The sequence below is a fragment of the Coregonus clupeaformis genome, chromosome 6 (genome assembly GCF_020615455.1).
Source record: "Coregonus clupeaformis isolate EN_2021a chromosome 6, ASM2061545v1, whole genome shotgun sequence".
NCBI classification, from domain to species: Eukaryota; Metazoa; Chordata; class Actinopteri; order Salmoniformes; family Salmonidae; genus Coregonus; species Coregonus clupeaformis.
In genome coordinates, this window is record NC_059197.1 from 21,108,124 (window position 1) to 21,178,292 (window position 70,169).

General features: G+C 45.8%; 1 protein-coding gene, 1 long non-coding RNA gene and 1 pseudogene across 3 annotated transcripts; 1 reads left to right on the forward strand and 2 right to left on the reverse strand.

Annotated features, from left to right (window-relative positions):
* Positions 1 to 19,861: 19,861 nt before the first annotated feature.
* Positions 19,862 to 50,209, forward strand: LOC121567724 (endothelin-converting enzyme-like 1). Of its 2 annotated transcripts, XM_041877953.2 has the most exons (19): positions 19,862 to 20,186; positions 27,626 to 28,837; positions 28,989 to 29,057; positions 29,283 to 29,393; positions 29,472 to 29,564; positions 34,864 to 34,988; positions 41,846 to 42,068; positions 43,716 to 43,814; positions 44,259 to 44,333; positions 44,423 to 44,526; positions 45,160 to 45,218; positions 45,843 to 45,894; positions 48,295 to 48,362; positions 48,548 to 48,577; positions 48,716 to 48,840; positions 48,945 to 49,010; positions 49,378 to 49,473; positions 49,593 to 49,669; positions 49,782 to 50,209. In XM_041877953.2, exons 2-19 carry the CDS (start codon positions 27,977 to 27,979, stop codon positions 49,879 to 49,881), a joined length of 2,433 nt encoding a protein of 810 aa, XP_041733887.1. In that variant the 5' UTR covers positions 19,862 to 20,186; positions 27,626 to 27,976; the 3' UTR covers positions 49,882 to 50,209. The 2 variants fall into 2 exon arrangements, with proteins under 2 accessions (XP_041733887.1, XP_041733888.1); XM_041877954.2 differs by lacking the exon at positions 48,548 to 48,577 and having other exon boundaries at positions 19,864 to 20,186.
* Positions 50,210 to 50,211: 2 nt separating this feature from the next.
* On the reverse strand, positions 50,212 to 56,366 carry LOC121568111 (annotated as a pseudogene).
* A 378-nt stretch (positions 56,367 to 56,744) lies between these two features.
* LOC123481113 lies at positions 56,745 to 57,305 on the reverse strand. The gene is made up of 3 exons (XR_006661156.1): positions 57,246 to 57,305; positions 56,989 to 57,081; positions 56,745 to 56,822 (listed from the first exon to the last, which is right to left on the reverse strand). It is a non-coding gene; the product is annotated as an uncharacterized LOC123481113 (long non-coding RNA).
* Positions 57,306 to 70,169: the final 12,864 nt, after the last annotated feature.

The window sequence follows — 70,169 nt, forward strand, 5'->3', positions numbered from 1 at the left end:
AATGATGAGTTCCCTTCACCAGCTCTTTGAACGCCTCCTTGGTTCTCCCCCTTCCCCCGGTCACCTCCCAGTGACGACAGGCCTTCTCGGTTGGCGGAGCCCCGACTACCACCTCCCAAGCCCTTTTCTGGGGATCCAAGCTCTTGTCAGGGTTTCCTCACCCAATGCTCCCTCACCTTCGAGCTCCAACCCTCAAGTTTTCCCACAGACCGTTCCAAGATTGCCTACCTCATTACCCTTCTTTCAGACAAGGCGCTCGCCTGGGCCTCTGCGGTGTGGCAGTCCCAGGAGGCCTGTTGTGACTCCCACGCTGCATTTGTAGAAGAATTCAAGCGGGTGTTCGATCATCCTGTCAGTGGGCGGGAGGCTTCCAAGCGCCTACTGTCTCTCCGTCAGGGCCCCAAGCACGGCAGATTTTGCCATTGAGTTCCGAACCATAGCAGCAAGGAGCGGATGGAATGATGAAGCGCTGAGGGTCTGCTTTCAGGGAGGGTTATCTGAGCCCCTTCAAGATGAGTTAGCCACCCGTGAACCAGCTGAAGATCTCGGAGTCCCTCATAGCCTTGGCCATCCGCCTGGACAATCGTCTAAGAGAGCGGAGAACGGCTCGCCGTCAGGTGTCTCAGTCCCAAGTTCCTCTGAGCAGCTCTGTTTCTCCTGTTTGGACTCCGTCATTCAGAGCTGCCCCGGCTCCTGAACTGCCCCAAGATTCCCCGGAGAGCATGCAGTTAGGCCGTTCCAGGCTTTCTTCCAACGAAAGGGAACGTCGCATGAGGGAGCGTCGGTGCCTCTACTGCGGGGTTGCCGGCCACTTCCGCTCCACTTGCCCCGAGCTTTCGCGGAAACGCCTGTCCCCGCCCAGCTACAGGAGGGTTGTGATGGGGAAAATTAGAGCTCCTCCTACTAACGCGGTCCTAGCTATTCCAGCCACTCTGTCCTGGGAGGGCCACCAGCATCGGGTCCAGGCTATGATCGATTCCGGTGCCGCAGGTGATTTTATGGATGTAACCTTGGCTAAGGAACTTAAGATCCCTACCCAACTACTTCCTCAACCCCAGGCAGTTACAGCCTTAGATGGCCGACCTCTGGAACCAGGAAAAGTTACTGAGGCGACTCAGTCCCTGCGACTTACCATCTCTCAACACCAGCAGGAGGAGACCTTCTATCTCATTGACTCTCCCGAGTATCCTATTATCCTGGGTCACCCTTGGCTATGCAGACATAATCCCCAGATCGACTGGCCTACTGGCACCATTCTTAGCTGGGGTCCCACTTGCCAACTCACCTGCATGCTTCAGAGTTCCTCAGCCCCTAGTACCCAGTTTCAAGAGTCTGTTGACGTCTCCCGAGTCCCCAGTGTTTACCATCGGTTCAAAACAGTGTTCAGCAAGGCCCGGGCTACTGCCTTACCGCCTCATCGCACTTATGACTGTGCCATTGATCTACTCCCTGGGTGCTGCCCTCCTAGAGGTCGGATCTTTTCCTTGTCCTCCCCCGAGCACGCAGCTATGGACACTTACATTAAGGAGTCCTTGGCAGCCGGCCTCATCTATGCCTCTACTTCCCCGGCTGGGGCGGGCTTCTTTTTTGTTGAAAAGAAAGACGGGGGTCTGAGGCCTTGTATTGATTACCGGGGACTCAACAAGATCACGGTTCGGAATCGATACCCTCTTCCTCTCATGGCCACTGCTTTTGAGCTGCTTCAAGGGGCTTCCATTTTTACTAAGCTGGATCTCCGCAATGCTTACCATCTCGTGCGGATCCGGCCAGGGAGACGAATGGAAGACGGCGTTCAACACGCCCACGGGACACTATGAATATCGGGTGATGCCGTTCGGGCTCACCAATGCCCCCCGCAGTATTCCAAGCCCTGATTAATGATGTTCTCCGGGATATGCTTAATCTGTTCGTCTTCGTGTACCTGGACGATATCCTCATCTTCTCGAGGTCACTGAAGGAGCATGAGGGGCATGTTAGCCGGGTTCTCCAGAGGCTCCTTGACAATCACCTCTACGTTAAGCCTGAGAAGTGTGAATTTCATGTTTCTCAGACTCAGTTTCTCGGGTTTATTGTCACTCCCGGGCACCTAGAGATGGATCCCAAGAAGGTCAAGGCGGTCCACGATTGGCCCACACCTGCCACGGTCAAGGAGGTTCAACGGTTCATTGGCTTTTCTAACTTCTATCGGAAGTTCATCAAGAATTTCAGCTCGGTGGTAGCCCCTTGACGACGCTTACCAAGGGAGGAGGGACCAAGATTCACTGGGGTCCGGAAGCAGCAGGGGCCTTCGAGGATCTCAAGCGCCGCTTCACTTCTGCTCCGATTCTGGTGACCCCTGACCCAGAGAGACCTTTCGTGGTGGAGGTGGACGCCTCAGAGGTGGGGGTGGGAGCCGTCCTGTCACAGAGGGGTGCGGATGGGAGATTACACCCTTGTGCCTTCATGTCTCGCCGCCTGTCTGAGGCCGAGCGCAACTACCACGTGGGGGATCTAGAGTTGCTTGCGGTTAAACTGGCCTTGGAAGAGTGGCGCCATTGGCTTGAGGGGGCTCAGCACCCTTTCCAGGTTCTCACAGACCACAAGAACCTGGAATATCTCCAACAGGCTAAGCGGATGAACCCTCGGCAAGCACGATGGTCCCTTTTCTTTAATCGATTCCAGTTCATCCTGACTTACCGACCTGGCACCAAGAACGTCAAGCCGGATGCTCTGTCTCGAGTCTATTCTCCCGAGGTACAAGAGAAGCCCTTGGCATCGATTATTCCGAGGTCTAGGATCGTCGCACCTCTTCAGTGGGAACTAGAAAGAGGGGTACGAGAAGCTCTTGCCCATGAGCCCGATCCAGGCGGTGGTCCTGCCGGTCGCCTGTACGTTCCTCTCTCGGTTCGGGCCCGCGTCTTGCAGTGGGGTCATGAGTCGCCCTTGACATGCCATCCTGGCAGTGCTCGCACACTGGAGTTCCTCCGACGGCGGTTTTGGTGGCCGTCCATCAAGAAGGACGTGCAGGTCTACGTTGAGGCCTGCCCCTGTGTGCAACCAGGGAAAGTCGACACGCCAGCGACCCCAGGGACTGCTCCATCCCTTACCTGTTCCTCGAAGGCCATGGTCACACCTTTCGCTGGACTTTGTTACGGGACTTCCTCTATCCCAGGGCAACACCGTCATCCTTGTGGTGGTAGACCGTTTCTCTAAGGCTGCCCGGTTTATTCCCCTGCCCAAGCTGCCCTCGGCTAAGGAGACTGCTGAGCTCCTCATGAACCATGTCTTCCGGATATTTGGCATTCCCCTGGACGTGGTCTCTGACCGAGGTCCCCAATCTCGTCCCGGTTTTGGGGGCCTTCTGCAGGCTTATTGGGGCCACAGCCAGCCTATCGTCAGGATTCCATCCAGAGTCTAATGGCCAAACGGAACGGATTAATCAGGATCTGGAGACCACCCTGCGGTGTATGGCGGCCAGTAATCCCACGTCTTGGGCCACCTATATCATTTGGGCTGAATATGCCCACAACACCCTCCAGTCCTCAGCCACCGGATTGTCCCCCTTCGAATGCCAGTTCGGTTACAACCCTCCTTTGTTTCCAGAGGAAGAGGCGCAAGTTGGTGTTCCCTCGGCCCAGCGCTTTGTCCAACGCTGTAGGCGGACCTGGAAGAAGGCCAGGTGTACCCTCCTTCGGACCTCCCAGAGATACCAAAGTCAGGCTAATCGCCACCGCCGGACGGCCCCTAGTTTCCGAGCTGGTCAGAGTGTTTGGTTGGCCACTAAGAACTTGCCCCTCCGGGTCGAATCCAAGAAGCTTTCCCAGAGATACATCGGCCCTTTCCGCATTTCTAGAAAGGTTAACCCTGTGTCGTATCGTTTAGTTCTGCCTCGCTCCCCTTAGAGTTAACCCCACTTTCCATGTTTCACTCCTTAAACCTGTCTTGTCTTCTCCTTTTGCCCCCCCACACAGACCCCCGCCACCTCCCAGGATCATAGACGGCCAGCCAGCCTACACAGTCCGCCGGATACTGGACTCCCCGGAGGGTCCAGAACTCTCTGCAGTATCTGGTGGACTGGGAGGGCTACGGGCCAGAGGAGCGCTCCTGGGTTCCAGCCAGGGACATCCTGGACCCAGGGTTGATCCGAGATTTTCGCACCCTGGGGCCAGGGTGTTCTGGAAGGAACGTCAGGAGTCGTTCCTAGAGGAGGGGGTCCTGTCAGCTTCCTGCTTCCCCTGTTTGTCTCCTGGCCTCTAGAGGTCAGCTGTGTTCCCCTTTTTGCCTTAGTTTTTCCTCATGTGTCCTAATTAGCTTATCTATGTCACCTGTGCCTTGTTTCCCCTTGAGTATTTTAGCTGTGTGTTTTCCCCTTGTTTCTCACTTGGTTATTGCGTCCTGACTGTGTGTCTCCTGCTTTGTCTCACCGTGTCTGTCCTAGTAAGTTGTTGAAGTTATCTTTAGTTTGTTTTTCTCCCCTCGTGGAGTTGTTTTGTTTTGCCTCCTGTTTTGGAATATTAAATCTACTTGCCTGGAGTATTGCCTTGGGTGTTTCATTTGGGTCCTACAACATTTCCTCTGTGGCTAAGGGGTAGTACCCCCAGCTCTACACATCTGAGACCGGAGTTCTAACCCGGCTTGTGACAGACATCAGTCAGGAAGTTAAAGCTTGGTCGCAAATGGGTCTTCCAAATGGACAATGACCCCAAGCATACTTCCAAAGTTGTGGCAAAATGGCTTAAGGACAACACAGTCAAGGTATTGGAGTGGCCATCACAAAGCCCTGACCTCAATCCTATAGAACATTTGTGGGAAGAACTGAAAAAGCGTGTGCGAGCAAGGAGGCCTACAAACCTGACTCAGTTACACCAGCTCTGTCAGGAGGAATGAGCCAAAATTCACCCAACTTATTGTGGGAAGCTTGTGGAAGGCTAACTGAAATGTTTGACCCAAGTTAAACAATTTAAAGGCAATGCTACCAAATACTAATTGAGTGTATGTAAACTTCTGACCCACTGGGAATGTGATGAAAGAAATAAAAGCTGAAATAAATCATTCTCTCTACTATTATTCTGACATTTCACATTCTTAAACATTTATTTTTATTTTATTTCACCTTTATTTAACCAGGTAAGCCAGTTGAGAACAAGTTCTCATTTACAACTGCGACCTGGCCAAGATAAAGCAAAGCAGTGCGATAAAAACAACAACACAGAGTTACATATGGGGTAAACAAAACATAAAGTCAAAAATACAACAGAAAATATATATACAGTGTGTGCGAATGTAGTAAGTTATGGAGGTAAGGCAATAAATAGGCCATAGCGCAAAATAGTTACAATTTCGTATAATACTGGAATGATAGATGTGCAAAAGATGATGTGCAAATAGAGATACTGGGGTGCAAATTAGCAAAATAAATAACAATATGGGGATGAGGTAGTTGGGTGGGCTAATTTCAGAAAGGCTGTGTACAGGTGCAGTGATCGGTAAGCTGCTCTGACAACTGACGCTTAAAGTTAATGAGGGAGATAAGAGTCTCCAGCTTCAGAAATTTTTGCAGTTCGTTCCAGTCATTGGCAGCAGAGAACTGGAAGGAATGGCGGCCAAAGGAGGTGTTGGCTTTGGGGATGACCAGTGAGATATACCTGCTGGAGCGCAGACTACGGGTGGGTGTTGCTATGGTGACCAGTGAGCTAAGATAAGACAGGGATTTGCCTAGCAGTGATTTATAGATGACCTGGAGCCAGTGCGTTTGGCGACGAATATGTAGTGAGGGCCAGCCAACAAGAGCGTACAGGTCACAATGGTGGGTAGTATATGGGGCTTTGGTGACAAAACGGATGGCACTGTGATAGACTACATCCAATTTGCTGAGTAGGGTGTTGGAGGCTATTTTGTAAATGACATCGCCGAAGTCAAGGATCGGTAGGATAGTCCGTTTTACGAGAGCATGTTTGGCAGCATGAGTGAAGGAGGCCGATTCTAGATCTATCTTTTGATTGGAGATGCTTAATGTGAGTCTGGAAGGAGAGTTTACAGTCTAACCAGACACCTAGGTATTTGTAGTTGTCCACATACTCTAGGTCAGACCCGTCGAGAGTAGTGATTCTAGTCGGGTGGGGGGGTGCAAGCAGCGTTTGGTTGAAGTTCGGCATTTAGTTTTACTAGTGTTTAAGAGCAGTTGGAGGCTACGGAAGGAGTGTTGTATGGCATTGAAGCTTGTTTGGAGGTTTGTTAACACAGTGTCCAATGAAGGGCCAGATGTATACAAAATGGTGTCGTCCGCATAGAGGTGGATCCGAGCGTCACCAGCAGCAAGAGCGACATCATTGATATACACAGAGAATAGAGTCGGCCCGAGAATTGAACCCTGTGGCACGCCCATAGAGACGGCCAGAGGTCCAGACAACAGGCCCTCCGATTTGACACATTGAACTCTATCTGAGAAGTAGTTGGTGAACCAGGCGAGGCAGTCATTAGAGAAACCAAGGCTATTTAGTCTACCAATAAGAATGCGGTGGTTGACAGAGTCGGAAGCCTTGGCCAGGTCGATGAAGACGGCTGCGCAGTACTGTCTTTTATCGATCGCGTTTATAATATCGTTTAGGACCTTGAGCGTGGCTGAGGTGCACCCATGACCAGCTCGGAAACCGGATTGCATAGCGGAGAAGGTACTGTGGGATTCGAAATGGTCGGTGATCTGTTTGTTAACTTGGCTTTCAAATACTTTTGAAAGTCAGGGCAGGATGGATATACAGTGGGGAAAAAAAGTATTTAGTCAGTCACCAATTGTGCAAGTTCTCCCACTTAAAAAGATGAGAGAGGCCTGTAATTTTCATCATAGGTACACGTCAACTATGACAGACAAAATGAGAAAAAAAATCCAGAAAATCACATTGTAGGATTTTTAATGAATTTATTTGCAAATTATGGTGGAAAATAAGTATTTGGTCAATAACAAAAGTTTCTCAATACTTTGTTATATACCCTTTGTTGGCAATGACACAGGTCAAACGTTTTCTGTAAGTCTTCACAAGGTTTTCACACACTGTTGCTACTATTTTGGCCCATTCCTCCATGCAGATCTCCTCTAGAGCAGTGATGTTTTGGGGCTGTCGCTGGGCAACACGGACTTTCAACTCCCTCCAAAGATTTTCTATGGGGTTGAGATCTGGAGACTGGCTAGGCCACTCCAGGACCTTGAAATGCTTCTTACAAAGCCACTCCTTTGTTGCCCGGGCAGTGTGTTTGGGATCATTGTCATGCTGAAAGACCCAGCCACGTTTCATCTTCAATGCCCTTGTTGATGGAAGGAGGTTTTCACTCAAAATCTCACGATACATGGCCCCATTCATTCTTTCCTTTACACGGATCAGTCATCCTGGTCCCTTTGCAGAAAAACAGCCCCAAAGCATGATGTTTCCACCCCCATGCTTCACAGTAGGTATGGTGTTCTTTGGATGCAACTCAGCATTCTTTGTCCTCCAAACACGACGAGTTGAGTTTTTACCAAAAAGTTCTATTTTGGTTTCATCTGACCATATGACATTCTCCCAATCCTCTTCTGGATCATCCAAATGCACTCTGGCAAACTTCAGACGGGCCTGGACATGTACTGGCTTAAGCAGGGGGACACGTCTGGCACTGCAGGATTTCAATCCCTGGCGGCGTAGTGTGTTACTGATGGTAGGCTTTGTTACTTTGGTCCCAGCTCTCTGCAGGTCATTCACTAGGCCCCCCCGTGTGGTTCTGGGATTTTTGCTCACCGTTCTTGTGATCATTTTGTCCCTACGGGGTGAGATCTTGTGTGGAGCCCCAGATCTAGGGAGATTATCAGTGGTCTTGTATGTCTTCCATTTCCTAATAATTGCTCCCACAGTTGATTTCTTCAAACCAAGCTGCTTACCTATTGCAGATTCAGTCTTCCCAGCCTGGTGCAGGTCTACAATTTTGTTTCTGGTGTCCTTTGACAGCTCTTTGGTCTTGGCCATAGTGGAGATTGGAGTGTGACTGTTTGAGGTTGTGGACAGGTGTCTTTTATACTGATAACAAGTTCAAACAGGTGCCATTAATACAGGTAACGAGTGGAGGACAGAGGAGCCTCTTAAAGAAGAAGTTACAGGTCTGTGAGAGTCAGAAATCTTGCTTGTTTGTAGGTGACCAAATACTTATTTTCCACCATAATTTGCAAATAAATTCATAAAAAATCCTACAATGTGATTTTCTGGATTTTTTTTTCTCATTTTGTCTGTCATAGTTGACGTGTACCTATGATGAAAATTACAGGCCTCTCTCATCTTTTTAAGTGGGAGAACTTGCACAATTGGTGGCTGACTAAATACTTTTTTCCCCCACTGTAGGTCTGTAACAGTTTGGATCTAGAGTGTCACCCCCTTTGAAGAGGGGGATGACCGCGGCAGCTTTCCAATCTCTGGGGATCTCAGACGTTAAAATAAAGTGGTGATCCTCACTGACCTAAGACAGGGAATGTTTACTAGGATTTAATATCAGGAATTGTGAAAAACTGAGTTTAAATGTATTTGGCTAAGGTGTATGTAAACTTCCGACTTCAACTGTATGTTGTTGTCTCACCCAGCTACAGTATCTTAAAATGAATGCACTAATGTAAGTAGCTCTGGATAAGAGCATTTGCAAAATGACTAAAATGTTGTTGTTTTTTAAACATAAGAGGTGCGTCTGTGAGACCTATCCAATCACAGTAAAGATACTGTACCTATTCACAAATTATTCAATCAGAAGGTTTGTAAATGTAAAATGTTTCCCTTCGCTCCTAAAAGGCTCAAAATTAAAAAAAAATCTCAAACGACCGACTAAATCACATTAACGATGAATAGGGACAGTCTGGATGACCGCTTCTTAACAGCCCAAGCTCCCAAGCTTAATTAAATAGATGTATGTCTTTGTAGGATGACATAAGTGACACAGTCAGCATTTTTGCTCATGTTCTTATCTAATATATAATAATAATATACGCTTTTATCCAATGCGACTTACGGTCATGCATGCATACATTTTACATATTGGTGGTCCCGGGAATCAAACCCACTACCCTGGCGTTACAAGCACCATGCTCAACCAACTGAGATACAAAGGGCATTGGAAGTGTAGTTCCATGTGTCCTTTTCATATTGTCTGTTCATTACCCTTGTAGAGAGATCATATTGTCTGTTCATTACCCTTTTAGAGATATCATATTGTCTGTTCATTACCCTTGTAGAGATATCACATTGTTTGTTCATTACCCTTGTAGAGAGATCATATTGTCTGTTCATTACCCTTGTAGAGAGATCATATTGTCTGTTCATTACCCTTTTAGAGAGATCATATTGTCTGTTCATTACCCTTTTAGAGAGATCATATTGTCTGTTCATTACCCTTTTAGAGAGATCATATTGTCTGTTCATTACCCTTTTAGAGAGATCATATTGTCTGTTCATTACCCTTTTAGAGATATCATATTGCCTGTTCATTACCCTTTTAGAGATATCATATTGCCTGTTCATTACCCTTGTAGCGATATCACATTGTTTGTTCATTACCCTTGTAAAGATTTCGATTCACTTCATAATGTGCTACTGCCACGAAAAACATGTAGCAAATATTGCAGAAAAACATGTATGTAACATTTCCATGGAAACATTACATACCTGTTTTTCTGCAATATTTGCTACATGTTTTTTGTGCCAGTAGCACATTCTGAAGTGAATCAATATCTTTGTTCCATGGTGTGGTGATTTGCCACTCTTTTGTGTTGGAGGTGTTTCTACACAGGAAGTATTATTTTAGAGGGTGTCAGAATTGTACCGTTTTCTGTTATGATGGTGATGGTTGTGTTCAAAGTTTCCAGCTTTCATTTCCCCCTTCTCTCTACTTTAAGAATACAGGTGGTAAGATGGATCAAGTAAATCTCAATCTGAATGTGACCCATGGCCTTGCTCTAAGGTGAAGCTTTACGGGCCTCCTTTAGTGTTCTGGTTGCTCAAGGCTTCTATAAACATCATAGAGAGAGGGAAGATTCTGGTGACAGACCCACTCCAGGTAGAGATTAAGTGATGAACTATGGATGTGCCCATTTATGAGTATACTTATAGTACAGTTTGTGTTTTCCCAGCAAAACTAATTTGGTTTTGTGAATGTTCCCAGAAACTTTCAAAGTTCTTGAAATGTTCCGTATTGACTGACCTTCATGTCTTAAAGTAATGATGACAGTCATTTCTCTTTGCTTATTTGAGCTGTTCTTGCTATAATATGGACTTGGTATTTTACCAAATAGGGCTATCTTCTGTATGCCCCCCTACCTTGTCACAACACAACTGATTGGCTCAAACGCATTAAGAAGGAAAGAAATTCCACATATTAACTTTTAAGAAGGCACACCTGTTAATTGAAATGCATTCAAGGTGAGTACTTCATTAAGATGGTTGAGAGAATGCCAAGAATGTGCAAAGCTGTCATCAAAGCAAAGGGTGGCTATTTGAAGAATCTAAAATATAATTTGATTTGTTTAACACTTATTGGGTTACTACATGATTCCATATGTGTTATTTCATAGTTTTGATGTCTTCACAATTATTCTACAATGTAAAAAATAGTAAAAATAAAGAAAAACCCTTGAATGAGTAGGTGTGTCCAAACTTTTGACAGGTAGTGTATGTTGAGGGGAAACATTATTGGAACAATCAAGTCATAATATCACACTGTAACTTTATGAGACCATTGTAGGAATATTCCCTGCTGTTTGTTAAGGGTGTTTTGAATAACATCTCCATCAGTGTTAGCAGAACGTTCTTGTAATGTTTTCTCAGAACCCATTCTACTGCTCCCACATTTTGTTGCGGAAATATTTTGTAATAGCAGTACTGCAACATTGTGTTATTACATTCCCTGGCAACCTAACAAGAACCTCAGGGGAATGTTATGTGGTAGTTGTCACAGATGTACACATTTTAGTGAATGTTAGAAGAACCTTCCAAGGATATTTAATGTCAAACATTTTCTTAGATAAAACAGTTTGTTAGATCAAACCCTAGATAGAACTGAATGGGAATGTAAGCTAATGTCCTGGGAATGTTCCCGGTTTGCTGGGAAGGCTCTTAAAAAAACCACCACTCACACACTGATCCAGAACAGCTGACTTAGGATCAGTTTCCCCTGGCCAAGTCATCATCATAACCATCAGGAGCTCAAATGCTAAAACTGGCCCTGGGCCAGTTGTTAGAGGAGCAAGGCTATGTTGCTGTTAACTTTTCACCTTGATGATGCAGTTGACCAAATCTATTCATCTGTTTTCCTCTGAGTTACTGGAGGACTGAAGTGTTAGAGTGGCGTTATCGAAGGTGGTAAAATACCACAGAGGAAAACATGATGCTGATGGAAAGATTTGTATTATTTTTTATAACTTCTTGGCCTGAAGACTCTGCATCTACGCATTTACGGAGGACATGCAGTACTTCTTCTGTATATGTTTCATTCAGTGTTCATCTGTGTTTCTCTGTTTTATACAACCTTACCAAAACCAATGCACATCACCACCACCACCACTACCACCACCACTACCACTACCACTACTACTATTACTTCTATGATCTACATTCTGATACTGGTTTCACATACAATGATAATATTGATTATTCTACAATCATATAATTTACAATCATACTAGCCGGGTCCCAGATCTGTCAACTAATTGTCACTCATGATGGCACAGACTGGTAGCCAGGCTACAATCATACAATAGTCTACATGGCACAAACAGACTGGTAACCTTATTGTTTATACAGGTTATTCCCATTGAGATAATATGTATTTTTCAAGAGTGACCCGTTCAAGAGTTGTTTAAAGCGGAAATCCGTAGTTGAAACAATAACAAAGCATATCCCCACCCGTTTCTGTAAAAAGCTGAGGGAAGGGGCTAGAGAAATGTAACCACTCCCAAATTCATAGACAGCGCTATGGATGTAAGGACTGACCATCCATGATAACAAAATTATAGTTTTAACCATGTTTTGAGGCTATATAGTGTGAATTTACATGTACTTTGTTTACAAACATTTGAGTAAAACAAGCTTATATTTTGGGTTCTGATTGGGTACAATACTTGAACTAAGCTCATGAGGCATTTATATGGTTATAAGAATCGATGGGTACATATCATTCATTTATAAGTCCAAAATGGATGTAGCAACTGCAGATTGCTCCTTTAATGTAAAACATTAGAAAAAAACATTTTGTTACCAAAACATTCTTAGAATGTTTTTGGGATGTTATCATCCTAATGTTAGATCTAGAACTTATTGTAATAGAAATGTTAGCTAATGACCTCGGAATGTTCCCGGTTTGCGGGATGAACACTTGTTGGTACACCTACAGTATACACGCTCATATTTAGACATACCATGTGCACTTGAATCCACACACTCATACACTCTCTCTTATCACTCCCTCTGTCACAAACAGGTCGGTATTGTGGTGAAATGGAAGAGGATAGACTATGTAACTATTGTGACCTCGAAGAAATAGAGAATGAAACTCATTTTATCCTCTATTGCCCTTTCTACCCTGATATACGCTTGCTCTTATTCAAGAAAGCACACCAGATATACCCTGGCATTATGTGGCTGAGCGATGAGGAGAAACTTAAATGGTTTTTTGTCCATTGTGTATTTCCATTTGCGGAATATTTAGATAAAGCCTGGAATAAAAGAAAAAGGGCTACCTATAATTAAATTGTAAAAATATTTAGCTTCTATGTGGTAAATGGCACGTGTGTATATACATTGTGTATAGGCTTGTCTCCCATTTGAATCTTCTCTTTATACCAGACGGGGTTCAAATGCCTTCTATTTCTTATTTTTTTGTATTTATTTATCTGCATATGTTATGTATGTATGTGTATATATAGAGTGTGTATGTATGTATGCATATTATTTTACTGCTCTAGGGATATAATTATTGTTTGGATAACCTTATTTACTATTACATTTGAAGTCGGAAGTTTACATACACCTTAGCCAAATACATTTTAACTCAGTTTTTCACAATTCCTGACATTTAATCCTAGTAAAAATTCCCTGTCTTAGGTCAGTTAGGATCACCACTTTATTTTAAGAATGTAAAATGTCAGAATAATAGTAGAGAGAATGATATATTTCAGCTTTTATTTCTTTCATCACATTCCCAGTGGGTCAGAAGTTTAAATACACTCAATTAGTATTTGGTAGCGTTGCCTTTAAATTGTTTAACTTGGGTAAAATGTTTCGGGTAGCCTTCCACAAGCTTCACACAATAAGTTGGGTGAATTTTGGCCCATTCCTCCTGACAGAGCTGGTGCAACTGAGTCAGGTTTGTAGGCCTCCTTGCTCGCACACGCTTTTTCAGTTCTGCCCACAAATGTTCTATAGGATTGAGGTCAGGGCTTTGTGAAGGCCACTCCAATACCTTGACTTTGTTGTCCTTAAGCCATTTTGCCACAACTTTGGAAGTATGCTTGGGGTCATTGTCCATTTGGAAGACCCATTTGCGACCAAGCTTTAACTTCCTGACTGATGTCTTGAGATGTTGCTTCAATATATCCACATAATCTTCCTTCCTCATGATGCCTTCTATTTTGTGAAGTGCACCAGTCACTCCTGCAGCAAAGCACCCCCACAGCATGATGCTGCCACCCCCGTGCTTCACGGTTGGGATGGTGTTCTTCGGCTTGCAAGCAACCCTTTTTTCCTCCAAACATAACGATGGTCAATCAGACCAGAGGACATTTCTCCAAAAAGTACAATCTTTGTCCCCATGTGCAGTTGCAAATCGTAGTCTGGCTTTTTTATGGCGGTTTTGGAGCAGTGGCTTCTTCCTTGCTGAGCGGCCTTTCAGGTTATTTCGATATAGGACTTGTTTTACTGTGGATATAGATAATTGTGTACCTGTTTCCTCCAGCATCTTCACAAGGTCCTTTGCTGTTGTTCTGTGATTGATTTGCACTTTTCGCACCAAAGTACGTTCATCTCTAGGAGACAGAATGCTTCTCCTTCCTGAGCGGTATGACGGCTACGTGGTCCCATGGTGTTTATACTTGTGTACTATTGTTTGTACAGATGAACGTGGTACCTTCAGGCGTTTGGAAATTGCTCCCAAGGATGAACCAGACTTGTGGAGGTCTACAATTTATTTTTCTGAAGTCTTGGCTGATTTCTTTTGAATTTCCCATGATGTCAAGCAAAGAGGCACTGAGTTTGAACGTAGGCCTTGAAATACATCCACAGGTACACCTCCAATTGACTTAAATTATGTCAATTAGCCTATCAGAAACTTCTAAAGCCATTATATAATTTTCTGGAATTTTCCAAGCTGTTTAAAGGTACAGTCAACTTAGTGTATGTAAACTTCTGAACCACTGGAATTGTGATACAGTGAATTATAAGTGAAATAGTCTGTCTGTAAAGAAATGACTTGTGTCATGCACAAAGTAGATGTCCTAACCGACTTGCCAAAACTATAGTTTGTTAACAAGAAATTTGTGGAGTGGTTGAAAAACGAGTTTTAATGACTCCAACCTAAGTGTATGTAAACTTCCGACTTCAACTGTATGTATAGATTTTTTTACTCTTTATGCGATGCGCAATGCAGAGAACACCGGAAGAAGAATTATCATTTAATTACCACAGTGAATTATTATAATGTTTGTTTATGTGTCAATTAATCCCATAAGGGATAGGTTGCCAATTGGCGATTTGACACGAAAATAAAATGTAATTCATTCAATCATTCATTTCATTCATTCACACGCCACGGTGTGGTGGTTCGGTTCTGTCTGAGAGAATTCCTATTCTGGCAGGAGCGTTTTTCTCCTGTCTTTTTTCATTAATGAGCCAGTGAAGCTTCGCTCGTCAGCCCTTTATCAGCGGGTGGCTGGAGTTTTACAGCAGAATTAAAACCGATTATGTTTTCATTTCACGCTCTTTTATTGGGCCCGATAATAGAATTTGGTGTAGTGGCTTAGGAAGAAGTGAGGGAGGGAGATAGAGGGTTGAGAACACAGAAAGGGCTTCTTTCTAACCCCCCCATCCTTTCTTCTACTCATTCACTCTCTCTGGCTCACTCACTCTCTCACTTACAAATACTCGTAAAGATTGTGAAGACATAAAAGCACATACATCCAGGCAGTGAGTACACGCTCACGCCTGATCAAAATAATATCCAATCATAGAGACTAACCTACAAGCACAGTCATAAATTCATACATGCACCTGCACATACACACTCGCACCCACCCACGCAAGCACACACACACACACACACACCACATGCACCGCATCACACGTACACACACACACAATTATGCTTGTGGCCCTCTGGTGCACTAAGGGCTGTCTTAATTGATTGATTGGACATGAGGACACAACAGAAGCAATTACTTCACCTGGTCATCTCGTTAGTTATTCAAGGAGACCCCCCCCCCGATCAGATAGCCCCCCCACACCTCTCTTTCCTTTCCTCTTTTTCACCCCTTCTTTTCCCTGTCCTCGCTCTCTCTTTTCTCTCTCTCTCTCTCTCTTTGCTCTCTCTCTCTTTCTCGCTCTCTCTCTCTCGCTCTCTCGCTCCCTGTGCCACTCATTTTTCTGGCCCATTCCTCTCTCTCTGTCTCTTTCCAATCAAACTCAAGGCTATGACTTTTGGCCTCTGTGCCTTTCTGTATATTTCCCCTTCTCCCTCACCCTCACTCTAGCTCTCGCCGTCAATCAATCATCCATACCCTTCTAACTCCAACCCCCCCCCCCACCCCCATATCCTGCTGCCATCTTCCACCATAACACTTTAATTACGCATAATACAAATTACGAGCCGGAACACCAAGTCGCAAGCAGGTTGGCTTTAATTGCCTTGGTTTTAATTCCAGTCAGAGGAGGGAGTTTCATAAGAGAGAGTGAGAGAGAGAGAGGAAGAAAGGGATGAGAGGGGAGGGAGAGAGTGAAAGTGTGACTTTCAGATGACCTCCTTATCAATCGACAGCCAATAGCGTGAGACTGCGTTTTCCATTCCTCCTGCTCACACAACGCCTCCTCCACTCTTCCACTCCACCCATCCCACACCTCTCTCCATCTCACAAATGTTCACCCATCTCTGTGTGTACACCGTGGATGCTGTTGATGCTCGGGAATACGACAACTGAAGATTGGGTGTGGAATTCCCAGTATTAGTGAATCAATCCGTTCCCTAAGCCTAGCTACAAAGATGTAGCTCTTGGCTGTTGTTGCTTCTTAACATAAGTCATTATAATATTTGCTTATTGGCATATGTCAGTCCCTGGTACAGAGTGTAATAAAACAGAGAGCTACGAAACCTTAGACCCCACCCACGAATCCTTAGACCCGACCCCCCACCACCGGCCCCCCAAGACCCTTGGCAGCGACCTGTCTGTCTATTAAAGAGGGAGAAATGAAGACATCCCCCAACCCCCCTCTCTCCCGCTTCCTTCTGTGCATTTCGCATTTATAATGAGTATGATTTATAGATCCTCCCACAGCCAGGGTCACTACTGTAAACACTCAGAGATATTAAAATGGGGGCCCTGCCAACGCCCACTTTCTAATCTAGACTGCTGGGAGAGGAGGATGAGATGCCAAAATAACAGCACTGAATAGTTACCATCATCCAAACAAGCCTGAACGGTAAATACAAACACTAACCACGCCCTGATGGTTGGCAATTTCTTGGTTATAGTATATCTGAACCTCTACTCCTAACCAAACCACATCCATTGTTGAGACCACTCCTGCTGTTTCATATGTATTCATGTCCTTTGCGGTAAATGGTAAATGTGGATCAGGGTTGGAGTAAGGGTAAGTGGTGGGGAGGTGCAGTGATACTGACAGTGACAGAACTGTAACTGACAGTGGCATCTGACCAAGTGCTCCATATGGGATGACATCACACTGTTAGGGCGTGTTTGAGAGAGTGGGGGAGGAGAGGGATGAGGGCGGTTGTCAGCGAGACATGAGCTCAGAATATCAATGAGAGAGGACAGCACTAACTCGCAGGCACTGAATCTCACCCGTTTCTCTCCCAGTCCCAGTCTTCCGCCCCTCTTTCTCTCCCTCCCTCCTCCTTCTCTCCCTCCCTATCTATAACTCTTCTCCTCGCTGGCTTTTATCAATAGGCCTGACACCTGTTATTTTCTCTTCCCTCTCTCCTGTTCTCCCTCTCTCCTGTTCTCCCTCTCACCGCCCCTCATATGGCTGTTGGATGGTGTATTCACAGTGGCTTCAGAAAGTATTCATACCCCTTGACTTATTTCAAAATGTTTTGTGTTACAGCCTGAATTGAAAATTGATTAAATTGTTATCCATCTCCCTGATTTATGTTGCTCTCTCATGAGCTCTATGCCATCTCTTACTCATGCCTCCACTCCTCTCTTCCCCTCCCTCCCTCTCACCATCCATACACTCTCTCTCCTTCTCTCTCTACCTCCCTGTTTGCCTCCTCTCATTATCTACACTTTCCCTCCCTCCCTCCCTCCCTCCCTCCCTCCCTGGCGGTCTAACTCCAGACCCAGGGGAGGGCTCTTTGAGGGTCTACAGACTTAATTACTGTAAAGGGGTTTTTGACACTTCGGACTGGGGAGGGAGGGAGGTTATTGGTTTTATATAAGAGCCTCTGTCTTCAAGCAAACAAAAGTATTTCATTGGTCCTTAGAGAAGCCATTCTTTCCAGAGCACCACAGCATTACTTTGTGAGCGTTTGTGTGTGTGTGTGTGTGTGTGTGTGTGTGTGTGTGTGTGTGTGTGTGTGTGTGTGTGTGTGTGTGTGTGTGTGTGTGTGTGTGTGTGTGTGTGTGTGTGTGTGTGTGTGTGTGTGTGTGTGTGTGTGTGTGTGTGTGTGTGTGTTTAGAGGCTTGAGAAACTCTTAGAGAAAGTGTTAATTAAGCATTTAATGAACGCTGAATCATTTGAGGGGGGCGTTCTTCAGAAGTCTGCGATTCTCTGTTGTGGCTCGGCAGGGAGTAAGAACCAAGCTGGGCCAGAGCTGGGCCTGGGGAACAGATTGCCACTGCAGCCTTAAAGAGGGAGGAGAGGAAACGAGGAGGAGAAAGGAGGAAAGCCTGCCTGAGTAACTTGCCAAGTTCTGTACATCACCATCACTTCCTTTCAATGTTTATCAATCACATCCATGTCTCAGATGTCTGGTTGGAGGAGGCAAAGGAGAGGCAGACTGGCACATAGACACAGGCATGGGCAAACTGTACTCTATCTCTCTCTCTCACACACACACGCACACAAACACACACACACGGGGGAGGTCTTTCCTACAGCCTCCAACTGAGAGGCAGGTCCTCTCTCTCTCACACACACACACACACACACACAATCACACACCGAGTGGCGCAGTGGTCTAAGGCACTGCATCGCAGTGCTAGCTGTGCCACTAGAGATCCTGGTTTGAATCCAGGCTCTGTCGTAGCCGGCCGCGACCGGGAGACCCATGGGGCGGCGCACAATTGGCCCAGCGTCGTCCAGGGTAGGGGAGGGAATGGCCGGCAGGGATGTAGCTCAGTTGGTTGTGGGTTCGCTTCCCACGGGGGGCCTGTATGAAAAATATAAATAAATAATGTATGCACACACTAACTGTATGTCGCTCTGGATAAGAGTGTCTGCTAAAATGTAAAAATGTCTTTCCTACAGCCTCCAACTGAGAGGCAGGTCCTGTTGGTTGGTGGGAAGTCAGGAATATAAATGGCCTGCTTCACTTCCCATTAGTCTGGCTGAGTCAGGTGGCAGCAGGGTGGAGGCAGGGTCAGGTGCTGCTGAGTGAACAGACACAGAAAACAATCTTTCTGTTTTCTCCTCACCCTTTTGGCCCTCTTTCTCATGTTAAGTCACCTGCCTTTAATCCCACTATCACCCCTTTCCCCAAACCATCCAGATTTCTTCCCTAATTTTGGGGGGTTTAGAGTGGATATTCACATCATTCTAAACTGGAAACAGACTTTAGCTTTGAAATGTCAAAAACTTCACTTTGGATGTAATGTGCCATTTTTGATTTTTTTTATTCTGTTCTATTTACAATTATGGCAATTAGGCCTATTGCAAGCGTCCCTGGCCCTGAACGAACCAGTAGCCTACTTAATTGATATTTTTAGAAGCTCAAAAATAGACTCAGAGTTACAGCTCATACACTCTTCGATTTTTGACCTGTAGTGGTTGTATGGGTGAGGTTAACATGGTGTGGGTTTCCTTCGTGGCACGTGCGGCAGGTGGGTAAATAACACCTTGAATAAATAAAAGTCCCATGGTACCCGCGCGCACCACTTACCTGAAAGCCCCTCATCAAACCCTCATCGATCATGGCTCATCTGTTCACAGTCGGTGTCCTAACCTATACCCCCTCCCTCCTTACGGTACAGGGGCTCGTTATAATTATAACTGTAGGCTAGGTGTCTCACTCAGAGTGTAATTTCGCCGAGTGCTCGGTCCCCATGGACGTTACACCAGAGCGAGGAGACCAGACAGGTCTACCGTGGACCAGCTCAGTGTCTGCTGCTTCTCACCGGTGTTTGCCTTTCAGTTCACATCAGAGCTAGGCTAGGCTACTACAGTAGCTTGGTAATACACAACGCTAATGAGTTCTACACACTGACCGGGTGTTTAAAGTGAAAACTGTCGATATATGGCTACATTCTGTGTGGCTCTCTGGGCTTGGATGAGATTTCTCAACAGTTTAATAACCTTTAGAACTAACTTTTGAAAACAATTTAGACTCTTTCGTTATGTTTAGGCTATAGCCTAGTGCTTCTGTAAATACTATTTGATGAGATGATTCAAATGGCAACAATGAACTACAGGCTACTCACTTATTCGCTACCGTGGTGGTGGTAGGCTACGTCGCCCATCTTAGTCTCTCTCTCCCTTTCCCAACTCCTATATCTCCCTGTCTGTCACACACGCGCTCTCTCTCACTCACACAGAGTCCTGTTGACCAAATGAGCGCTGATCGTTTCCGCGTCTTTGGATTTGCGCTTCACGCTGGGGCGTCAGCTGCAGCAGCGGAGCAGCAGTGAATGGCATGTTCCACAGCGTCTAGCCCTCTGACCAGCTGCTGTATGTACATGCATGTAGAGGACACGATCTGAATCACTATCGCAGACCAGACTTACATCCAAAGCGCATGGACAGACTCTGAACACTGACTTTGTGCTGGTAAGTGTGTCTGTACCTATTCTAAATTTCTATCGTGACATGTCTGTCTAATTCAAAGCAGTTAGATGTGTTTGCAACAGCACTGAAGTCAAGTTAATACTGTTTTATATCGCATTTATAGCCGCTGACAGACAGTAGAATGTTAATGTGTTATTTCAGGATCCTCTGTTTGATGAATGTGTTCTATAGCCCCTGTATGCAAAACGTGGAGCAGTGCTCTGGTTTCTCCAGTGGGACCAATGCAACCACCACATCCCAAATGAGTGATGGTGTGAACGTTTAGTATAAACCTTATGAAGATGGACATTATTGACTTTGACAACTAAAAACAAAATTATGTCAGAATAAGATTAGGAGGATATTCCATGAGTTTTCACGCGCCATTCCACAGTGTACAAAGTTAGAATTTAAATAAGACTTTTGTCGGTTCGGTTACAAATCGACTGTGACACTTAGTGAAACAGAGAGATATCCGACCATCTGCCTCTCTCTCTCTCTCTCTCTCTCTCTCTCTCTCTCTACACACACACACACACACACACACACACACACACACACACACACACACACACACACACACACACACACACACACTCGTAGCTCCGCCGCTTATCCTCATATCCATTTCAGTGGCTTGGATAATATCGAGTGGCCGTGGCGAGCGTATTGACTGTGTGTAGGGGCTCGATGGGGTCACCCTAGCCGGGTTAATTAAGTTAGCAGCCCGCGCCTGGTGGCTGCGTGACAGGAGAGAAAAGAAAGCACCCGGGATGCCCTGGCGGGTCTGAGGCGCACAATTGATTGCGCAACAGCGGTCCAGCTAGTGGTAAACGATCCCCCGGGAACGCGCGCATGTGTGCGTGCGTGTGTGTTTATGTCACACATGAGTGACTGTGTGTAAGAGACACGAAAAGTGTAACTTGTTGTGAGAATAGTAAGAGAGAGTAGTTATGTTTCAGGTTCCCATTGGTCCTTGTGCAACAGTGTTCTCTAAAACTATTTCACACTATAGAGTGTCTGTAGCCCTACACCATCACTACGGCACTCAACTGTGTGCGCAGCCTCTGGCAGGCGGCGATAAGAGTTGGTGGGAACCGGCCTGCTCAGAAACTCCAGTACCGCTGAATGTGATCCGTCAGGGTCCATGACCACTTTGATCAGTGGAAAATAAACCTATTTACAGTATGGCACTGACCCGGGTGGTTGCGCGTGCAGGGCAGGTGGCGGGAAAGCCAGAGACGCGTGCGCCCTCCCTTGCTACCCATTCTATACGATAACCTATTGTGCGCTGAAATGAATTGGATCATAATAGCATTGATCTGAACCTGACCCCTCGGGTGTCGTGCCCTTGGGTCCATTGATCATATCTAGGATTTATGGAGGGTGGTTAGGGACCCAGGCCAGGCTCTGGCCAAGATGGGCGTGGTGTGCTTTTGTGCATAACAGAGGTTTTCTTGTGTGCAATGTTTATGTATAAGAATATTTTATTTGTGTGTTTTTGTGTGTGTGCCTAGAGTTGTTTGAACAGAACTGTGTCCTAAGTGCTATCTATGTTCTCCTCTGTTTGAGAGGTGATATATGAGGTCCTCTGTAGCTCAGCTGGTAGAGCACGGCGCTTGTAACGCCAAGGTAGTGGGTTCGATCCCCGGGACCACCCATACACAAAAAAATGTATGCACGCATGACTGTAAGTCGCTTTGGATAAAAGCGTCCGCTAAATGGCATATTATTTATTATTATTAGAAGAGCTTGACAACTATGCATAATCCTGAGTGTATTTATGATGCATTTAGACTGTGTGTGAGAATCAGAGAGAGAGAGAGAGAATTTGCTTGTGTGAATATGCATATGAGAATGTGTGTGTATGGACTATGCAGGACAGAGAGCAGCATTAATATCACTCTCAGACATTAGACCTATCATGTCTGGTAAGCAGCCATTCATCAGCCTCTCCTCTCATAGTGATGCTACTCAGATCCAATCCATTAGCCACACAGTGTAGGCAACACAAGTTGATGTCTGCCCACTGCGTTAGGACTCAGTTAGTGTGTGCGTGTGTTATGATTCTGTAATTGTTATAAGGCCAGATTGGATGTAAGTGTGTGTGTCCCTCTCCATGCTCGAGGCTATCCTACCCATTTGTGCCGATGTGTGTATGTTGATAAGAGATACAGCATAAGGTGGGTGTCTGGTGTGTGTGTGTGCATGTGAGTGTGGATAAGTATGTGTGTAGTGTGTGTGTGTGCACGTGCGTGCGTGACAGAGGGGGAGAGTCATGACTCGTGATGGATGATGGAGAGGATAGATAATGACATCTTGTGAAGAAACACCATTCCCCCTTTTCCTCCCCCTTCATTTCACCAGTACACCCTCTCGCCCTCCGTCAACCCCCTCCCCCCCCCTCCCCCTCCCCCTCATAGAGTATCACAGTATGAGTCATAATACCCATAAAACCTAGCGGTCAAACAGGGAAATGGTTCCAATCGTTTTTTTCCACCATTCATTTTTCCCATTGGGATTTTAGAACCACTTCAAATAAGGTCTGTGTTTCATGTAGGCTTATCTTGGTGTGACGTTTTGATAACTGTCTTTGAAAGACAAGGTGACTTTTATAAATATATTTGCCTGTATTTACCCCCCCAAAATGAAATGCTAATTAGCTGCTACTGCACTATCATAAAGAACTACAAATGCCATAATGATCTGGACGAGATTGTCGAATCGAGGCAAAGGTAAGAATCTCTGGATTAACTATCTAATGTTAGCTAAACGTAGTAATGAATAAATTGCCGACATTTCTTTAAATGGACAATTCTGTGAATTGTCTTGTGCAAGTTTTAAATTAACACAATACCTGTTAGCAAAGGTGTCAGGTAGAGATGTGCAGGAGCTTGCAGGGATTTGTAGTTTTGCATGTCTACTTTGATGCTAATTAACATTTTAGAATCAGAGTAAATAGAGCCGAATGTTTCAATAAAAGCACCTTGTCCGAGAGAGATTTCAAATCAAATCAAATCACATTTTATTTGTCACATGCGCCGAATACAACAGGTGTAGACCTTACAGTGAAATTACAAGCCCTTAACCAACAATGCAGTTTTAAGAAAGAATACCGAAAAAAAAGAAAAAAAAGAGCAGCAGTAAAATAACAATAGCGAGGCTATATACAGGGGGTACCGGCACAGAGTCAATGTGCGGGGGCACAGGTTAGTCGAGGTAATTGAGGTAATATGTACATGTAGGTAGAGTTATTAAAGTGACTATGCATAGATAATAAACAGAGAGTAGCAGCAGCGTAAAAGAGGGAAGTGGGGTGGGGGGCAATGCAAATAGTCTGGGTAGTCATTTGATTAGATGTTCAGGAGTCTTATGGCTTGGGGGAAGAAGCTGTTTTGAAGCCTCTTGGACCTAGACTTGACGCTCCGGTACCGCTTGCCGTGCGGTAGCAAAGAGAACAGTCTATGACTAGAGTGGCTGGAGTCTTTGACCATTTTCAGGGCCTTCCTCAGACACCGCCTGGTATAGAGGTCCTGGATGGCAGGAAGCTTGGCCCGAGTGATGTACTGGGCCGAACGCACTACCCTCTGTAGTGCCTTGTGGTCGGAGGCAGAGCAGTTGCCATACCAGGCAGTGATGCAACCAGTCAGGATGCTCTCGATGGTGCAGCTGTAGAACCTTTTGAGGATCTGAGGATCCATGCCAAATCTTTTCAGTCTCCTTAGGGGGAATAGGTTTTGTCGTGCCCTCTTCACGACTGTCTTGGTGTGCTTGGACCATGTTAGTTTGTTGGTGATGTGGACACCAAGGAACTTGAAGCTCTCAACCTGCTCCACTACAGCCCCATCGATGAGAATGGGGGCGTGCTCGGTCCTCTTCTTTTTCCTGTAGTCCACAATCATCTCCTTTGTCTTGATCACGTTGAGGGAGAGGTTGTTGTCCTGGCACCACACGGCCAGGTCTCTGACCTCCTCCCTATAAGCTGTCTCGTCGTTGTCGGTGATCAGGCCTACCACTGTTGTGTCATCGGCAAACTTAATGATGGTGTTGGAGTCGTGCCTGGCCATGCAGTCATGAGTGAAAAGGGAGTACAGGAGGGGGCTGAGCACACACCCGTACAGGAAAAATTTATAGTGGAAAAATGATTGGAACCATTTCCCTGTTTGACTGCTAGGTTTTATGGGTATTATGAAACCTCCACTGTGGGGCTCTTTTCACAGTCAACCCTTTTTCCTTCCTCTTTTCCCCTTCCACAAAGGGAGCAACAAATATTTTCTACCTCACTCCGTCTTTCCATTGATTACACCTTCTCTCTTCCCTCGTTCCACCCTTCCCACTGGACAAAAACTGGTTGAATCAACGTTGTTTCCATATCATTTCAACCCCCAAAATCTATATTATGATGTTGAATCAATGTGGAAAACTCATTGGATTTGCAAAAAGTAATCAACGTAAGGGCATTTAGTATTTTTTTTCACTCAACTTTTAACCTAAATGCAATGACATTGTGCGATTTTTTTTTGATTTCACATTGAATTTACAATAGTTGACAACTCAATCAAATGTAAATCAAAACTAGACGTTGAACTGATGTCTGTGCCCAGTGTGTTCTCTCCTCACACACAGAGAAACAACTCTGCCTCTACTACTCTTTCTCCCCCTCTCCTCTCTTCCTTTCTCCCCCCCTCCCTAGTTGTTCCTGCCGAAACCAGCACTGGACCTAGATCCACTGCGGTGCACAGGGTTTATCTAGATTTTTTACAATCAAAACCAATATTTGGTGTACTGGACCATAGTGGACGTCAGGTCATCATAGAGTACATATTGAAAAGTTTCATTCCAAAACGCTATGTATCCATTTTCAGAAATGTTGGTAAATTAGCTTTTATTGTATAAATACATTATGAAAGAGATTGGTGTGTTTTTTTCACTATCTAATCATGGCGTGGGGTTGTTCAATGACCGACATGTATTTGTTTAAAATCTATCACTTTGTGGTTTCATTTCACAGACAAATAATCATGTTTTTTTGCAAAAAGCTATATATCCACCTCACTCTCAGATAAATAAGTAGTACTGCTAGGTTTTACACAGTCAAATGTAACAAATAACTACACTTTTAATAAATAAATGTACAAATTATACATTTGTAACATCAGTATTTTTTTAATAGTGAAAAAGAATAATACAATCAAGTAATATGAGATCTATATATAAAACATTTACATTTTACATTTTAGTCATTTAGTAGATGTTCTTATCCAGAGTGACTTACAGTAAATGTAGTCATCTTAAGATACTGTAGCTAGGTGAGACCACCACATATCACAATCAAATATACAGGATACTAACATTCTATTCCAGCTAAACAATGGATATATAGCTTTTTGCAACAAAAAAAACATTTTCATACACATCTAAAATCTATTAATTCAAAATCTGAGAACAACAATATTTTACACAATCATGAAGATATCCATAAGCAATCATTTCTGATGAAAAAACACAATTGTCAAAAATTGGTGGATTTATCGTTTTGGAAATAAACTCTTCAAACTGAATTGTAGAGAAATAAAGATAATCACAATTATAAAGTTACTGATGGCTGCCAAGTCTAAATGCAAGGGAACCACAACTCACTGGGTTGATTTGGTAGACTAGTAACAGCCAAACAAACACAGAGCCAGATGCTCACACAACCTGGCCTCAACACACAACCTGGCCTCAACACACACCCTGGGCCTCAACACACACCCTGGGCCTCAACACACACCCTGGGCCTCAACACACACCCTGGGCCTCAACACACACCCTGGGCCTCAACACACACCCTGGGCCTCAACACACAACCTGGCCTCAACACACACCCTGGGCCTCAACACACACCCTGGGCCTCAACACACACCCTGGGCCTCAACACACACCCTGGGTCACCCTGGGCCTCCCGAGTGGCGCAGTGGTCTAAGGCACTGCATCGCAGTGCTAGCTGTGCCACTAGAGATCCTGGTTCGAATCCAGGCTCTGCTGTAGCCGGCCGCAACCGGGAGACCAATGGGGCGGCGCACAATTGGCCCAGCGTCGTCCAGGGTAGGGGAGGGAATGGCAGGCAGGGAGGTAGCTCAGTTGATAGAGCATGACGTTTGCAACGTCAGGGTTGTGGGTTCGTTTCCCACGGGGGGCCAGTATGAAAAATAATAATGTATGCACTAACTGTAAGTCGCTCTGGATAAGAGCGTCAGCTAAATGACGTAAATGTAAATGTAAACACACACCATGGGCCTCAACACACACACTGGCACACTATACATTTGATGTATTGAGGATCTGGAGCAGTCTGCCTCTTTCCAAATCTTTGATCTGTCTGCTCACTTTCCTGAGGCAAAAAATGTGTGTATTGCTGTTTGTCGTACTCCGTTATAGTGAAAAGCCAGTCTCAGACTGATCAAACTTCTGAATCCTGGGATAGCGATCTCTGTTAATTGATACTCAATATATTCTCTGAGAGTTTAAAACTGAATCTCTAATGTCTTTAACATACTTTTCTTCTATTTCTAAGTGTTTTTTACGTGCATGTGAATTTATCACCTGCTCCGTGTGTGTGTATGTGCTACCAGCTCTCACAATCTCACGTCAGAATTAGACGTTCATTCATGTTTCTGAAACGTCACATTTCGAAGTTATTCCAAACGTCAAATTGTTTAAGGTTAGGTTTAGGCATTAACTCCGAAATGTAAGGTTTGGGATAGGCTTAAAACAAAAATATCAAAAACAACTTTTTAATACTGGATTTGAACTTCCAACCTTTGGAATCAGAAGCAGATGCTTAAGCCTATCTTCCAGCTCTACTCACACCACCCTAGGAAAACCAAAACCCATTTGAAGGTAACCACGCTCACTGTTGCCCTTAGTGGCCAGTTTCCACGTCATCTTCCGACGTCCTCAGACATGGATGGACGTTGAATACTGACTTGTATCACGGGTAACCTGGCTGGTATGTGTGTTTGTCCTCACAACCAGTCCTGCAGAATAACTCCCCCATACCATTGCCATCCCTCTTCCTTCCATCTCCCCCCTTTTCTGCATCTCTGTCTACCCCTCCCCTCCCCTCCCTCTGCACACTCCCCCATCCTTCCCTCTCTCCTCTCCATCTTCCTAACCCTCCCTCTCTCCTCCCCTACTCTCTATCGATCCATCCAAAGTCATGAGTCACAGAGCAACATCATCTCCCTGATGGATGGGTGTCAGAAATCAATCCAAAATAATTTTAGGAAAGAATGACAGAATGAAAGAAAGAAAAGAGAGCATCTCAACAGAGACAGTACCCTTTGTCATCTCTCAGTGTCGTAATCATGGATTGCATCTTCTGTCTCATCGCCCCTCCCTCCCTCCCTCCCTCCCTCCCTTTCCCTCTTCCTCTCCTCTTCCTCCTTTTCTATTGACAGACAGACTGAGGCTCCACTGGGGGGAAAGGAAGAAAGGAAGACAGGGCGAAAGGAAAGAGAGACCAAGACCCAAGAGATACACTGACAGACAAGAAGAGAGATAGCCTCAGTGGTCCCTAACTCTGTAAAGGTAAGGGTAGCAGAGGAGACATACAAGAGGCAGTGTGTTCAGGAGAGCACAGGCCATTTGAGCTGTGTTACCCCTTTAGCCCTCTAGTGGGCGCCCTCCTCTCCCATATCAGGCCTGGAGGGACGTGGACATCTGAAAGACTCCTCTCTCTCCCACCTTCCACCACTCCCTCTAATAATAATCTATTTTCAACAACGTAACACTAATCAACCCTCATTGCCATGGAGAAGACATACTCCCTCACGGCCCACTACGATGAGTTCCAGGAGGTCAAGTATGGTGGTCGCTATAGCAGTGGCACCCTTAGCAACGGAATGAGCCTGCACTTGGGTGGGAGCCTGGACCGTAATGTCGGGCGGGGCCGAGGCAAAGGGGGCGGGGCTAGTGATCGGAGTCGGGACCTGAGTGGCATCAACAGCGGACAGGGACTTCCTCGTTGGAGCCGCAGGGAGATCTGCCTGCTCTCTGCTCTGGTGTTCGCTGCGGGGATGTGTGTCATCCTGGGCAGCATGCTGACACTGAAATACATCTCCCTGGACTTCCAGCAGGAGGGGCACTGCAGACAGGACTGCCAGAAGAAACGCTCGTTAGTCCGCGCCGCACGCTTCGTCCAGGCCAACATCGACCCCACCATCCAGCCCTGCCAGGACTTCTACAGCTTCGCCTGCGGCGGCTGGCTACGGCGCCACGGCATCCCAGAGGACAAGCTGAGCTACGGCATCATCACCGCCATCGGAGAGCACAACGAGGAGAAACTACGACGCCTCCTGCTGGAGCCTGTGCACCGGCGCACCATGGACTCGGCTGAACGCAAGGTGAAAGAGTTCTACCGCTCCTGTGTGAACATCCAGGAGATTGACAAGCTGGGGTCGGGGCCCATGACGGAGGTGATTGACAGCTGTGGCGGGTGGGACCTGGTTGGAGCGCCCTCTGGTGGTGCGGGGTGGGAGAGCAGTACTGCACCAGCCAGGCCAGACTTTAATGAGCTGCTCTATAGGACCCAGGGGGTGTACAGCACTGCTGTCTTCTTCTCTCTCACTGTCAACGTGGACGATAAGAACTCCTCACGCAACGCTATCAGGGTAAGAGTGTGTGTCTGTGTGTCTGTCTGTGTGTGAACACCTACTGTTTATCATCTGACTGATATACCATCTGTTTACTTACATGTCGGTGTTGTTTACACGTGTTCATATGTGTTCTCTTGACTGTGATCGTATGTGTGTATATTTGTAGATTGATCAGGAGGGGCTCACACTGCCTGAGAGGACTCTGTACCTGGGGCAGGATGAGGACAGTGTGAAGGTAAAGGATTACCCCCTCCCTCTTTCTATCCACCACTTAATCTCTCCATCTGTTCACTTATCGACCCATTCCTTTCTTCTCCATCCATCCACCTGTTTGTTCCTGTCATCTCTGTTCCATTTCTGATCCTGTCTGCTCTGCCATATGTCACACTGCTGACCATTGACCATTAATAATGATGTAATGTTGTTGTCCAATGTCCATTAATAATGATGTCATGGACAGATCCTGGCAGCTTACAAGGCCCTGATGGAGCGTCTGCTAAGCATGCTGGGAGCTCACAATGCCACTCAGAAGTCCAAAGAGATCCTACAGCTGGAAACACGCCTGGCCAACGTAAGTGTATGTATGTGTGTGTGTGTGTGTGTGTATGTGTGTGTGTTCAGTTATAATGTTTCTTCCCCTCTTTTTCAGATCACTGTGTCTGAGTATGATGAACAGAGAAAAGACATCAGCACTATGTACAACCGCATCACCCTGAGACAACTACAGCGCATCGCTCCCAGTGTGAGTACCACACACACACATCTTTCTATCTGTATTGTGTGTGTGTATGAGCAGAAGTATGATGGATTAAGAGCTGAACTCCAGCAGAGCATTGTGAAGAGTGTGTGCGCGCGCGTGGGGGGGCCATTCTACGCCCCGTGGACCGTTCATACTCACGCCTCCGTGGCTCAGCAAAGCTGTCCGCCTTGCGGGGATAGGAGACCAACAGGGGGCTACGGAACGAGGGAGGTGGGAAGAAGAGATGGAGAGAGAGGGTAGAGAAAGGGAGAGGACGGGATAAATGGGGGGGGTCAATGGGGGACTACAGAAGGAGGATAGAGGGAGGAGGGGGGAAGAGGAGAGAGAGGGGACTGATGGGGGAGCATATGGAATGAATCTGGGGGAGAGAGGGACTGAGGGGAGGTAGGGAGCGTTGGAGAGCAGCAGGAAACTGATGGAGAATTCAGAGCTGCTCCATCACTTCTGATTGGAGAAGAAGGGAGGGGAGGGGAGTGAAGGGGGGAGTGGACATGAACGGAGAGAGCGATGGATGAAGTGCGCTTCACTAGCATCACTGATAAAACAAGAGAAAGAAACATGAGAGACAAATAATACATGCAAAAGAGATGACTAAAAAGGTGCAAATGGAGAATGAGAGTGACATACAGATGGACGTAGAGACAGACAGAAAAACCCAGGGGAGGAGTAATAGACAGTAGCTGTAACTGTCGGTTAGATAGATGGACAATTAACGTTAGATATACAGATGTAGGATCTTAATTTGATCACTCTTTTTGTTGCTGAGAACTTTCCTGCACTGCACGAAATGCAAATTTGTAGTGCATTTGAGTTTTAAAAAGGCTTCTAAAGTTTGTAATTTCCTCATTGAAATGTCTGACTTGATTTGCCCTAATGAAAAATTTATCAACCCCTAAAAAAAATTCCATTAATTATAATCTACATAATAATTCACATTTCCTGTTGCTGCAGGATTATTTTCCTGCTGTAGCAAACTGGCTCAAATTAAGAGCCTACATCAGTACACGCTCAGACAGACAGACATGGTCATACTGATTTATCCCTCTCCACCTTTTTTATATATATATTCCCCTTTATTACTTTCCAACCCCGCCACCCTTTCCCACTTGGAGTAAACTAGTGAACAACAACGCCTAGGCCTCTACTTCCAGCCCATACCCACTATCTATATTTTATGGACACAGTCAATTTTACAATAATTACATTTTGTTTGTTCTTTCTCCTGAACTTCTACTCTCAACCTCTCCGATCATTTTCATGATGTCCATCCGGTTTGCTTCTATATGCCATATCTTTCTAACTGTGCTCCTTCACAAAAGCTCCCAACCTACAACCCATACACTTACATTATTAGTTATCTTATTGTTTGTTGTTAGTTGTTATTAGTCCCATCCTTCAATTCCATTCAACACCTCCCATCTATATTTTAACACCATCCATATAGGATTTCTATTTGCCATATATATTTACACTGTACTGTGATGTCTTACAAAAGTTCTGAACCTTTCTATTCTCATTGTTTCTACAGATTGTGAATTGAAAATAAACATTTTTGCTAATAGTATTATTTTGTTATTGATCGATTGACTATGACTTTTCAGATCACCCAGTAGTGCTATCTGCAGGGTTAGCTCCAGGTAAATATTGCAATCCTTTAGCCATTCCTGGACCTGTGTCCAAAAACAAGCTACAAATGGACAGTACCAAAGCAAATAATCTAATGATTCTGTCTCTTCGCAGCAAAATCTGCAGAGCTGGGAAGATTGTATCCCCCATATACAGTGGGGAGAACAAGTATTTGATACACTGCCAATTTTGCAGGTTTTCCTACTTACAAAGCATATAGAGGTCTGTAATTTGTATCAAAGGTACACTTCAACTGTGAGAGACGGAATCTAAAACAAAAATCCAGAAAATCACATTGTATGATTTTTAAGTAATTAATTTGCATTTTATTGCATGACATAAGTATTTGATACATCAGAAAAGCAGAACTTAATATTTGGTACAGAAACCTTTGTTTGCAATTACAGAGATCATACGTTTCCTGTAGGTCTTGACCAGGTTTGCACACACTGCAGCAGGGATTTTGGCCCACTCCTCCATACAGACCTTCTCCAGATCTTTCAGGTTTCGGGGCTGTCGCTGGGCAATACGGACTTTCAGCTCCCTCCAAAGATGTTCTATTGGGTTCAGGTCTGGAGACTGGCTAGGCCACTCCAGGACCTTGAGATGCTTCTTACGGAGCCACTCCTTAGTTGCCCTGGCTGTGTGTTTCGGGTCGTTGTCATGCTGGAAGACCCAGCCAGGACCCATCTTCAATGCTCTTACTGAGGGAAGGAGGTTGTTGACCAAGATCTCACGATACATGGCCCCATCCATCCTCCCCTCAGTACGGTGCAGTCGTCATGTCCCCTTTGTAGAAAGCATCCCCAAAGAATGATGTTTCCACCTCCATGCTTCATGGTTGGGATGGTGTTCTTGGGGTTGTACTCATCCTTCTTCTTCCTCCAAACACGGCAAGTGGAGTTTAGACCAAAAAGCTATATTTTTGTCTCATCAGACCACATGACCTTCTCCCATTCCTCCTCTGGATCATCCAGATGGTCATTGGCAAACTTCAGACGGGCCTGGACATGCGCTGGCTTGAGCAGGGGGACCTTGCGTGCGTTGCAGGATTTTAATCCATGACGGCGTAGTGTGTTACTAATGGTTTTCTTTGAGACTGTGGTCCCAGCTCTCTTCAGGTCATTGACCAGGTCCTGCCGTGTAGTTCTGGGCTGATCCCTCACCTTCCTCATGATCATTGATGCCCCACGAGGTGAGATCTTGCATGGAGCCCCAGACCGAGGGTGATTGACCGTCATCTTGAACTTCTTCCATTTTCTAATAATTGCGCCAACAGTTGTTGCCTTCTCACCAAGCTGCTTGCCTATTGTCCTGTAGCCCATCCCAGCCTTGCGCAGGTCTACAATTCTATCCCTGATGTCCTTACACAGCTCTCTGGTATTGGCCATTGTGGAGAGGTTGGAGTCTGTTTGATTGAGTGTGTGGACAGGTGTCTTTTATACAGGTAACGAGTTCAAACAGGTGCAGTTAATACAAGTAATGAGTGGAGAATAGGAGGGCTTCTTAAAGAAAAACTAACAGGTCTGTGAGAGCCGGAATTCTTACTGGTTGGTAGGTGATCAAATACTTATGTCATGCAATAAAATGCAAATTAATTACTTAAAAATCATACAATGTGATTTTCTGGATTTTTGTTTTAGATTCCGTCTCTCACAGTTGAAGTGTACCTATGATACCTTTTTTTTTTGGGTAAACTACATGGCAATGTAAAAATTGTATTTTTTTATTGATCCAATACGTAATATAGTATACATTTGTCATAATTTGGTTGTAATCCAGAGAGGTTAGAAAATGTATCTAGAACCTCTATGAGGCTGTGGAGTGATTCTAGTTGTAGATTTAAAAGAAAACAAGAATCATCAGCGTACAATGACACCTTTGTTTTTAAGCCCTGGATTTCTAATCCCCTGATATTATTGTTGGATCTGATTTTAATAGCTAACATCTCGATGGCCACAATAAATAGATATGCCGATAGTGGACAACCTTGTTTCACTCCTACTATTTTACACCTAGGGTTACTATACATGATTTTGACCCATTTTATAAGAGATTCACCAAAATTGAAATGCTCCAGGCATTTATATATAAACTCCAGTCGTACTTTATCAAATGCCTTTTCGAAGTCTGCTATGAATAGCAGGCCTGGTTTCTCAGATTTTCCATAATGTTCTATTGTTTCCAATACTTGCCTTATATTATCTCCAATGTATCTTCCATGTAAAAAACCTGTCTGATTAGAATGAATAATATCCGACAATACCTTTTTAATTCTATGCACTATACATTTTGCTAGAATTTTTGCATCACAACACTGAAGTGTAAGGGGCCTCCAATTTCTTAAATGGACTGGATCTTTATATTTTCCACTTGTATCCTGTTTCAGTAATAATGAGATCAGACCTTCTTCTTGAGTGTCAGATAATCTACTATTTACATAAGAGTGGTTAAAACATGCTAATAACGGTCCTCTTAGTATATGAAAAAAGGTTTGGTATACTTCGACTGGTATGCCATCCAACCCTGGAGTTTTCCCGGACTTAAAGTCTTTAATTGCATCCAGAAGTTCCTCCTCTGTAATTTTACCTTCACATGAGTCTTTCTGTTTGGCTGTTAATTTTACATTATCAATAGAAAAAAAATCTCTACAATTAGCTTCAGTTAGAGGAGATGGAGGCGACTGAAACGAAAACATATGCTTAAAGTACCTTGTTTCCTCCTTCAAAATATCATTTGGTGAATCATGGGTTACTCCGTAACCAGTTTCATTAAATTATTTTTGGTAGCATTCCTATGTTGAAGATTAAAAAATAATTTGGTGCATTTTCCCCCATATTCCATCCAGTTTGCTTTATTTTTATAATATATTACACTTGATCTTTCTTGAATAAGTTTCTCCATTTCTTTTTGTTTTTCCTCTAATTTATTCTGAGCCTCCATGTTACAGTTTTTATTGCCATCTATCTGTTCTGTTAGACTTTCTATTTCCTTTGTTAGTATAAACTCTTTTGACCTAAATTGCTTTTGTTTTCGAGATGAGTACTGAATTGCATGGCCTCTAAAGGCACATTTAAAGGTGTCCCATACAATAAGGGGATTTGTGGTACCTATGTTATGTCGGAAAAAGTCAGTTATAAATTCCTTTGTCCTAGTTCAAATATAAATTATCATCCAATAGGCTTTGATTAAATTTCCAATATCCTCGCCCACGTGGAAATTCAGTAAGAGTAATGTATATGCCAATTATATGATGGTCCGACCGCATTCTGTCCCTCTCCACCTTTCCCTCTTTCACTCTCACTCTTTTCTACTATCCCACTATTGCCTGTTAATAATAGTGGGAGATTATAAAACCATTTGGGATTACAGGAATACTGTATGCTCAGTAGTTAAGGAGGAACTTTGTATTGTGGATGACCTAATCTGTGAGCAGGGCTTTCTAGGGCTTTACCTTTTCTTGTTATCATATATATATATATTTATTGTGGAGGCAGCATTTTCACTTTCCTTACTGATACAATAAAGGCTTGTTGGAACCCCCCTTCCTTTCATCAGAGCAGGGTGACAACAATCGTGTTTTCTTATCTTGTTAAAACTCAAACCTCATCTCCCTCTCGCTCTTCCTGCTCTCTCCTCTCATCTGTCTCTACAGCTCCATTGGAAACGTTTGTTGGACAGAATCTTCCATGATAACTTCTCTGAGGATGAAGAGATAGTGGTGTTGGCTACTGACTACATGGAGAAAGTCTCAGAGATCATCAAGACCACCTCCAAAAGGTGAGAGAGGGAGAGAGGGTAAAGGAGGGTGGGAGGAGGGAGGAGGGGAAGGGTGGATGAGAGGCAGAGGAAGAATGCAAAGGTTACAGAGTTGCATGGAAAATCAATGGCATAAGATATGAGTTTTGAGCATGTGTAAGCATTTTGTAAGAGTTGCTGAATTAGTGTGTGTGTCCTTTACTAGGGCTTTTACTATATGTTATGTCATATTGAAGTGTCTTAGTGTGTAAAGATTTGTTTTTGAGTGTGTATGTGTGGAGGGCGGGGGAGGGGGGTGTATCACTGGTGGTTGAACTTCCAGCTCTACTGTGGCTGATTAGTATCGATCTGCACCCCCCACCTCGACACACACACAGTGTTGTGCTGTTAAAGGCAGCTCTTGCCAGACTCCAGAGGTGGCTGTGGAGGCTAGTGGGAGTCAGAGTGCTGGTTAATACTGCTGACAGCTCTCCAATACTGACTGGTGTTATGCTCTACTCTACACTACACTTCACACCTGTCTGTCTGCCAGTCTGTAGTAGTCTGTCTGTAGCTGACTTTCAATTGGTCTGTCTGTACAGCTTTTTTCTCTTTCAATACTCTACACCTCCACCCTCCCTCCTTCATATCCCCTCCCTCTCTCATCCTTCATACCCCCTCCCTCTCTCATCCTTCATACCCCCTCCCTCTCTCATCCTTCATACCCCCTCCCTCTCTCATCCTTCATACCCCCTCCCTCTCTCATCCTTCATACCCCCTCCCCCTCTCATCCTTCATACCCCCTCCCTCTCTCATCCTTCATACCCCCTCCCTCTCTCATCCTTCATACCCCCTCCCTCTCTCATCCTTCATACCCCCCTCCCTCTCTCATCCTTCATACCCCCTCCCTCTCTCATCCTTCATACCCCCTCCCCCCTCCCCTCTCTCATCCTTCATACCCCCTCCCTCTCTCATCCTTCGTACCCCCTCCCTCTCTCATCCTTCGTACCCCCTCCCTCTCTCATCCTTCATACCCCCTCCCTCTCTCTCTCATCCTTCATACCCCCTCCCTCTCTCATCCTTCATACCCCCTCCCTCTCTCTCTCATCCTTCATACCCCCTCCCCTCTCTCATCCTTCATACCCCCTCCCTCTCTCATCCTTCGTACCCCCTCCCTCTCTCATCCTTCGTACCCCTCCCTCTCTCATCCTTCGTACCCCCTCCCTCTCTCATCCTTCATACACCCTCCCTCTCTCATCCTTCATACCCCCTCCCCTCTCTCATCCTTCGTACCCCCTCCCTCTCTCATCCTTCGTACCCCCTCCCTCTCTCATCCTTCGTACCCCTCCCTCTCTCATCCTTCGTACCCCCTCCCTCTCTCATCCTTCATACCCCCTCCCTCTCTCATCCTTCATACCCCCTCCCTCTCTCATCCTTCATACCCCCTCCCCTCTCTCCCTTCAGCTGTATTCCTGCTCTTATCTCCTTGTCTCTGTTCTTGTACATATCAGTTCTTGAGTAAGATGTTCTTTGAAATTAGAAAAGAGACACACAGTGGGGTGAGTGCTTTCATACAATTTCATGTCACCTAATATCAGATAATGTAATAATAATCTTATCATAATCCTCTTTGCTATAATCAACCTTATCATCATCACCATGGTGACGACCGGCATTACAGCCAATCAGCTTTGATCCTCACATCTGGAGGCTCGGGAGATTTTCTGTGTCTTTTCTTTAGTTGTTTTTCCCTTCTTTTCTCCTTTCTCCATCTCTCTCTCCCTCCTGGTGATTTCAGAAATAAACCTCTCTTCCTGTTCCCTCCTTCTCCTGCCTCTCTTTCTACTGTCTGTTCTTTTTCAATCTGTCCTCGCTCTCTTTTTCCAGTTTCGCTCCTCCACTCTTCTGTTTTTCCCTCCGTTGCTCCGTCTCTCACCCCTCTGTCATCTCTCTTTCGCTCTCTCCCTCTCTATTATCTGTTTTTAATAAAAGGTTAGCGTCGTTGTTTCCTCTCTCACAAACACACCACTGGGTGTGGCGGACTCCTGTTCCTACCGCTACCCACTGTGCACCCCTTGTTCATTTGCATAACTGACGAGAAATGCCCCTGTGCTTCTCAGTATGGGGTCTCTCCACTGATCTTTATGAGTCTCCAATTACACAGCTACCCACACATACACAAACACACACACAGGTACCATTGAACATTCACACCTACATGAAAGCAATCCCATCGATATAAACAACCAAACACTCACGCCCAGACACACACATCCGCTCACAAGCACTCTTTCTCTTTCTTATACACACATACACCTCTTTGGGACACACACAGTCACATTTGGGCCCAGCAGGGAGTGAGGCTGTGACAGAGGTGTTTGACAGAGGCCAGCCATACGTCTGTCTGTTTTATGGAGCAGCAGAGCTGAAAGGCCCTGCGAGGTCACTAATGCAGCCCAGAAACAGGACTTTGTCTGGCCTCTGGACACGCTGGGCTGGGGCATCCCCATGGGTTCCTGACACTCACACACCACACACTGCCTGGAGAGAGGGGGCGGGCGGACACACACTCACTCATAGACACACTTGCAGGAATGCACACAGTCTCAGTCTGTTCTCGCAGTGGGCACTCTCTGAGCTTCTCTACCTGCTGAGTGGCAGAAGGGTGACAGACAGTGAAAGAAAAGAAAACACACACAGACATACATCCACTGTGTTCTGGAACAGTATGTGTTCCCCTCCTGTCATTCATACAGTCCAAATCTCTGTGGGGCTCTGGCCCCTGTGTGTGGGAGTCAGAGGGAGAAGTAAATCCACACACACTTCAACTTTTTACAAAGGCCTCCTTTGTGTGTGGGTTTCTTCTTTCTGTCACCCTCAGTTTATTTCTCTAGTTGTTTGCGCACATATTCCTTTTCAAACCCTGTGCCGTCCCATCTCTCTCCCTCTCCCACTCTCTTCTTTCACCCCCCCTCCCCCTCCCCCCCCACCCACATCCTCCCATCCCCCACCAACCCATCTTCCCATCCCCCCACCCATCCACCCATCCCCCCATCCCCCCATCCCCCCATCAACCCTCCCATCCACCCTCCCCTCCCTTCTCTTCTCCCCCCACCCTCCCTTCTCTTCTCCCCCCACCCTCCTTCTCTCTCCCTCCCTCCCCCCCACCCTCCTTCTCTCTCCCTCCCTCCCCCCACCCTCCTTCTCTCTCCCTCCCCCCACCCTCCTTCTCTCTCCCTGGCAGTGTGTGTAATGCCCATGTTGCTGGGTTCTATTGACAAGACCCAGACAACTGCATCCAATCCCATTAACCAGATGAGCTGGTGTCCAATGAGGCTGAGACAGTAATGACAACACCAGTGTCTCTCTACAACCTCTCCTCCTCTCCCTCTCATTCCCTCCTTTCTCTCTGCTCATCCGTCTGTCACTATCACTCACGCAATTCTCAAGGGGAAGTGTGTATGAATGTGGTTGTGTGTGTGTGTGTGTGTGTGTGTGAGAATAGTGAGGTTAGACTGTGGGTAGAAGCTGTATGACCATTATTACAGAAGGTAATGTTTGCAGGTATTCTGGTCAGACAATGTATTTTATCTTAATGAGCTCCATTACAATCCAGTCTTCTAATGATTTTTAATTCCCATCCCATTGTTATTCAGGGCTATTGTTTGATCATTAGAATACATTTTACTAAAGCCTTTTCATTTCCGTCTAATCTCACAGGTCTCCTAAATCTTCCCACCACCCCACACACCAACTCCATCTGGGATTAGATTTTGACACACACACACACACACTCTAGCTATGTCCCTTACAAACAAGTCATCTGCAACAAATGAATAAAACAGGTGTTTTATTCAACCGAATAAACAAACTCAAACACACAAACAAAACCAAGCGAAGCTGCCACACCTACAACACACTGATCTGATCTGATCTGTATTGATTATTAGAGTTATATAAGAACAAGGACACTGTCTCAGTCTTCCTCTTCCTCCCCCCTCCTTCCTCTTCCTCCCTCCTCCTTTCTCTCTCTCTCCCTCGCTCTTCTCAATTAATTTCACTTCAGAAGTGCTTTGTTGGCGAGACACTGGGGCTGCTTTGCCAAGGCAATTTTGATTTTATATGCAGCGCACGTGTCAAAAATAAAAACAGAAAACAAAAACCGTTTCACGTGGAGCGGAGTCTCGCAATAGGAGACAGGGCCACTTGTCCTGAGGGCAGAATGGATATGTTCACTCTGTGGGATCCCTCAACACATCAAGCACGACTTTACTTTACTGAGAAGGGAAAATAACGTTTGAATACAGTGCATTTGGAAAGTATTCAGACCCCTTGACTTTTTCCACATTTTGTTACGTTACATCTTATTCTAAAATTGATTAAATTGTATTTTTTCCTCATCAATCTACACACAATACCCCATAATAACAAAGCAAAAACAGGTTTTTAGACATTTTAGCAACAAAACAAAAAAACACCTGTATTTGGGGAATTTCTCCCATTCTTCTCTGCATATCCTCTCAAGCTCTGTCAGGTTGGTTGCGGAGCGTCGCTTTACAGCTATTTTCAGGTCTCTCCAGAGATGTTTGATTGGGTTCAAGTCCGGCCTCTGGCTGAGCCACTCAAGGACATTCAGAGACTTGTCCCGAAGCCACTCCTGTATTGTCTTGGCTGTGTGCTTAGGGTCGTTGTCCTGTTGGAAGGTGAACCTTCGCCCCAGTCTGAGGTCCTGAGCGCTCTGGAGCAGATTTTCATCAAGGACCTCTCTGTATTTTGCTCCGTTCATCTTTCCCCCAATCCTGACTAGTCTCCCAGTCCCTGTAGCTGAAAAACATCCTCACAGCATGATGCTGCCACCACCATGCTTCACCGTAGGGATGGTGCCAGGTTTCCTGCAGACGTGACGCTTGGCATTCAGGCCAAAGAGATCAATTTTGGTTTGGTCAGACCAGAGAATCTTGTTTGTCATGGTCTGAGAGTCCTTTTGGTGCCTTTTGGCAAACTCCAAGCGGGCTGTCATGTGCCTTTCACTGAGGAGTGGCTTCCGTCTGGCCACTCTACCATAAAGGCCTGATTGGTGGAGTGCTGCAGAGATGGTTGTCCTTCTGGAAGGTTCTCCGATCTCCACAGAGGAACTCTGGAGCTCTGTCAGAGTGACCATTGGATTCTTGGTCACCTCCCTGACCAAGGCCCTTCTCCCCCGATTGCTCAGTTTGGCCAGGCGGTCACCTCTAGGAAGAGTCTTGGTGGTTCAAAACTTCTTCCATTTAAGAATAATGGAGGCCACTGTGTTGTTGGGGACCTTCAATGCGGCAGACATTTTTTGGTACCCTTCCCCATATCTGTGCCTCTACATAATCCTGTCGCGGAGTTGCTCTGACTTGCACTGTCAACTGTGGGACCTTATATAGACAGGTGTGTTCCTTCCCAAATCATGTCCAATCAATTGCATGTACCACAGGTGGACTCCAATCAAGTTGTAGAAACATCTCAAGGATGATCAATGGGAAACAGGATGCACTGGAGCTCAATATCGAGTCTCATAGCAAAGGGTCTGAATACTTATGTAAAAAAGGGTTTTCTGTTTTTTATCTTTAATAGATTAGCAGAAATTTTAAAAAAAACTGTTTTCACTTTGTCATTATGGGGTATTGTGTGTAGATTGATGAGGAATTTTTTTATTTAATCAATTTTAGAATAAGGCTGTAACGTAACAAAATGTGGAAAAAGTCAAGGGGTCTGAATACTTTCGGAGGTTAAGTTCTACTCTTCTGAGTCACTCTTGGAGTCCATCTCTCCTCTCTTCCCCCCACCCATACACTCTGTCTCTCTCCTCTCTTCCCCCCACCCATACACTCTGTCTCTCTCCTCTCTTCCCCCCCACCCATACACTGTCTCTCTCCTCTCTTCCCCCCCACCCATACACTCTCTCTCTCCTCTCTTCCCCCCACCCATACACTGTCTCTCTCCTCTCTTCCCCCCACCCATACACTCTCTCTCTCCTCTCTTCCCCCCACCCATACACTCTGTCTCTCTCCTCTCTTCCCCCCCACCCATACACTCTGTCTCTCTCCTCTCTTCCCCCCCACCCATACACTCTGTCTCTCTCCTCTCTTCCCCCCACCCATACACTCTGTCTCTCTCCTCTCTTCCCCCCACCCATACACTCTGTCTCTCTCCTCTCTTCCCCCCACCCATACACTGTCTCTCTCCTCTCTTCCCCCCACCCATACACTCTCTCTCCTCTCTTCCCCCCACCCATACACTGTCTCTCTCCTCACTTCCCCCCACCCATACACTGTCTCTCTCCTCTCTTCCCCCACCCATACACTCTGTCTCTCTCCTCTCTTCCCCCCCACCCATACACTGTCTCTCTCCTCTCTTCCCCCCACCCATACACTGTCTCTCTCCTCTCTTCCCCCCCACCCATACACTCTGTCTCTCTCCTCTCTTCCCCCCACCCATACTCTCTGTCTCTCTCCTCTCTTCCCCCCCACCCATACTCTCTGTCTCTCTCCTCTCTTCCCCCCACCCATACACTCTGTCTCTCTCCTCTCTTCCCCCCCACCCATACACTCTGTCTCTCTCCTCTCTTCCCCCCCACCCATACTCTCTGTCTCTCTCCTCTCTTCCCCCCACCCATACACTCTGTCACTCTCCTCTTCTCTAACCTGCTTGTATCTCCTTTGCTGTACTCCCTCTTTCTGCCCACTTTTTCTGTCTTCTCCTATATTTTTAGGTTTTCCGGAGAAATCCACGTTGAATCTCTGTAGGGGCACTCCTTAATTATACAATAAAGGCTTGTTAAAAACTAAAACTCAATGTCCCCCCCTCCTCTCTCTATCTCTCTGTCTCTCTCTTCCCCTCTCTCTCGGTTTCCCCCCTCCCTCTCTTGGCAGGGTTCTCCATAACTACATGCTGTGGCGGATTGTAGCAGCTCTCAGTGAACACCTGTCCACGGCGTTCCGGAGCACCATCCATGAGTTTTCCCGGGAGATTGATGGTACAGAGCGTCAGCTGGAGCTGGGGATGCTGTGTCTCACCCAGGCTAACAAACACTTCGGCATGGCCCTGGGAGCACTCTTCGTCCAGCAGCATTTCTCCTCTCACAGCAGGGCCAAGGTAGGGCAGCTTCTATCTCTGTCTCTCTGTTTCTACATCTCTCCTCACAGCAGGGCCAAGGTAGGGCAGCTTCTATCTCTCTCTCTGTTTCTACATCTCTCCTCACAGCAGGGCCAAGGTAGGGCAGCTTCTATCTCTGTCTCTCTGTTTCTACATCTCTCCTCACAGCAGGGCCAAGGTAGGGCAGCTTCTATCTCTCTCTGTTTCTACATCTCTCCTCACAGCAGGGCCAAGGTAGGGCAGCTTCTATCTCTCTCTCTGTTTCTACATCTCTCCTCACAGCAGGGCCAAGGTAGGGCAGCTTCTATCTCTCTCTCTGTTTGCTTCTATCTCTCTCTCTGTTTCTACATCTCTCCTCACAGCAGGACCAAGGTAGGGCAGCTTCTATTTCTGTATCTCTGTTTCTACATCTCTCCTCACAGCAGGACCAAGGTAGGGCAGCTTCTATCTCTGTCTCTCTGTTTCTACATCTCTCCTCACAGCAGGACCAAGGTAGGGCAGCTTCTATCTCTCTCTCTGTTTCTACATCTCTCCTCACAGCAGGACCAAGGTAGGGCAGCTTCTATCTCTGTCTCTCTGTTTCTACATCTCTCCTCACAGCAGGACCAAGGTAGGGCAGCTTCTATCTCTGTCTCTCTGTTTCTACATCTCTCCTCACAGCAGGACCAAGGTAGGGCAGCTTCTATCTCTGTCTCTGTTTCTACATCTCTCCTCACAGCAGGGCCAAGGTAGGGCAGCTTCTATCTCTCCTCACAGCAGGGCCAAGGTAGGGTAGCTTCTATCTCTCTCTCTGTTTCTACATCTTTCCTCACAGCAGGGCCAAGGTAGGGCAGCTTCTATCTCTGTCTCTCTGTTTCTACATCTCTCCTCACAGCAGGGCCAAGGTAGGGCAGCTTCTATCTCTCTCTCTGTTTCTACATCTCTCCTCACAGCAGGGCCAAGGTAGGGCAGCTTCTCTCTCTCTCTCTGTTTCTACATCTCTCCTCACAGCAGGGCCAAGGTAGGGCAGCTTCTATCTCTGTCTCTCTGTTTCTACATCTCTCCTCACAGCAGGGCCAAGGTAGGGCAGCTTCTATCTCTCTCTCTGTTTCTACATCTCTCCTCACAGCAGGGCCAAGGTAGGGCAGCTTCTATCTCTATCTGTCTCTCTCTTTGTTTCTTTCTGTAATGGTTTGGTGAAGTAGAATTGAAAATTCCTCTTTCTCTCTCTCCATCCCACTCTTCCATCATCACACCTTAACCCTCTCTCTTCTAGTCTGCCTCTATATAGTGTCTTCTTCATTCTAAGGGATGTGGTTTCCGATGGCATTTCTAACCCCTCTGACCCTTCTCTTTATTTAAGCTCTTCATCATATATTCCTCCTTCTCTCTCTTCCTCTCTCACCCCTCTCTCCCCCTCTGTTGTGTTCAATGCCAACCTAGCCTCAACACCCAAAACCTAGCCCTAGGCACTTTATGTAGGAATTTCCTACATATGACAGCTAACCCATCCTTTCAGATCTATGAAAAGTGCCTAGGGGTAGGAGTAGGAGGCGAATTCTCTATTTGGCGTTGGGCGTACCTAATATAGCTATCTCTCTGGCCCATTCCCAATGGAACCCTTAGAGAACTGAGCTCTAATCTCCGATCCCTGTTCTCTTCCCTCAGGTACAGGAGCTGGTAGAGGACATAAAGCATTCACTGGACCTCCGGCTGCAAGAGCTGGACTGGATGGATGACGTGACCAAGGAGGCAGCCAGGGCCAAGGTCTGGATACCACACTAACTCATATATAACCAAAAAGATACTGTAGGCCTGCTGTATTAGCATTTAGGATGAAGCAGGGGTTATTTTATTCTGGATCAGTCTAATACTGGTTTATTAAATCCCTATCTCAATATGTTGTTTAATACTGGATTATTAAATCCCTATCTGAGAATGTTGTCTAATACTGGATTATTAAATCCCTATCTGAGAATGTTGTCTAATACTTTCAGAATGTACAGTCTTAATCCTTTTAGAGCACTTGCTGAAACAAAAGGGTCTCCAGTGTAATCCCATTATAACAGTATGCTTGATTAACTGTTGTGTGTGGTCTATGAAGGATATGGCAGCTAAATATGTGCAGTGTCTATTTTTCACTCCACCTGTCTCACTCTCTTTTTCTCCTCCTCTCTTTTCTCTGACCCTTTCCTCCCTTCCCTCTCGTAGCTGCAGCATATGATGGTGATGACAGGCTATCCAGACTACCTACTCAAACATGAGCTCATAGACCAGGAGTATGGGGTGAGACAACTTTTACTCCCTCATTGACGTTCTCTCTCGCTCGCTCCCTCTCATTGACTCTCTCTCCATCTCTGTTATTTGTTATCCAGTTTGATGTGGATGAAAATACCTATTTCAAAAACATCCTCAACAGCATCAAGTTCAACATCAAGATGTCTGTCAAGAAGATCCACAAGCAGGTGGACAAGACTGTGTGAGTGACACGTTCAATTGCTCCAGATGTTCAGTCTCACAATAACACAACTACACACAGATTCAAAGTTATATGCACCTCTTGACACAAAACATTCCATTTTATGGCAAGAGTAATAGAAGTGAAGAATATACAAGTGATGTACCTACAAATTGAATATACCATAAGCTTGTCTTTTGTGTGACTGTTTAAAATGTGCTCCTAGGACAGTACTCAAAATGTATGTGTCCAAACGAGCTGAAGCCCTCCACCCTGTACTGCCAAATCATGTATTCCTCCTTTATCACAAATACACTCCTTTCATCTCTCCCTCTGCAGAGGAAACATGTCCTCATGCCTCCATCCGTCTCCCTATCTCTCCGCTGCCGTAGGGCCATCGGTCTTTCCCACCAGAACAGGGGCATCTCTGAATTTCATTTGGATATTTCCTCAAATCGATGTGTCTGGATTTTAAAAGATTATGATGAAGGGACTGTTTCCTTGTGCGGACAGGAACTCTCAATATTGGACTTAATATTGAATAATTTCACCTTAAAATATCACTTGAGAAGTGTCTTTGCATCTCTTATTGTTTGAAGATGTGTAGTGAATGTAGAATTAATAAACCCCTGATTGACTTTGTTTCCCTCTCAGGTGGCTCCTTCCCCCTCAGGCCCTCAATGCCTACTATCTCCCAAACAAGAACCAAATGGGTGAGTCAGTGTGTGATCCCAATGCACATCAATGCTCTTAGTATACACAAGATGACACTCCTCCTCTTCTTCTTCTTTCTGGTCCACCCATGTGATGAGGCGGCAGGTAGCTTAGTGGGTAAGAGCGTTGTGCCAGTGACCGAAAGGTCGCTGGTTCTAATCCCCAAGCTGACTAGGTGAAAAATCTGTCGATGTGCCCTTAAGCGAGGCACTTAACCCTAATTGCTCCTGTAAGTCGCTCTGGATAAGAGCGTCTGCTAAAATGACTAGGCACCCACACGCCCTAACACACGTATTCTGCATTCACTTACTTACACCAGCCCCCCTCACCTCCCACCGACCCACACACACTTTGTCATCTCCCCTCACTTTCCCCCTAGTGTTGGCCTCTATTGGTGTCTGCGTCTGCCTTGTGGATCAAATTTACCTCACAGAAAAATCAATGGTGAGTTCCAGTGCAGGCAGCAGAGGACAGAGAAAGCCAGACAAACACAGCCATCAGCCACAAGAGCTCATTTTTTACCCTACCTCTCTCCCTCCCTCCCTCTATCCAGCCCACTCCAATATCACTGCCTCTCTACCCCTCTCTTTATCTTATGCTATCATCTCTTTCTTTACTTTTAGTATTCCCCGCTGGAATCCTTCAGCCCACGCTGTACGACCCTGAGTTTCCACAGTGAGTACAACTCTGAATATTTAGAAGTCATTCAACTAATCAAGACATTGATTAGTTGTATCAAGTGCATTAGTTAGTAGCCAGCTAGGCTGGAACGAAAGCCTGCACCCGCTGTACTGTAGCTCTCCAAGACAACCCCTATACGCGATTACATTACCCTCGTATTCTACCTCCAAACCATTCCCCTTTCCCTTAATGATCACAACACAATCACAGCTATACTGCAACCCTCAAAACTCACTGCACAGTATTATTTATTCACATACTTATTCCATTAGAAGTGATCACTCCACATAAACGACCACTGCATCCACTCATGCATACTGATTAATGGAATATGATATTAGATGTGTGCATGATCGTGGTGCCTTTCCCTAGAGTTATTACTGCAGTAGCCCTAACCTGCCATAAAGACTGAGGCTAGCCCAGCGCTGCTATCTGGCCCCAGGTAATGAAGCCTTACTCAGCCTGTTCGTTTATTCAGGTTTGGAGGGCAACTCTCAGCAGGGTATCGACGTCCTGTCAGAAAGTCATTTTCAGACTTAGCCATGTGGATAGCCGCGGGCCTCGGGCCGTCCCTGCATTGCATCAGTCTCCATCTGCATGGTCTGCCAGACTACACCCACCCGGGTCAAGGAGAGGTGGCCAGGACTCTCACTCTCTTTAGTTGTAGTGAGGGAAAAAAGTATTTGATCCCCTGCTGATTTTGTACGTTTGCCCACTAACAAAGACATGATCAGTCTATAATTTTAATGGTAGGTTTATTTGAACAGTGAGAGACAGAATAACAACAACAAAAATCCAGAAAAACACATGTCAAAAATGTTATAAATTGATTTGCATTTTAATGAGGGAAATACGTATTTGACCCCTCTGCAAAACATTACTTAGTACTTGGTGGCAAAACCCTTGTTGGCAATCACAGAGGTCAGACGTTTCTTGTAGTTGGCCACCAGGTTTGCACACATCTCAGGAGGGATTTTGTCCCACTCCTCTTAGCAGATCTTCTCCAAGTCATTAAGGTTTCGATGCTGACGTTTGGCAACTCAAACCTTCAGCTCCCTCCACAGATGTTCTATGGGATTAAGGTCTGGAGACTGGCTAGGCCACTCCAGGACCTTAATGTGCTTCTTCTTGAGCCACTCCTTTGTTGCCTTGGCCGTGTGTTTTGGGTAATTGTCATGCTGGAATACCCATCCACAACCCATTTTTAATGCCCTGGCTGAGGGAAGGAGGTTCTCACCTAAGATTTGACGGTACATGGCCCCGTCCATCGTCCCTTTGATGCGGTGAAGTTGTCCTGTCCCCTTAGCAGAAAAACACCCCCAAAGCATAATGTTTCCACCTCCATGTTTGACGGAGGGGATGGTGTTCTTGGGGTCATAGGCAGCATTCCTCCTCCTCCAAACACGGCGAGTTGAGTTGATGCCAAAGAGCTCGATTTTGGTCTCATCTGACCACAACACTTTCACCCAGTTCTCCTCTGAATCATTCAGATTTTCATTGGCAAACTTCAGACAGGCCTGTATATGTGCTTTCTTGAGCAGGGGGACCTTGCGGGCGCTGCAGGATTTCAGTCCTTCACGGCGTAGTGTGTTACCAATTGTTTTCTTGGTGACTATGGTCCCAGCTGCCTTGAGATCATTGACAAGATCCTCCTGTGTAGTTCTGGGCTGCATGGAGCCCCAGGCCGAGGGAGATTGACAGTTATTTTGTGTTTCTTCCATTTGCAAATAATCGCACCAACTGTTGTCACCTTCTCACCAAGCTGCGTGGCGATGGTCTTGTAGCCCATTCCAGCCTTGTGTTGTGTAGGTCTACAATCTTGTCCCTGACATCCTTGGAGAGCTCTTTGGTCTTGGCCATGGTGGAGAGTTTGGAATCTGATTGATTGCTTCTGTGGACAGGTGTCTTTTATACAGGTAACAAACTGAGATTAGGAGCACTCCCTTTAAGAGTGTGCTCCTAATCTCAGCTCTTACCTGTATAAAAGAAACCTGGGAGCCAGAAATCTTTCTGATTGAGAGGGGGTCAAATACTTATTTCCCTCATTAAAATGCAAATCAATTTATAAAATTTTTGTCATGCGTTTTTCTGTCTATCACTGTTAATGGTAGGTTTATTTGAAAATTATAGACTGATCATTTCTTTGTCAGTGGGCAAACGTACAAAATCAGCAGGGGATCAAATACTTTTTTTGTATTTAGTTTGATATGATATCAACGGGTCAGATTATGATTCATCTAACATTCTACTGTCCTCTTCAGGACGGGTTAGAACTGCAGGCTGAACAAAAGTTGATCCGTTTTGTGTTATTATAAATATACAACATTATGCTGTTGTCTTCATATGTTAAGTGATTAGTAACGCATCCCCCCCGTCTCTCCCTCCTCCCTCTAGATCTCTGAACTATGGAGGAATAGGAGCCATCATCGGTCATGAGCTGACACATGGATATGATGACTGGGGTGAGAGAACGCTTCTTTGTCTTACACGTGTCCTATAAAATATTAAAATCCAATGGGGCATGAACAGTAGTAGCCTAACAGTAGTAAAACTGTAATGTCAGTGTAATATCAGTTCTGAATAAGGGGTTCATGTCTTCTGTCCACATTGGTCATCCTAACTCAAGCCTCTTGCCCCCCCATCTAAGTGGGTCGTCACTATCAGACCATGCTGCAAGGTACGGAAGTCTTGCCTCCGCTTAACCCAACCAATGAAATCAGACAAATAACTTAAGAGAGTAAAAGGCTATAGCCAACAACTGTACCTTGCAGCGTGGCTGAATAGTGACCGCCATGATAAGTGATCTTTCTCTTAGGGGGCCAGTATGATCGCTACGGCAACCTGAAGCAGTGGTGGACGGAGGAGTCATACAAGAAGTTTCAGAAGAAAGCAGAGTGCATCGTCAAACTCTATGACAACTTCACTGTCTATAACCAGAGGGTGGGTGCATAGCATACCTTGTTATACTGCTTATTAGAGACACACTCACACACTTGTAATGTGAGTTGCAATGGTATCTTTCCCCTGTGTGTGTGTGTCTGTAGGTGAATGGCCGTCTGACTCTGGGGGAGAATATAGCAGACATGGGAGGCCTTAAACTGTCTTACTTTGTGAGTGAAATCTTCCTATAGGCTGTGCTAGCTGTCAATCATTACTGATTACCATCTGTCAGGGCTCTATTCAATCAGCATCACGGAAGGTTCAGCTTTACAGCGTGATTTACATTTTTTAAAAATGTTCCTGCTTTAGCGGAGACTGCATTCACGGTAAACGCTGCATATGTCGGCTCAATCGGAAATTACCTTAAAATGTATATCGCGGAATCTGCTTCAGCGTTACAGATTGAATAGAGCCCTCAGTCACTGTCTCTATGGACTAATGACAAGCTACAGTATGTTTGTAAGCCCGGGACTCAAATCTCATCTCTCTCCTCTCTCTCTACCTCTTTCACTCTCTCCATCTTCTCCCACTCTCCAGGCATATCAAAAGTGGATCAGAGAACATGGTCCAGAAAGACCTCTCCCTGGACTCAAATACACACATGAACAACTACTCTTCATTGCCTTTGCACAGGTACACAACAAACTATGTACAGACTGTTGTTTAGTATTGGGAATCTTTTTCTTTTTAGTTGGAGTAAAGATGATATTTTTTACGGCCTTTACTGCTAACTGTCTCCTCTCTCCTATTAGAACTGGTGTATGAAGAGACGGTCTCAGTCCATATACCTGCAGCTACTGACTGACAAGCACGCACCAGAGCATTACAGGTACATACACTTCCTCACTTTCCTGATGTGCATCAGCCTATCACAGGCCATACCTAATATGACTCCCCTCTCTGATTGGATCGTTCTCTCTCCATCTCCTCCACCCCTGCAGGGTGATTGGCAGCGTGTCCCAGTTTGATGAGTTTGCCCGAGTGTTCCACTGTCCAAAGGGTTCCCCCATGCATCCTGTCAACAAATGTTCTGTATGGTGACCCCTCAACACTCACCTCTGAACTCCACCACCCACCAACAACTAGAACTTACCTGTGACCTCAACTAAACTCTCCTAACCAACCTGTCTGAGATGTTCTGTTCAGTTTCATCTCAATCCTAGGACTATATTTTTCTCTGATCACAGAATTTGCAAGCAAATAATGTCATCACCAGCAGGCAAAACCATGATCACTTCACTGTCTACTCATGTACATATCCTGTGCTTGACTTAGTCAGGAGCCCCTCAGAGCGGAGTACCGGCACCTCAAATGTTCTACTGCTTGAGCACCTGTTCCTCTTATAGACTATTAGCTCAAAGTATTGTGGAGCTCCTGCACCTAAATAAACAGTGCCGGCACCCAAAATGAGTACCGGCACCTATTTCAGTCCAAGTCAAGCACTCATTTATGCATATCATTTAATTATATATGTTTAGATTTACATCTATTTATTTATTTTTTCAACAGATGTATCATGGGATTACCTTTTTGGTTTTGAGTTGTGTGATCTCAATTCATTATAATGATTTGAATCACTTAAAAATGACAAAGATTTTGACAGTAGTAAAAATAGTGTTATTAAATCAAATTTAATGCAACAGGTTCAGAGTTGGTGTTATCAAGAACTTTGTGTAGAAGGGATTTGGAATGGGGATTTGTACTGAATGACAATGACCAGTATGGACTGCGCTCACTGGGATCAGTGTGTTGCCTGCCAATGTTTTTGTGAGTCTTTTCTATGAGGTAAATAGTGGACACCATGCTGCCATGCTGCCCTCAAGTGGCTGAACAGAGAAGTGGTCTCCGCTGTGGAGACCTTGTTCATCTTGACTGTTGTTTCTTGTCTCGTCTTGGCCTTGTGGACATCATTGGAATGGTGTTACTATGAGTATGTGTGTGTTTGTATGGTTTTGAAGGTCCCTTTTTTATGAGAGTTGAATCCATAGTGACCTTTTGCTCAGGATATGTAGCTAAGTGTGTGTGTCCAGTGGCCAAAGTGCCAAAGAATAGTGATGGAACATCATGGTCCACCTAAACCCTTCAACCCTCCACTCCTACCTTAGTGTACATCATGGTGAACTATTCTTCTCGATCCACCGGAGACTCCAATCTCCCCACAACCCCATGTCTCACTGTCACACCCTAGAGTATGGATTCTTTAGCAAGAAGATTGTGTTTCTAAGATGGAAGCATGGTCCTGTTGAACAACTTCATATATCCTATTGGACAACTTAAACTGAGAGCCATTTCTATTGGACATTATGGACTCAGAGCCCTTCCTATAGGATTATGTTAACTCCAGGGCCTTCCTTGATACAGCACATACTCGCTCTGATGAACTCTGAATGCCCCTGGCCTGGTCTGCACAGCCAATAAGCTTTCAAAGGAAGGATCAATATGATTGACATTTTATGGTCATAAATAATCTACATGCTGTACATACAAAACTGTGAATCCAGTCAAGTCAGAGAAAAAACAAAAACATTTGTACACAGTGATATAAAAAAATATATAATTTTGTATAAAGAATCTAAAAATAAGAACAATCTTTGTATAAATTATAATTGTACAGTTCTTATTCTGAAAACAGCATGTTCAAAACCAGCTTTACACAGTTAAGACTGAGATAAAAGGATGACATCACACAGTTCTCAGCATTCAGCTGCCATCTCATTTACGTGGCTGCTATCTCATATATGTGGCTGCTATCTCATATATGTGGCTGCCATCTCATACATGTGGCTGCCATCTCATACATGTGGCTGCTATATCATATATGTGGCTGCCATCTCATACATGTGGCTGCTATCTCATATGTGCCTGCTAGTGCTCTCTCATATTTCTTGCTGTTCAATGTTTTAAATAAATAAATGGGATCACTGTGTGAGGGGCTGGTTTCTCCATGTGCCTTGGTCCAGTAGTTATGTGTGTGTGTGTGTATGCACTATACAGTATGCGTGTCTTGTGTGTGTATGCACTATACAGTATGCGTGTCTTGTTGTGTGTGTCAGTGTGTTAAGGCATGTGTCCCACCAGGTTTGTATCCACTTGCAATGCGAGCCAGCTCTCTCTTGGTCTCCAAGCGTTGCATGGTGGATCGCCATCTCTCCCACTCTGGAGGTTCTGGAGGCCTACTGTCACACCGAGTCTGGAACATGACAATAATAAAATAGAGAACTTATGAGTCTACATCCGGAACCACTCTCATCCCCTGTTCAGGTACACATCCCCATAGCCGCTGGGTAACTGTCTGTAAGACAACACCACTCTCTTTGACAAGACACAGAATAAACCCATTGAGACAAACACCTCAGGCCATTTTCATAAAGTGTCTGACAAAGTTATTTGGATCATAGAACTGTGCTTAACATTCCCACCAAGTGGCTTCAATAAGGTATGTGCTTATAAAAATGCTCAGGGCAAAGTCGTGACCGTAATTCAGAAATATAAAATTGGATGGGTTCCAGCCTTGATTATATGTTTTTCCAGCTATAGTTCTGCACGTCTTTCTTAACTTCGGTGGAGCGCTTAAAATCGCCACTACAATGAGACATTTTTGTACAGCAAATTTACTCAATACCTCCTTTTTATTAGAAATCTCCTTCCCTGAAAAATGCGAATAGTCTGTGCCTGCAACCGAGAACATTCTCAGCTCTTTCAACCCCCTCTAGAGAACCAAACATTTACCCGATAGTGCTTTTAGAGCTAAGAGGCTTTCTCAGAGGGTGTGAGGACTTAAATATTTGATAAGTTAATGAATAGCTGTAATTCTTACTCCTACGGATTGGACAATTCTCTGAATTTCACAGGCAGTTAAGACATACTTTTCACTCAGTGATTTTAGCACTTCCTAACACTCTATAGTCTATCTTTCATTGAGTTTAATGGTGTCACTTTGGGAGAACTGTGGTAAAGAGGTACCACTGAAATACCAGACAAAGAATGCATTAAAAGCTGAGAGGACTGCAGACTCATGGCATTATTAGTGAGTGTTGATAAAGGGACACGAGAGAAAAGTACCTTTCTGTTGTGTTTGCATGATGAACTGTGTGCACCCCATTTACTGCTCCCCGGGGGATGGTGTACATTCTCTTGCGGTTCCTCATCCCCCATAGACCTGTTTGGCTCTCCATCACTCTTCAGGCTGTCAAACTTGGACCGGAACCAACTGTGAGCTTCCTCTAGGTTCTCTGATATCTGAGTGTGGGGACAAGTATGATGTCAGGAGAATTCCAATTCAGTTCAACTTTACTAACCCGTCAGGGGCTATTTATGTGCACACAGTTAACAGACAACAGACAGGGAGATACAGAGTGAGAGAATTAATGAACAAGCAAGAGGTGTTGAAGATGAGGGAGCAGAACAAATAAGATTGTCTTGACTCCAGGTGGTGGAGGGAGTCTTACCTGCTGTGACTCTGGGTGGTAGAGGGAGTCTTACCTGCTGTGACTCCGGGTGGTGGAGGGAGTCTTACCTGCTGTGACTCCGGGTGGTAGAGGGAGTCTTACCTGCTGTGACTCCGGGTGGTAGAGGGAGTCTTACCTGCTGTGACTCCGGGTGGTTGAGGGAGCCTTACCTGCTGTGACTCCGGGTGGTGGCGGGAGCCTTACCTGCTGTGACTCCGGGTGGTAGAGGGAGTCTTACCTGCTGTGACTCCGGGTGGTAGAGGGAGTCTTACCTGCTGTGACTCCGGGTGGTAGAGGGAGTCTTACCTGCTGTGACTCCAGGCTGACCTCTTTCATTTTCTGCTCTGCCTCGTCTTTGGCCTCCTGCATGTTCTTGATTCTCTCCTCCAGCCTCTGCTAGGACAAACGAACACAGAAACACACATTTGCAGATTTTAAAAACAGACATGGCTGTCTCTCAAAACGGCATCAAAGCTTCAAAGTCAAGAAGTAAAGGAGATTCAATTAAGCCATTTAAAACCATTGACTTAAGCGAGGCTAGCTTATGACTAACAGAGATACTTAACCCCTGCTAACCTGACACTTGTCTTGCATGACGTGTCTCAGCTCCCTCTCAGCCTCTAGCTCCCCCTCCTGGCTGGAGGACAGGCGCCGTAGCTCCCGCTGGAGGGATAAGGTCTCGGACCGGAACTGCTGGATCAACTCACTCTGGAAACAGACAGGACAATGGTGACTGATGTATACCATCCTGTAAACATCCACAAGTGTATAAAGTGTGTGTGAGGTGTCCTACCTGCTCATAGTTCTTCTTTTGATACTGATCCTTCAAGGTCTTGAGGCTCTTTAGTTCTCCCTCCATGTCCTGGGAGCAAAGGGAGGAGAGCATGAGTGACAAAGAGGATATAATATGGTTTAGCAGGTGCTTGTCCACAAGATGGCGCTGACAGACACAGCCACCCTGTTTCTAGCTCGTAGCCAACTTTGCAGTATTCTTTTTTGGTGTGTGTTATTTCTTACATTATTTGCTCAGAATGTTTATAGTCAGACATTTCAAGATTTCTTGTAGTCTTTTTTGTTGTTGACTATTTGTGTTTGACATTTTACTGCATTGTTAGGAGCAAGTTGCTTGAGCTGCGTCTTCTGATCTCTGAGACGGGCTTTCTGATTGGACACCACTTTCTCCAACTCAGACATCTTCTCCCGCAGCTCCAGATTGGCCCTGGAGAGGTCAGCTGACCTAGATGACGAGTCCTCAAGAGCTTTTCTCATCTGAAGAGAGAGACACAAACAGAAGGGAAAGAGAGTAATAAAGAGGGATGAGGAAAGAGGCAGGATGTTATTTAGAGTTCTGACTGATGATGGACAGAAGCGATGGAGTGTGTGAGAAAGAGTGCAGTACCTCTGAGATTTCTCTCTGTGACAACCTCTTCACTGAGTCCCTCTCTTTCCTCATCTGAAGCTTCATAGATTCCAGATGCTCTGACCATCGACCAATCTCTGCCCTGGCTTCAGCCAGCTCCACCTCTCTGGTACACGTGCAAAATTTAGACATGAATGTCACATTCATGCTAAGTAACCATGTAAGTTTTCACATAATTAAACCACACTAAAATAAACCCCCACTATCCACATTAGTCCTAGTTAGTTACCTCTGTGTGATGGTGTTCTGGTGTTGGTCTCTGGCTCGGTCCAGTTTGGCCTGTAGAGTGCTGTTGGCCAACACAGCCTGCTCTAAACTCTGGGCTAGTTTCTTGTTGTCCAGCCTTGCCACGACCAGGGCCTTATGCAAGGTCTCCAGCTAGAGAATCAAATATATCTTTGTAAACTACTTTTACTACTAAAAGCTAAGAGCTGTTTGTTGCTATATGTGTGTTTATGAGACATTAATGATGTAGTTACCATTTTGTTTATCTTGGAGTGAGTTGTTGCCATGATGTCTTGGAGCTTCTCCACCTCTGCCTGTAGTCTCAATCTCTCTCTGACCCTGCAGTCTGACAAACACATGGGTTGTTCAAACATACACCCATATACATGCACAATACAGACAGACAGACACCTACCTGTCTCTCCTGAGTGAGGCCAGCTCCTGCTCTTGTCCCCCCAGCTCCTTCTGTACCGTCTCAGTGTTGTGTTGCAGACGGGAGTGGGAGGCCAAAACGTTCTCCAGGGTCTGAGCCACACTGCCCCCACCCTGACGAGACACACCCAGCCAGCCCTCCAGCTCACACAGCTACAGGACAAATACACAGAGCAGAATCAGGTAGCTTAGTGGTTAAGAGCGTTGTGCCAGTAACCGAAAGGTCGCTGGTTCTAATCCCCAAGCCGACTAGGTGAAAAATCTGTCGATGTGCCCTTGAGCAAGGCACTTAACCCTAATTGCTCCTTTAAGTCGCTCTGGATAAGAGTGTCTGCTAAATGACTAAAATGTAAATGTAAAAATATCTTGAACAAAAGACTCTCCAGGACCCAGGTTGGGTAACCATTTTACTATCCCTCTGACCTTGTCCCCGTGCTGCTCCTGCAGTTTGTCCAGTTGTCCCCTCAGGGTCCGGCTGTCCCTCAGAGCCTCGTCTCTGGCTGCCACCGCCGACGTCACCTCCCCCTCCTTCACCTGGACTGCAGCCTGGGCCTGTCTGAGCTGAGCCTCCAGTTTATGACAGGTTGTCTTCAGGGTGCTCATTTCAGAGCTGACCTGTAGGGGAGTAGACAGGTGTATGTTAGGGAGTCAACTTGTTTTTGACATATGAACACATTACTACATTACCACATGAATACATTACTACCATGAGTGTGTGTACCTGTGTGTACTTGTCCTCTAACACAGAGCTCAGCTTGTGTTGTTGGACACTTTCTACATGGGTGTCCCTTAAAGCTTGCAGCTCCTCCTGAAGTTGATCTACCCTGGTCTAGTTGAGAGGAAGAGCATTAGGAGGAAATACACTTCAACATGAGGATACATGAACGCACACACATCAACAGGTGTGGTCGGTGTGTTTTAGTCAGTGGTGTAAAGTACTTAAGTAAAAATACCAATAAAGTTCTACTTCAGTAGTTTTGGGGGGGTATCTGTACTATCATTTTTATATTGTTGACTACTTTTACTTCACTTCATTCCTAATGAAAATAATGTACTTTTTACTCCATACATTTTCCTGACACATTTTGAATGCTTAGCAGGACAGGAAAATGGTCCAATTCACGCACTTATCAAGAGAACATCCCTGGTCATCCCTACTGTCTCTCATCTGGCAGAGTCACTAAATAAACATGCTTAGTTTGTAAATTATGTCTGAGTGTTGGAGTGTGCCCCTGGCTATCCGTAAATTAAAGAAACAAGAAAATTGTACCGTCTGGTTTGCTTAGTATAAGGAATTTGAAAGAATTTATACATTTACTTTTGATACTAATTGTGTACTTTTTCCACCACTGGTTTTAGTGTAAACTCCTTACCTGTAGCTTCCCTTTCTCATAGGTCAGGTTGTTCTTACTGTCCGTCAGCTCCTTCAGCATCTGCTCCACCTGCTGCTGAGCATTCTGGGTAAAGAGGACACCATGCGTTGAGAGGTGAGGGGAAAGAGGAAATTGTCAGGATGAAGAAATAAAATAATAGAGAAAGTATGTTACATACACAAATTCACTATGGATGGACAGATTGAAAGTGATGTGACCCCAGTCTGTAGATACTGAATGGATCTCTCACCTGCTGGTGCTCCATGGCAACCAGCTTTCCCATGAGCCTCCTGTTCTCTTCCTCCTGCTTCTGCAAGGTGGAGCTTAGAGTGCCTGCCTCCAACTGTCAATCACACAGGATGCAAAGTGGACAGAGGACAGTTAAGGAAGCTATGGTCAGATTCGGACACGAAGTGTGTTCTCTGTTAATGTGTAGGCCATTTTCATGGTCTGAGATCAGTCTGAATCGTTGTCAGAGATTATCAGAGAGCTTTGGCAGTACAGTACCTTGACTTTAGCGAGTTGCGTTTCCAGAGCACTCCTCTCACACTCTAGCTTGGTGACCACAATGCACATCTGTGACCCAAAGACAGAGAGATAGGGACATACTGTAACATTTAAGGACATCCACAGACACTATAAAAAGAGACAATGCAAAGCCCAGTTAAGCTTTAACAACCTTGTACTCTTAGGCTATGTATTTTCTACGAGACATGGCAGCTGCACCTCAGTCTTTGCACTGTCCCTGTCTGTCCTCACGACCTCCCCTTCCTTTACAGCCGAGTTCAGATCCCCTCGCAACCTCTCAATGGTACGCTCCAACAGCTCCCGCTGAGTGACAACAGTCTCTTGGGCAACTGTGGAACTCTGCAGAAGTTGGGCGTGGTCAACCTTCAGAGTCTCCCTGTGGAGCATAGAGAGGTGTGGATGTGTGTGGCTAGCATTATCATTGAGATCCTATTCATTCCTTATTCATAGAGATTATTCATTCCTATGAGTATTAGCAGTTAACTTTAGCACCCACAGCTCCATCTGCAATTTAACTTTAGCTGATAGCGCCCCCTGCAGTTCTGCCTGGATGTTGCGTCTGGCTTCTTCCAGCAGGAGGTCTTGCTCATGCAGCTGCTTGGCCACACGACTCCTCTCTGCCTGAGAGAGACACAGGAATAGAATAACATGTAGCCTGTACTAGTGTGTGTGTGTGTGTGTGTGTGTGTGTGTGTGTGTGTGTGTGTGTGTGTGTGTGTGTGTGTGTGTGTGTGTGTGTGTGTGTGTGTGTGTGAGAGAGAGAGAAGCGGGCTAGAGGCAGTACCTTAATGCTAGCCTGGTGTTCAGTCTGTAGCTTGGATTTCTCCACAGTAAGAGAACGTAGGGCAGAACTCAACTCAGAGCACTGACTCTCCAACTGCTTGTTACACCTGTGTAACAGAGAGAAAGAGGGGGAATGAAAGAGTAAAACGTCACCATTTATTCCTATACCCCTGAGATGATTGGTATTTCTGGGGGGTATTTTATTAGGATCCCCATTAGCTGTTGCGAAAGCCTGGGGTCCACACAGAGTGTGCAAAGCTGTCATAAAGGCAAAGGGTGGCTATTTGAAGAATCTCAAATATAAAATATATTTTGATTTGTTTAACACTTTTTTGGTTACTACATGATTCCATATGTGTTATTTCATAGTTTTGATGTCTTCACTTTTATTCTACAATGTAGAAAATAGTAAAAATAAAGAAACACCCTTGAGTGAGGAGGTGTGTCCAAACTTTTGACTGGTACTGTATATGTTTTAACCATGACAATTTACAATCTAAGGTAACACCAAGTAATTTTGTCTCCTCAACTTGTTCAACAGTCACACCATTCATTACCAGATTCAGCTGAGGTCTAGAGTTTAGGGAATAATTTGTACCAAATACAATGTTCTTAGTTTTAAAGATGTTCAGGATCAGTTTATTACTGGCCACCCATTCCAAAACTGACTGCAACTCCTTGTTAAGCGTTGAAGTTAAGTGACTTCATTAGCTGTGGTTGCTGAAACGTATATGGTTGAATCATCAGCATACATAGACACACAGGCTTTGTTTAATTCCAGTGGCATGTCATTGGTAAAAATTGAAAAAAGTAGAGGGCTAAGAGAACTGATCTGCGGTACACCACACCCTAAATGTTTGACATTAGAGAAGCTTCCATTAAAGAAAACCCTATTTAGTTCTATTAGATAGATTGCCATAACATGGATTCAGAGCTGAGGTTGAAAATACATAACACATAAGTTCTCTCAACAACAGGTTATGGTCAATAATATCAAAGGCTGCACTGAAATCTAACAGCACAGCTCCCACAATCTTTTTATTATCAATTTCTTTCAACCAATCATTTGTGTCAGTGCAGTACATGTTGAGTGCCCTTCTCTATAAGCATGCTGAAAGTCTGTTGTCAATTTGTTTACAGAGAAATAGCATTGTATTTGGTCAAACACAATTTTTTCCAACAGTTTGCTAAGAGCTGGCAGTAAGCTTCTAGGTCTGCTGTTAGAACCAGTAAAAGCCAGTTTACCAGTCTTGGGTAGCGGAATGACTTTGGCTTCCCTCCAGGCCTGAGGACAAACACCTTCTTCTAGACTCAGATTAAATATATGACAGATAGGAGTGGCCATAGAGTCAGCTACCATCCTCAGTAGCCTTCCATCTAAGTTGTCAATGCCAAGAGGTTTGTCATTATTGATCAATAACAATACTTTTTACACCTGTCCCACACTAACATTACAAAATTCTAACTTACAATGCTTTTCTTTAATTATTTGTTTTTTTTATGCATGAATACAATGGCTCACTGTTCATTGTTGGCCTTTCCTGCTTAAGTATGCCAATTAAGTAATCATTAAAATAATTGGCAACATCAAACGGTTGTGTGATTAATAATTTCATTTAAAGTAAGCCACAGTTTTCCATCATTCCATCATAATACAGTTTATTTTTATTTTTGTTAAGTTTAGTCACATAATTTCTCAATTTGCAGTAAGTCAGTCTGTAACGATCCCGGCAGTCTGAGTCGGGTCCTGTCTGTGGACTAGTTTTTCTGTTCGTGATCTCCAGTTTCCCGAGGGTTCGGGAACGCTCCGGGGAGCTCTCTTGATTTCCGCACCTGCATCCCATCAGCAATCTGCACACCTGGTCCTGATCATCACCCTTCTTAGGCTCTGGCCTAACATCCATTCCCTGCCGGATCGTTAGCCATGAACAGTAGGTTTACCAGAGTATCAGTCTTAGAGCCTAGCGTTAGTTTTGTTGTTTTTGCACCTTGTTGGTTTGTTGCTTACTTACCCCCGTTTTGTTCCATCTGCAGTCACCCGTCCGGAACCTTCATCCAACCTCTGCCTGGTGGTCGGCGGCTGCCGACCAGGATGGGATCAACCACTGCACCCCCAACAACTAATCAACGCCGCCCGCTCTGTTCCCTGGATTATTCAGCATCACTCTTGAATTTGTAAATAAACACTCACCTTCGTTTCAACTTACCTTGTCCTGGTCTGCTTCTGGGTTCTGGCTTAGCAACTCGTGACAGAACGATCCGGCCAGTAATGAACCCAGCGGACCTGGACTCTGTTCGCCATGCCATTACCCAGCAGGAGAAGATGTTGGGCCATCATAGCACGGTACTACAGGAGATCGCGTTGTCAGTTCGGAACCTTTCTACCGGTCTGACGGAGGTCCAGAACCAACGCAAGTGTCCGGTGGAGGATCCACTACCGGTTTCACCCATCTCGCCTGCCGCTTCTGAAGCTGTGTCCTTCCGTGAGCCCAAGGTTCCGACGCCGGATAAATATGAGGGGGAGCTGGGAAGATGCCGTTCCTTCCTTATGCAGTGTGGATTAGTGTTCGATCTACAGCCCTACTCTTATGCCACAGACAAGGCTAGGATAGCCTTTGTGATTGAGTTGCTGCGTGGTCGAGCGCTGGAGTGGGCTTCAGCCGTTTGGGAACGACAGGATCCCTGCATGGCTTCATACCAGGGGTTCACGGCCGAGATGAGGAAGCTCTTCGACCATTCCGTCCGAGGGAGGGACGCAGCTAGGCGCCTGTTTTCGCTTCGCCAAGGAACTCGCAGCGTGGCCGACTTCGTGATCGAGTTCAAGACGTTGGCTGTGGAGAGTGGGTGGAATGAGGAGGCTCTGCAAGCGGCCTTTTACCAGGGTCTGTCGGAGCAGCTCAAGGATGAGTTGATCTCCTATCCGAGCCTAGTGACCTGGACAGCTTGGTAGCCTTGTCTATTCGGGTGGATAATCGAGTCCGAGAGCGAAGGAGGGAGAAGCAATGGGTTCCGGCCCAACCGATCAGCTTCTCAGGTTCCAGTCGGGTCGTCAAACTGCGCGGCTCGCTAAAGTTGGGAGGACTTTTAGCGAGCCAGTTTCGACCTCTCAATACCTCTGTCAGACCCCGTTTCCCGGCTACCCTTATGAACAGGAATCAGAGCTTAGCGATTAACGCTTTATCGATTCAGGTGCCGATGGAAGCTTTCTAGATGCCGAGTTGGTGGAACAGCTGGGGCTTTCCAAGGAGCAATTGCCGGAAGCCATTGAAGCTACCACTCTGGACGGCAGTAGTCTGGCACGTATCACGATGAGGACTGAACCGGTTAAGATGCGGTTGTCGGGGAATCATTCTGAGATGATTTCATTCTTCATTCTGCCGTCTTCCCATGTTCCTTTGGTCCTTGGATACCCCTGGCTGAAGGAACACAATCCCACGTTCGATTGGGTGACGGGCAAGGTAACGAGTTGGAGCCTTGATTGTCATGCTAACTGTCTCAAGACTGCCTGCCCCCATTCGGTTCCCAGTCAGGTGATTGAGGCTAAACCCCCAGATTTGTCCCTGGTTCCCGAGACATATCACGATTTGGGGAAGTTTTCAGTAAGCAGAAGGCTCTGTCACTCCCCTCCCCACCGACCCTATGATTGTGCCATCAACCTGTTCCCTGGAGCTGTCTACCCCAAGGGAAGGTTATACAGTATCTCCCGACCTGAACGTGAGGCTTTGGAGACCTACATCAAGGAGTCCCTAGCTGCTGGTCTCGTTCGTCCCTCGTCATCACCCCCTGGGGGCAGGATTCTTCTTTGTGGGTAAGAAGGATGGCTCTCTTCGACCGTGTATTGATTATCGGGGGTTGAATGACATCACGGTCAAGAACAAGTATCCCCTGCCCTTGATGAGTTCTGCCTTCGACTCCTTACAGGGTGCTACGGTGTTCACCAAGCTAGACCTACGCAATGCGTATCACATGGTCCGGATCAGAGAGGGGACGAGTGGTTGACGGGTTTCAATACACCGATGGGTCACTTCGAGTATCAGGTGATGCCGTTTGGACTGACCAATGCTCCAGCGGTATTCCAGAGTATGGTGAACGACGTCCTGAGAGATATGATCGGTCTCTTTGTGTTTGTTTACCTGGATGACATTCTGATCTTCTCGAAGGAACCTTCCGACCACGTCCAGCATGTCCGGCAGGTTCTGCAGCGATTGTTGGAGAATCGCCTGTTCGTGAAGGCCGAGAAGTGCGAGTTTCACGCCCACACGACATCCTTTCTCGGGTACATCATCTCCAGGGGAGAGATTAGGATGGACCAGGAGAAGGTTAGAGCGGTTCTGGAATGGGCCCAGCCCGGTACGAGATTGCAGCTCCAGAGATTTTTGGGGTTTGCGAATTTCTACCGCAGATTCATCCGGGATTACAGCCGTGTGGCCGCTCCGTTAACTGCCTTGACTTCCAGTATCAGGACCTTCAAGTGGAATCCGGAGGCGGATCGAGCGTTTCTGGATTTGAAGAGGCGATTCACCAACGCACCGATTCTCTCTCAACCGGACACGGCCCGTCAGTTCGTTCGTTGAAGTGGACGCGTCTGATGTGGGAGTTGGCGCCATCCTGTCGCAGCGATGCTCCACGGACAGTAAACTCCATCCCTGCGCCTACTACTCTCGTCGCCTTTCGCCTGCGGAGAGGAATTACGATGTGGGTAACCGGGAGCTTCTCGCGGTGAAACTTGCCTTGGAGGAGTGGCGCCACTGGTTGGAGGGGGGGCGGAGCAACCGTTTATTGTCTGGACTGACCACAAGAATCTTGCTTACGTGCAATCGGCTAAACGTCTCAACTCCCCGTCCAGGCCAGGTGGCGTTGTTTTCGGACGATTCAAGTTTTCCCTGACGTTCCGACCTGGATCTAAGAACGGCAAGGCGGACGCCTTGTCCCGGATGTTCTCCAAGACGGAGGAGAGTGGGTCCAAGACCGAGACAATTCTCCCCCGGAACTGCGTCGTGGGAGCAGTTATGTGGAAGATTGAGGAGGAGGTGCTGGCGGCCCTTCGGACTCAGCCCGGTCCCGGTAACGGTCCACCCGGTCGGTTGTTTGTGCCTGAGTCGGTTCGTCCTGCTGTCCTCAAATGGTCCCACGCCAGCAAGATGGCTTGTCACCCTGGCGTGGCTCGGACAATGGCGTTTCTTCGCAGACGTTTTTGGTGGCCTGCCATGGCCGAGGATACTCGGGGTTTTGTTGCTGCCTGTCCAGTGTGTGCGCAGAATAAGAGTACCAATCGGCCCAGCTCTGGACTACTTCACCCCCTTCCTATTCCCCGGCGACCATGGTCGCATCTGGCCCTGGACTTCGTCACTGGGTTGCCCGCTTCTGAGGGGAACACGGTCGTTCTGACTATCGTGGACAGATTCAGCAAGTTCGCCCACTTTGTGCCAATTGCCAAGCTTCCCTCTGCCTCGGAGACGTCCGAGATCCTGGTTAGGGAGGTTTTCAGGGTCCACGGTTTGCCCAGTGATATCGTTTCCGACCGTGGCCCTCAGTTTACCTCTGCTGTCTGGAAGTCCTTCTGTTTGGCCATTGGAGCTACAGTCAGTCTCACATCTGGTTTTCACCCCCAATCCAATGGTCAGGCGGAGAGAGCCAACCAGAAGATGGAATCCACGCTACGCTGCCTGGCCTCTTCCAACCCCACCTCCTGGGTCTCTCAGTTGCCTTGGGTTGAGTATGCCCACAATACTCTCCCTACATCTGCCACTGGGATGTCTCCCTTCCAGTGCCTGTATGGCTACCAACCTCCCCTGTTCCCTTCTCAGGAGAAGGAGCTCTCAGTGCCTTCTGTTCAGGCCCATATTCGTCGTTGCCACCGGACCTGGCATCGGGCCAGAAAGGCACTCCTTAGAGTTTCGGACCGGTATCAGCTCCAGGCGAATCGTCGCCGGATCCCCGCTCCCACCTATACCATCGGAGATAGGGTCTGGTTGGCCACACGGGATCTTCCGTTACGGACTGAGTCTAGGAAGTTGTTACCGGGTTCATTGGTCCGTTTGTGGTGGAGAAGGTGATCAATCCAGTGGCAGTTCGACTCAAACTACCGAGGACGCTCAGAGTCCATCCCACCTTTCATGTCTCCTGCCTCAAGCCTGTTTTCCTCAGTCCTCTGTTGCCTCCTCCGCCTCCTCCTCCTCCTCCTCGGATGATCGGAGGTGGTCCTGCCTACACGGTGCGACGCATCATGGATTCCAGACGGCGGGGCCGGGGTTTCCAGTATCTCGTGGACTGGGAGGGGTATGGTCCTGAAGAGAGGAGTTGGATTCCGCGGCGACAGATCCTAGATGCTGACCTCATCCGTGACTTCTACCGCCTCCATCCTGGCGCTCCGGGGAGTCCGCCCGGTGGCGTTTCGCCGGAGGGGGGGGTACTGTAACGATCCCGGCAGTCTGAGTCGGGTCCTGTCTGTGGACTAGTTTTTCTGTTCGTGATCTCCAGTTTCCCCGAGGGTTCGGGAACGCTCCGGGGAGCTCTCTTGATTTCCGCACCTGCATCCCATCAGCAATCTGCACACCTGGTCCTGATCATCACCCTTCTTAGGCTCTGGCCTAACATCCATTCCCTGCCGGATCGTTAGCCATGAACAGTAGGTTTACCAGAGTATCAGTCTTAGAGCCTAGCGTTAGTTTTGTTGTTTTTGCACCTTGTTGGTTTGTTGCTTACTTACCCCCGTTTTGTTCCATCTGCAGTCACCCGTCCGGAACCTTCATCCAACCTCTGCCTGGTGGTCGGCGGCTGCCGACCCAGGATGGGATCAACCACTGCACCCCCAACAACTAATCAACGCCGCCCGCTCTGTTCCCTGGATTATTCAGCATCACTCTTGAATTTGTAAATAAACACTCACCTTCGTTTCAACTTACCTTGTCCTGGTCTGCTTCTGGGTTCTGGCTTAGCAACTCGTGACACAGTCAGTCAGATGTGCAGCCAGACTTGTTAGCCCCTCCTTTTGCCCAATCTCTTTCAACAATCCACGGAGCCTTAACAGTTCTAACAGTCAGTTTCTTAACAGGTGCATGTTTATCAATAATTGTAAGAAGCAATTTCAGAAACTCATCAAGTGCAGCGTCTGGATGCTCCTTATTAAATCACATCAGAACAACAAATATTTTTTTACATCATCCACATAGGAGTCGCAGCAAAAACGTTTGTATGATCTCTTATACACAATATTAGGCCCAGCTTTTGGAACCTTGGTTCTCCTAGATATAGCCACTATATTGTGATCACCGCATCCAATGGGTATGGATACAGATTAAGTGGTCATCTACACATGGTCTTATAAATACTGTATACTGCAATCTATTGTTAAATAAATAAGGGATAATCAATGAGGGGCTATGCATTCTTTGGAAAATAATGAACGACGTGGAAGGTATGTTCCATGATACGCCAGTGGAGTGGAACTGACCTTCCACAGAGTTGCATTATTTTCCAGAGAACGCATAGAGTCCCGAGTTGATTATCCCTTTTATACAATGGCTATAATTGACCACATTTGCAGCTACAAATGTGTTCATTTGCCAGTAGAAATGTGTTCAACATCCAATGAAGAAGCTAGCAAGTTTACTAGATAGCTACAGAAGTTGCCGTGGTAACCAAACAAAGAGACTTGCCATTATAAAAATTGATTTTCAACAATGCCAATAATGTTTTCAAGTCTACTTTTGCTTTCAAAAGCAGCTCAAACATGTAAGAATTAACTATAGCTATTGAATTCTACCGTGCAAATATACTGTGCGTTATAGGGAAATAATGCATGCTCTACAATGCCCTTCAAGCCAATGAGAAATAAGTATTCAACAATGCCATGGTATAATTAAGCAATAAGGCATGAGGGGGTGTTCTTATGCACGATGCAACGCGGAGTGCCTGGATATAGCCCTTAGCCGTGGTATATTGGCCATATACCACAAACCCCCGAGGTGCCTTATTGCTATTATAAACAGGTAACCAACGTAATTAGAGGAGTCAAAATAAATGTTTTGTCATACCCGTGGTATACCACGGCTTTCAGCCAATCAGCATTCAGGGCTCCAACCACATAGTTTATAATGGTCTTTAATGTATAGTATGTATATTCTGAGGTGGGCCACTGACCTGGACTTTGTCAGCTGCAGTCCTCAGATCTCCATCTCTCAGTAACCTGCTGTTCTCCTGCTGCTGCAGGGCTAGTCGTGCACTCTGCATACACAATACACACTAATTAACACACACAATCTGCATACACAATCAGGTACACACACAATACACACTCAGGTACACACATTCAACACAGTTGATTGATATCACTCAAGTGCTGGCACTTACTTTTAGTTCACCTGTCAACTCCAAAACAAGAGACTCTTTCACCTCTGTAAAAGGATGAAGCGATCAACCATTTACAGTGGGGAAAAAAGTATTTAGTCAGCCACCAATTGTGCAAGTTCTCCCACTTAAAAAGATGAGAGAGGCCTGTAATTTTCATCATAGGTACACGTCAACTATGAGAGACAAAATGAGGGAAAAAAATCCAGAAAATCACATTGTAGGATTTTTTATGAATTTATTTGCAAATTATGGTGGAAAATAAGTATTTGGTCAATAACAAAACTTTCTCAATACTTTGTTATATACCCTTTGTTGGCAATGACACAGGTCAAACGTTTTCTGTAAGTCTTCACAAGGTTTTCACACACTGTTGCTGGTATTTTGGCCCATTCCTCCATGCAGATCTCCTCTAGAGCAGTAATGGTTTGGGGCTGTCGCTGGGCAATACGGACTTTCAACTCCCTCCAAAGATTTTCTATGGGGTTGAGATCTGGAGACTGGCTAGGCCACTCCAGGACCTTGAAATGCTTCTTACGAAGCCACTCCTTCGTTGCCCGGGCGGTGTGTTTGGGATCATTGTCATGCTGAAAGACCCAACCACGTTTCATTTTCAATGCCCTTGCTGATGGAAGGAGGTTTTCACTCAAAATCTCACGATACATGGCCCCATTCATTCTTTCCTTTACACGGATCAGTCGTCCTGGTCCCTTTGCAGAAAAACAGCCCCAAAGCATGATGTTTCCACCCCCATGCTTCACAGTAGGTATGGTGTTCTTTGGATGCAACTCAGCATTCTTTGTCCTCCAAACACGACGAGTTGAGTTTTTACCAAAAAGTTCTATTTTGGTTTCATCTGACCATATGACATTCTCCCAATCCTCTTCTGGATCATCCAAATGCACTCTAGCAAACTTCAGACAGGCCTGGACATGTACTGGCTTAAGCAGGGGGACACGTCTGGCACTGCAGGATTTGAGTCCCTGGCGGCGTAGTGTGTTACTGATGGTAGGCTTTGTTACTTTGGTCCCAGCTCTCTGCAGGTCATTCACTAGGTCCCCCCGTGTGGTTCTAGGATTTTTGCTCACCGTTCTTGTGATCATTTTGACCCCACGGGGTGAGATCTTGCGTGGAGCCCCAGATCGAGGGAGATTGTATGTCTTCCATTTCCTAATAATTGCTCCCACAGTTGATTTCTTCAAACCAAGCTGCTTACCTATTGCAGATTCAGTCTTCCCAGCCTGGTGCAGGTCTACAATTTTGTTTCTGGTGTCCTTTGACAGCTCTTTGGTCTTGGCCATAGTGGAGTTTGGAGTGTGACTGTTTGAGGTTGTGGACAGGTGTCTTTTATACTGATAACAAGTTAAAACAGGGGCCATTAATACAGGTAACGAGTGGAGGACAGAGGAGCCTCTTAAAGAAGAAGTTACAGGTCTGTGAGAGCCAGACATCTTGCTTGTTTGTAGGTGACCAAATACTTATTTTCCACCATAATTTGCAAATAAATTCATTAAAAATCCTACAATGTGATTTTCTGGATTTTTTTTTCTCAATTTGTCTGTCATAGTTGACGTGTACCTATGATGAAAATTACAGGCCTCTCTCATCTTTTTAAGTGGGAGAACTTGCACAATTGGTGGCTGACTAAATACTTTTTTTCCCCACTGTAATTGTCTACATGAAATCTGTCATTCAGGAACACTAACATATCAAATGATGGGACCACACTGTACAGCATAATATGAAAACATCCAGAGAAACTTAAACTCCCATAATGCAGTGTTGCTGACCTGCCTGCCCTTTGAGCTGCTCACATTGCTCCTGCAGCCTGTGGCCTCTGTCCTTCTCCTCTTCTAGTCCCTGTCTGGTGGCCTGTCCATCAGAACGCAGGGCATGGCAGTCTGCCTGCACTGTCTGGGCCTGGGGTCAGAGAGGGACAGGATATCAATGGTTCTCTGTTTTCTTTTTCTTTTCCTCAATCTGTATTACGTCACACCTACTGTACCTGTCTTCTCTCCTTCTCCACCACTCTCTCCATCTCCTCCACCCTCTGGAGCAGTGCACTGTGGGATTTCTCGTTCTGAAAAGACCGAGCAGACTCCTGGGACATCTGATCCTTCAGCTAAAAAGGTCAGGGGTCATTAGAGTTGAAGGGTTGTTTGGTTTAGGTAAACAGGTGTATCAAGCGTCATGTACTCTCTTCTCTGTCAGATGGCCATGTGACATCCCCTACTCCACCACCCTGTCCCATGATGCCCCTACAGTGACCGCACCTGCAGCAGCTTCTCACTCATCTGGACTTTGACCATCTTCAGCTCCTCTGCAGCCAGAGCCACATCCATCTGCAACAACAATACCAGAACTGTTAGGGTTATTATCTAAATATCAGAAAATGGCTAGATTTGCCATATACTCATCATCCGGGTTGTATTAGTAAATAAAAGGTGGGTAAACGCTGACATAAAGACTGTGTGTGTTGAAGAGAGATGGGATGTGGAGGGTCCGGGTACCTTGGAGGCGGTGGCAACCTCCAGGGCCTCCCCCAGTCTCTGCACCTCCTCTCGGGACTCGTCCCTGTCCAGGCAGGCCTGGCGGAGCAGGTCCCTTCTGGAGGCCCGCTGCTCCTCATCACTCTCCTGCTGCAGCGCAGACAGCTGCTCTTTCAGACGGGCTGCACAGGCAGACAGAGGGACAGATGTGGATAGGAAATAAGAGACAGACTAATCGAGACAAAATGGGACAGACTGGTGTTGACAAGTCATTAGCAAAAGAGAAACTTACCAACTTTATAAGCTACAGTGCCTTGCAAAAGTATTCATCCCCCTTGGCGTTTTTCCTATTTTGTTGCATTACAACCTGTAATTTAAATTGATTTTTATTTGGATTTCATGTAATGGACATGAATTGGACCAAATTGTTGAAGTGAAATGAAAAAAAATAACTTGTTTCAAGAAATTCTAAAAAATAAATAACGGAAAAGTGGTGTGTGCATATGTATTCACCCCCTTTGCTATGAAGCCCCTAAATGAGATCTGGTGCAACCAATTACCTTCAGAAGTCACATAATTAGTGAAATAAAGTCCACCTGTGTGCAATCTAAGTGTCACATGATCTGTCACATGATCTCAGTATATATACACCTGTTCTGAAAGGCCCCAGAGTCTGCAACACCACCAAGCAAGCGGCACCATGAAGACCAAAGAGCTCTCCAAACAGGTCAGGGACAGAGTTGTGGAGAAGTACAAATCAGGGTTGGGTTATAAAAAAATATCAGAAACGTTGAACATCCCACGGAGCACCATTAAATCCATTATTAAAAAATGAAAAGAATATGGCACCACAACAAACCTGCCAAGAGAGGGCAGACCACCAAAACTCACAGACCAGGCAAGGAGGGCATTAATCAGAGGCAACAAAGAGACCAAAGATAACCCTGAAGGAGCTGCAAAGCTCTACCGCAGAGATTGGAGTATCTGTCCATAGGACCACTTTAAGCTGTACACTCCACAGAGCTGGACTTTACAGAAGAGTGTCCAGAAAAAAAGCCATTGCTTCAAGAAAAAAATAAGCAAACACATTTCGCCAAAAGGCATGTGGGAGACTCACCAAACATATGGAAGAAGGTTCTCCGGTCAGATGAGACTCAAATTGAGCTTTTTGGCCATCAAGGAAAATGCTATGTCTGTGGCAAACCCAACACCTCTCATCACCCCGAGAACACCATCCCCACAGTGAAGCATGGTGGTGGCAGCATCATGCTGTGGGGATGTT

Coding starts and splice junctions, on each gene's coding strand:
- LOC121567724 (XM_041877953.2), top strand. CDS start 27,977: ATGGAGAAGACATACTCCCTCACGGCCCACTACGATGAGTTCCAGGAG. Junction 29,394..29,471: donor TGGAAACACGCCTGGCCAAC/GTAAGTGTATGT, acceptor CCTCTTTTTCAG/ATCACTGTGTCTGAGTATGA. Junction 48,841..48,944: donor TCACTGTCTATAACCAGAGG/GTGGGTGCATAG, acceptor GTGTGTCTGTAG/GTGAATGGCCGTCTGACTCT.